This window comes from Nanorana parkeri, unplaced genomic scaffold (genome assembly GCF_000935625.1).
Source record: "Nanorana parkeri isolate BGI_ZX_2015 unplaced genomic scaffold, ASM93562v1 scaffold664, whole genome shotgun sequence".
Classification (NCBI taxonomy): Eukaryota; Metazoa; Chordata; class Amphibia; order Anura; family Dicroglossidae; genus Nanorana; species Nanorana parkeri.
In genome coordinates, this window is record NW_017306932.1 from 108,154 (window position 1) to 180,242 (window position 72,089).

Here is a 72,089-nt window from a genome sequence, read left to right on the forward strand (position 1 = left end):
TCTTTTATTGTAAAGCGCTGCGCAAACTGTTGGCGCTATATAAATCCTGTATAATAATAATAACACTGGAAACTGAAAATCGGCCTGAAAAAGAAGGGGGGATATAACAAATTGGCATTGAAGTGGGTAATTAGCACTCAAAAGGTTAGGCAAAGTTCAGACATAAAAAAAAAACAAAAGAACAATGGCAAAACAAGACCAAGCGGTCTATCGAGTCTTCCCCTTATTTGATTTTTTTAATAACCTTTGTGTCTGAGAATAGATCTATGTTCGTCCCAAACATATTTACATTCATTTTCTGTTGACTGAGTCACTTTCCACATGTATCAAGAGATGGAGTTTGGATTCACTTGAGTAGTAAGTAGAGTTTGGTGGGAGTTCAGATTGATGCTATGCTGTACAGGGGCCAAGGTGAGAACCAAAGACAAAAGAGGAAAAGTTCAACATGTAAAAGAGCAGACATTACAACAGCTTGAAACAGATTTTAATTCTTTCATGGGAATCTCCTTTTGTCATCAATGAGAGGCAAGCATAAAATAACATAGTGTTGTAAAAGCGAATAAATGCTTCAACGAATTACGTTTTAACAAAAAAATTTTGACAAAGACCTTACGCCTCGTGCCAGTTTTTTCTTCTTAAACCAGGGCAAAGTTTGGAGTTTTAATGAACTTGGCTCCAGTCCATCCTAATTAACCCTACGGGATTTAGAGGCAGGGAAATCGCTGCAGGAAACAATTGTTCACTTGTTATTTTCTTTATAAAAACGTGTTGACCCAACTGAGGACCGTATCCCTAACTTTGTTAGGTCTAACCACGAGCTCCCATTTATTTGGATTTCCACCTCTTTAGTGGAAAAGATTATCTCATTTGCTGAAAATCCTATTCACTATTGTGCTTTGCTTTAAGATGGCTTTTAATGTCTAGAGCATCTAGGGGAAACTTGTTCATATATTCCATACACATAGGAAATGACTGTATATCTAAAGTTAAGTATTAGAAAAAAATGTTTAAAGTGCCGTAGAACTTTAAACATTGGGTACACATTGGGTTAGTTAGAAAGAAGCAACCGATTTTCAAATGTATCTGTGGGTATGGATAATTCTAACCATATGAATATTCTGTATATAACTCACGGCTGGGTGCCTGAATATCATGGATGATTCTCTATAGAGAGCCCTGATTATTATACTGTGTATGCAAATAATGATCACTATCCATAGTCTATAGCTCTGCCTGCTCCCCTGCTTCCTCCTATGTCTTCCTGTGGATTAATGAGGCTGTGCATCAATATGAGCCAAAAGTATTGCATAGGAGGTAGAGGGGATAACCAGAACTGATAACTACGCAAAGTCGGTGCAATTTGCATATCAAAGTGCCTTGCTATTTGTTGCAGCCAGAGTAATCTCAAAAGACATGCAGTCACTCTTTTACAAAGTAAGTGTGTAATGAAGGAAACAGGTAACTAAGCCAAAAACATTATGATCACCTTTATTCTCCAACAAGGCAAGACTCTGACTCTGCATTTCTGAACTATCAAGGCCTATCTATCTACCTAACTATCATGCCAAGGCCCAAATTGGGTCACAGACCACTTTTGCATGGGTCACCACCGACCAGTACTGCTGCTGATGTCAGAGCGACAGTGTACAGGAAGTGCAGTTGCATTGGCACTTACCTAATGCTGCTGAGATGAGCAGCCTCCTGTCCAGCTTAGTGGCAGAGAAGAAAAGGGATGAGCAGTATATGGTGTACCTCCTGTGCTCCTCCATATCTCCCAGTTTACCTCTGTGCTCCTTCATATCTTAAAGTGTACCCCTGTGCTCTTCCATATCTCCCAGTTTATCTGTGTGTTGCTCCTCCATATCTCCAATTGTACCCCTGTGCTCCTCCATATCTCCAAGTCTACCCCTGTGCTCTTGTGTATGTCCAAGTGTACCCCTATGCTCTTCTAAAGCTCCAAGTGTACCCCTGTGCTCCTCCATATCTACAAGTGTACCCCTGTGCTCCTGTGTTTGTCCAAGTGTACCTCTATGCTCTTCTGTAGCTCCAAGTGTACCCCCTGTGCCCCCACAAAGTCTCTATGTGCCTGTGTGTATCTCCATGTGTATCCCTGTGCCACGCGTGCATTTCCAAGTGTGCACCACCATACCTCCAAGTGTGCCTCTGTAGGTGTCCACAATTTTCTGACTGCACAGAACCCCTTCTTGAGCCATGATCCTCCACCTATGCCCTGATCCAGTCACCAAAGATTCTGTACAGCACTGTCAGTATTTTAGCCACATGCAGTTGTAGAGAGGTCCCCTGCGTATCCTTTTGCGGCTGAGGTCTGCAAAGGAAGGATACGCTAAACGGCTGAAAAGGGCGTTATTTTGAATTGGCACAAACCGAGGGCTACCTGTATGCTGATTAAGAGTTCTGACTTCACTCCAAATTTCTTAATCCGCATACTTGTTATAGGTCAGGTTTTAGAGTCTCATCAGCCAGGCAAGTAGCATTGTCAGAAGTAGCTGTGCTATAGTAGTCTTTGTATGTCCCTTAGTACATGTTTTCTATTAGCTACCAGAATGTCTTTGTACTGTGGAAGGAAATAGAAGCAGTCAGTGGAAACCAATACAAACACAGTGAGAAATTGGGAACGCTAGACAAGTGAAGTACTTGAGATTTGTTTATCACTATACTTGACCTACACATTCCATGCATGCCAACAAAACAGAACATTGCTTAATGATGAACATTATATGTTAGTGGATGGAGCACTATATCTAATAAATTCACTATTTACAGCATATTTTAGATATTTGTAACACATTAGCAGGTTGTTCTCTCTGACACAAAAATACCTTTGAAGTGTATTTCCACTTTTGCAGCCAAATTGGTTTAACACATACATTAGATTTGTTGCATGTTCCCATTCACATAGCAGAACTTTAAAAATTATATAATAATTGCATTTTTATTTTTACTTTTCTCTGAAAACTACAAAACTTTTTAGCTGCTATGTAATGTGAAGGAGGGGGCTGGGCAGTTAATGTTTAATATAATTAACCCTGTCTGTACTGTGCCGGAGGATCTCATTGTTGGAGCTTCGTGCACAGCCTCACAGAGAAACACAAGCACACAGTCTGATATACAGTACATGCTGCATATACTGTAGCTTAAAAACAGAAACAAAATCACAGCTTTATTCTCTACCTTATTCAATAGAACAGAGTATCTACTATGGATATAACAGAACTTATAAACACTGCCATCTAGTGACCGAAATTGTATACTGCAGGAGTTATTGCTATAAACACAGTAATGTGTATTCTAACACTCATTAACAGTTGCAAACTGGATTTGAATAATGTCTGTCCTTACAAAGGGTTAAAGAGCTCACGTCTTGTGTTCTGAGTTGTATGTTAGTAAGAGAAACCCTTCACTGTCCTCACTGTGTCCCCCTACACTTTCACTTTCAGATTGTTCGGAGTAGTTTGCATTCTGCCCCAAATTCTGCTCCGAAAAACATCTAGAAAGGTATGAAACATTTTTAAAAAAAAGTATTTTTAAGTATGTTGTGTGAATGGGAACACATAACAAACATATGGTAGGGTTGTCTCAAATTTGACTGCAAAAGTAGACATACACTTTACGGACACCCCTTTAGGTTTATGTGTTGCAGTAATGGTTATGTGTTGCATAATAGATTAATGTGTTGCACGATCCCCAGTGCAGTGCATTGAAAATTGCAATGCCATTCATTTAGCATGGCACCCCAGTGAACAACTACAGTAGCAGGCAACAAACCTGTGCTACAGTGCACCATAGGGCACACATTTTGTGTTGTGCTGCTGTGCATTAAAAAAAGAGTTACGTCTTTTACCTGTTTTTGTGCATTAAATTGCACTGCCAACCCATTCAAAAACAAAAGGGCTGCCTTGCAATGTCACACCTTAAAATCTATAGCCCAAACTTGTTATTGTTGGATAGAGTAGAAACAGGGTAAAATCCCTATCAGGTTATTTTTGTTGTTTCTGTCCTGCTGGGAAGATTTCCCTCCTAGAGACGCACTATGTGGAGAGGAAATCTCCAATTGCTGCCCGCAGATCACTGTCGATGTCTTCAATGTGACCCACAGCACTTCATGAGCCCCCTGAATTTTCCCAAGCAGCTTCTGGGATTTCAATAAACATCATATGCCACAATTCAATATGGCGGCCTCAGTGATTCCAACATTGAATGTTGATGCAAGGGGCCCATGCTGGTGCTTGCCTTTTTGGAAAGTCAAAGCTTGCATTTAACTTTATGGATTTTCTTGAGTGCCGCAAAGGTAACTAGTGTTGATGACCTCCAGGCATCAGTTGGTGCATTTTAAAAACTAATAGGGCTGTCTGTCTGAGAAAGTTCTCTTTCATCCGGATCATGGTATAGTTGTAGTTGGTCATATTAAACTGGATCATAACAAAGTAAGCCTAGTTAAATGTGGCTAACTACTACGAGCTAACACATAGGGTTAGTGTTCCCCTAAGTAGAGTTATATGTGTTTAATTAATTTATATTATTCATAATTTATTTACACAGTATATGGTCCATAGTATTCCTCAACATTTTTAATTATTGATGTCATTCCCTGCCGACGCTCATTAAATAAATAGCTTAATTTTCCAACCAGGTCATAAAAACACACTTATGTAATGGTCAGTTTGGTTGGAAGTTTAACCTTTTAATATGTTTTTATATTGTGGAACGAAACTAAAGGACGGAAAGAAATTCACACAAACATGCATCATGCAGAGGGTATTTCTAGTGTGAATTTCTTTTGGACTCCAGAACTGCAAGACACAGGATAAATACCCTGTTTCCCCCGAAAATAAGACCTACCCCGAAAATAAGACCTAGTACTATTTTGGGGAATTGCTAAAATATAAGACCTACACCAAAAATAAGACCTAGTTGTGACCATTCCCAGGGCCGGTGGTGGCATAAGGGGGAACTTGAAGAGCCGCGGGAGATGCAGGAGAGAATCAGCGGTGCCAACGAAGCCAGCGCTAGAGGAAGCAAGGCGGCACTGGAGGGAGCAGAGCCACATAAGCAAATGCCTCCTCTATAGCGCCGGTTCCTGTCACAGGCAGAGTGATACCAAATGCACTCCGCCTGTGAGGAATCGACAGTGAAAGCACGCGTCGCTCATTCTGGCCAGCGTTTGGTTAGCAAATTGCTTGTGGAAAGGTACGGCACCCCTGATTGCCCTGATCACCATATTTTTGTACATGAATACATGTAGACTGTTGTACACGAATACGTGTGAATTGTTGTACATTAAAAAAAAAAATAAGACCTACCCCGAAAATTAGACCTAGTGTGTTTTTTTGAGCCAAAAAAAATATAAGACAGTGTCTTTTTCAGGGGACTTTATTTTTTAGGGAACTGCTGTATATAATCTGTTCAGCATCTTCTTGACCATATCTGTAAACTTTTGTCACCCCATAAACTTGAAGTTGTCTGTGAAGGATCTCATTCATCCAGGCCATGGCATATCTGTAAAAAATAAGCCAATGCAACTGGACTTGCTGTATTTTTCTTGAAGACATTCACTGGACATCCAACCAACTTCCTCAATTCAGAATGACTTGTACAAAAATGATCTGGGAATAAATATGGTGAATGTCGCTCCAATTCACATAATCTGTTAGTAGCAACCAGGTGTTGATTGCATTTGCATGTCTGTCTTGTAGACTAGTGATACACTTTTATTGTTGGTATATGACAAATAAAATCAAGATTGGCTAAATGTTTCTAGTCCTAAACCTTACAAATTCTACAAGTAAGAAATATAAAAACACGGCAAAAGGGACATGTCAGAGTAGAAATTTGGGTTCTGCCATTGCTGCCTTATTCTTAAAAGTGCATCTTTGCTTCACTACTTGGGGAATTATTGAGCTAGTATGTACAGTACGTGTTCCAACACTTCGCTTGTTCCATGCAGGTACTTACTAAGTTGTGAAAAAAAGATGGTAATGACAGTCCCAGAGATTGTACCTCTAAAAACAAGTCAGCAGTGGAAACTCTCATACTTCTTTGCTAACAAATATGTGGTACAATTTGATATTGTAACTACGGGCAGTTGAATCATTTACTTTGTAAACATTACTATTTATCCTGTTTCCTTATGCGTGCACAGGAACATTTTATCTCCATAATGCCCAATGACAATTGGTCATGTTTTTACCTTGGGGTAACTAGACTAAGCTGTGACTTCAGAATCTTCTACTTTCAGTTCTCAGCTGCATGCACATACAAAGCATTTCTAAGGCACATCTGTAGCTACAGAACACAAAAGGTGGTCATGCTTTATTAAATTACTTTATAGCGAAATGGTGTCTTACCTACCAAACAGGCAGCTAGGCACCCAAAATGACCATAAAATTAATTATTCACACTGTAGTCCATCCAGGGCAATAACCAACTCTTTGGGTTGTAGATACTCCATTTTAGGTGGGAGAAAATAGTAGTGGTCTTGTGAGAACCACATGCGCACTCGGATGAGATCCTGTTTTTTGTGCATGGGCACTTTTAGATTGGTACAACACCAGCTATCCAACAGGAAAGTCTAGCTCAGGCAATACATTTTTCCCACCAAGAGCTATGGATTGTGCAATCTGAGGTCACCTGCAGACACCAAGATCATCATTCAATCCCTTAAAAATGGGCTGGACCATTTAATAATCATGTGTTCTGTATAGGTACTTTTTGGAAGCTCATAAAAAAAATAATGATGCTTAGAATGCCCAGTTTAAACACTGGTTTCCAAGAACTACTCACACTCCTTACGGTCTGCAACCTTTCAATTGTGGTGTTGCTCATGGTGATCACACGGATGGCGCCGAGCAAAAAACTCAGAATAGTCTCAACAGGTCACCGCCACACACACACACACACAGATGAATTCAATATCTCTTTGATATATTTATTGAAGAATGTCACAGCATGTCATTCGAAGCTGAAGCTAGCTTTTCTGGATCTCGCAGGGACCCTTCATGAGAGCGACATAGTGACCATCACTATGTCGCTCTCATGAAGGGTCCCTGCGAGGTCCCGAAACTCTAGCTTCAGCTTCTAATGACATGCTGTGACATTCTTCAATAAATATATCAAAGAGATATTGAATTAATCTGTGTGTGTGCCGGTGACCTGTTGAGACTATTCTGAGTTTAAACAATGAACTTCTGTTTATAGGAGGTCCCCATCCTGCTGGCCATTCTGTCTGCAGAATTGTTGATTGGACGGTTGGAAAAACCAGCCCCTGTTGATATTGTTCAATTATAATGTGGCACTGGAAGCCCCTGCCAGTGCCACGTATCGTCTTTCCTCTCCCATGTCCATTAACACAAACTGGAACATTCTCTAAAACTGAATGTTGATGTTCATGAGACCATTGGGCAATCAGTGTGCCTGCTAAGATTTTTTTAGGCAACAGGAAGCTGGATTTCAGAGAGATTGTAAAAAAAATACCATGCAATTGAGTATTCCTGAAAAAAAAAGTATGTACTTTTTCATACAACCATAATTACTTAAATCTGCTTTGATATTAGCTGGAACAGGTAACTTGCTGCTGGTCTTTCATTGTCCAATTAGAAGGTTGCAGGTCGGGAGGTCACACCACTGTATTTCATAACTGTAATAGAGAAGGTGGCAAATGACAAATCATTGCAATATACAACAGTTTACATATGTTAATTTTAAGGGCTCATTCACATGGCGGTGCACAGCTTGTACGCTGTTACAGATCAACCCAAACTTGCAGATCCCTACAGCTATGGATGTCTGCCCCTGGATGCAGACTGTTTGGGTCCAGGGGCATGCATCCATACCTGTACAGATGTAGCAGCGTGCAGCTGCATCTTGTCATTGAGTTGTACAGGCGGCTAGATGCACTAGCTGATACTGCGGGCATAGGTGTCCGCATGACTGTGCATGTCCATATGAATGAGCCCTAACTGTGTATTAAGTTGTTTGCTTGGAGTTCACTCTTCAAGAAAAGTACATAACATTCTTATCCACTAAAAACAGCTGATACAAAAAAAGAACATGGTCTGTTGTGAAACAATAAAAGATCGTTTGTATTTCAACGACTTAATGTCAGGCTTATAATTCCTACACTTGAAACTGTCCAGGAATATAACAATTTGTCTCCTGTCAGTACATTTTTTTATTTGGTTGTAGATAACTGCACTCATCCCGGACCCTCTTAGCTGTTCTTGGAAGCGTTAAAACCTATCGGTATCAGGGAGGAATAGTTCACATACTTCTATGTGATTTATAGCAAGTAGAAGTCAGTTTTGTGTTTTGGCACAGGCAGTCTCCAAGGTTGTGCAATTAAGATAAGAGAAGGAATCTTGTTTCCTAATTCATTTCGCTCCAACATAGACTCACCAGGGTGGCATCAACTAGATTCTTGAGTAAGGGTCATAATTGATGTATACACTTTAGTCCGAAGGCCATTCTTGGAGCTTAAGTCCAGAAGCCCTGGCATTTGTTGTTCATGTCAAGGTCAAGCACGTACAGTATATTTTCAGGTATTACTAGAGCAGACCCATGGCAATCAATCTACCAGAAGCCATATGTGAGGATAGAATCTTTTTTTTCCCAAGGCATCGTGTATGGTGCCAATGTTCTTGTGATATTATTGTGTTATAAAAAATAAATAATTTTAATAATTATATACATTGAATAAATATATACACTGTTTGCATAAAGTTGAGTGTACACAAAATGACTGAGCTGCCCAAAACATATGCCCCTTTTCTGCAAGTGGTCCAGTCTACAAAAAATTTGGCACTCCTCAGTGATAGGCACATTCTCCAGTCAGGTGTGTTCTGTTTAGGTGCCAGATGTCCACACTAGAAACAATTCAGCCCAGGTATGATCTCTTCTATCCAACAGTTTGATACCTGAGTTGATATCTTCTGGCCTTGAAAGGCTAAGTTCACCTTTTAGACCATGTTCCATGTTACACCTGTAGCGCTCACCCCTGAAGGAGCCACCAGAATAACCCGGGTCATCACTAGTATGTCCAGGGGTTTTGGTCTTCAGCTGCCTCATTAGCATTTTACCGCCCTCTTCTAGTGCCACAAAGCTGATATCCACTCCAGTAGTATAATGCTTAATAACTTTTATTAACATCTTCACACTGGGGAGAGAGGGTATAGGGATCCTAGACATTCAGGGTAGTACAGACATACACTCCAGACTCACCAGACCTTTTGTAGCATCCCAGAGTAGATCCATTTGTAGCACAGTGAATAGGAATTTGAGTAGCAGTTGAGCAGGAATGAGCACACATCCTTAACAGTAGAGACACTAGCCATGCTCCTCAGGTCCACTATGTTCCAGGCACCTCCAGCAGCCATCAGCTTCCCTGCTTCTCCTCCTCTGACAACAACACAGGCCTCCTCCATCCTTGAGGCTGAGGGAAACACTTCCCGCACTCCAGCATCTCCACCCCCAGGCCTTGGGCCTAGCCTGGGGGGGAGGGGGGGGGGGTGGCTGAACAGGCTGTAGCTTGCGGTATACTGAGCCTAGGGTGAAAGGAGGACGCTAGTTTCTGTCCTTCCATTACTCTAAGGAGAACTATGGGGAAAAGCCCTGACCTAATAGTTCTCCTTTAAGGATGCATCCACATGCTTAAAGTTTAATAAACTCTCAAACTTTTTTCAATAATGAATCCAGATCAAACAAATATATATATACACGCCCAGCAAAGGATTGCTTTAAATTTTTGCCCAAACACTTCCAATCATTATGTTTCTGCACAGCTGCTTTCAAGTCTCTCAGCTCAGCTTCCCTAAACATCCTGCCCAGTACAAGATCACAAAGGACAGAGCAGACTCCAGCAACTGTTCATCTACTAGCGTGGAGGAGGGGGGCAGGGGGGATGGAAGTAGCTTGTCTTGCTGTGTCTGTGTGTTTGTGGAGACACACACAGCTTACTAGCATATGCAAGGGTGACTGCATAGCACTCTGCTTGACAAAGGAGTCACTCTAAAACAGGAAGTCAGAACCAGAGCTCAGGGGACCAGCTGATTCTGCAGGAAACTAAAACTTTTAAACATCAAAGAGCAGCATCCACTGTAATGGATTTCATCAGCATTTGAAATAGCTTAAAATCCTTTTGACTTTAATATCACTTTAAATCCTCGGTTGATGACTTTCTTGCCCACTTTTATTAACAGAATGTTCTTATTATTACAGTTGCCCTTGCAGGGGTTGTTCAACATTTCATTTCACAAAAAGTATATATTGGCTTTGCTCTTGTAATGATGCTCCGGCCTCAGTCCTCAGGCCCCTTGTCTGTGTCCTGCAGACAGTCTCAATACTGTGCTAACCTGTACACTTGGTTCACAACCCACAACTCCCTGCCAGACTGGAGTGCTCCTGACTCCTGGACCGAGTCCATCTCTCTCTCCCAGGTGGAGCCTTCAACACTTAACTTGCAGCCTTACCATAAGGGATGTGCACACAATAGGTACTGGTCAATACCAAACATGGACCCAAGAATAGAGATTTTATCCCTCCCAAGTCTCTAAGAAATCTCCAGGTTCCAGGATCCCATGCAGAATGTGGAAAATCTGAGAAAGCCAGCTCTTTCTCTGTAAAGATACTTGGTTCCTGAGACCTCTCAGCCCCTCTGGCTTGGAGTCTTGGGTATCCTTTTGACCTAATCACACATTGGCAAGGCACTTGTCCTTTAGGTCTGATGTAAACATCTGTAGAGCGAAAGCTTTCTCAAAGAGAGGGAAAGAGCGAGAGAGGACAAAGCAATGGGAGTTGGATATGAACCCAGTTCTAGACCAGCATGTGTGACACATATATTCTTTTTCTTGTTTGTACATCAGTAATCAAAATTGGTATCACATGTATTTTTTATACAGGGTGAGTTACGAGAGGCTTCTGGGTGTTCTCATTATTGGTCCACACAGCTGTTTCTTCATGCCAAAACTTGAGAATAAATAATGTTTAACTTATTGTTTTGGCTCTGCTAACCATTTATTTGCTCCAAGGAACACAACATTAACATTTTAGAATTATAATTTAAAGGAAACCATTCTATTGTACTCTATATACAATATAAAAACATAAAACATCTCTCTGGCTGTTATAACAAATAACCTTGCACCTTCACAAGAAGATAAGTACATGTGAGATATGTACAATTCTTACAGTGTTGTAAAGTAGTCTCTTCCTCTGCAGACCTGTCACAGGCAACTGTATGTCATATTTACATTTGAGGACTCATAATGCATATAACTGATGAGGGTCACTAGGAAGAAATGTAGTTCTTGCAACTTAAGGTGCCCATACACCTTACGATTATCGTACGATAAACGTATGCGATCGACTTTTCGTACAACAATCGTAACGTGTGAATGTAGTCCCGACCGATAGTACTGTACAATCGTACGACTTTTGGAGGTCAAGCATGTTTGAAAACTTTGGTCGATCGTACGATGTTCGCATGGTTGGTGGCGTTTCCGTCCGTCAAAAGTCGTACGATTAACACTGCCCATGCGCAAACGAAAATAAGTGTGGTTGATTACCGCAATTCGTCCAGGTGGTTTTTTTAAACTACCGCTGATTGAACCTTGCGATAATCGGGGCAGGATGGGGCCGCCGCCGTTTTTTTTCCGGTACTCGCCGATACCAAATACCGATAACGGAAGTCCCATTAAAGAAGCTGGGCAGCATGTAACGACTCACCGCGTGTCTTTCTGATTCGCTGGGTGGCGTGTAATCACTCGCCACCCGGCTTTCAGATTAGCAGGGAAGCCGTCTCCATGCTTCCTCATCACCAGGTAATGAGGGAGCATGGACCAATTAGGAAGCCGGGGGGCGGGTAATGACAAATCAGGAAGCCGGGGGACGGGTAATGACTCAGAGCCTGGCTTCCTGATTGGCCAGCTTCCCGACCAATCAGGAAGCCAGGCGGCGAGTCATTACACTGTGCCCGGCTTTCCTGATTGGCTGGGAAGCCGACTCCATGCTCTCTCGTCACCAGGTGGCCAATCAGGAAGCCGGGGGCGGGTAATGACTCCGCGCCTGGCTTCCTGGTTGGCCAGCTTCCCGACCAATCAGGAAGCCGGCCGGTGATTCATTACACGCTGCCCCGCTTTCTGATTGGCTGGAAAGCCGGCTCCATGCTCCCACCAAGTGACGAGGGAGCATGGAGCCGGCTTCCCAACCAATCAGGAAGCCGGGGGGGTTAAGTGATGACTCACTGTCTAGCTTCCTGGTACTGGAAGTTTCGGTCTCGGGCTACGCATCCGGAGCATTTGGGTGAGTACAAGATACTAGTATCGGTATTGGTGCATCCCTGATTGTAACTTTGTAGCAAGTTATAAGGTGAGAGGGTGCAACAGGCGCAGATCAGTGTTAGGCCTCATTCACACACAACACAAGAGCAAAATTGTATATTGCGTATATATGCGCGTATGTATACGCATATACACGCGTATGTACGTATATGCGTGCACTATATGCAATCCCAGAATGCATCATTCGTAATAGAAATTGTAATGCACTATACGCGCGTATGTGTGTATATGCACGTAAACATGCGTATATGTGCGTAAATACGCAGCAATACGCTGTCCGGACGCATCTCGGTTCCATTCTGTTTTTGCGCATTTTTACGCTATACAAATATATACGGCTCCATACGCAGCTGTGTGTATGGAGCCATTTATTTGCATATGTTGCATATGGTACAATACGTGCATATACGTGCGTATATGTGCGGCAGTGTGACTGAGGCCTTAGCCATCTCTGAGAAAAGCCAAGAACTACACAGAAGCACCAAGATTTAATTAAAGAGTAACTTCATCATCAAGCCCCTTCCCCTTATGTCCCCTGTGTTACTATTTGTTTCTTCTTACCCTTTAACCTGAATTTACATACTTAATCGCCCAGCGAATTCAGTGTTGTCCTGCTTTGATCTGCTGCTCAGCTTCCACCAGCCAGGTCCTCTGCCGCCATGCAACCCTTTTTAATGCTTTTCGCATCTGCACCCCACTTCCTACACTGTTTGGCAGGGGTGCAGAGGTGAACACTGTAGGAAGAGGGATGCAGAGGGTACAGAAGTTAACAGTGTTGGAAGAGGGTTTGATGTCTGCCACCTTCTTCCAATACTATTAACTTCCACACCCTTACCCCCGCCTGGTACCAGGGGCTGTGGGTGGTGCAGGGGGCCGAGCCAAATGTGCTGAAAGTCTCCGGTCCTTCTTGCTGCTGCTCAGCACAGAAGCAAAAGGGACTATAGGTATAAATAGGTATGCCCAGTGGATGGTAGGTCAACTGGTTACCATGGCAAGTGGGTGATGCAATCCTCCTTCACTACAGGCAGCCTGTGCTGGGCTTGGGCCCCCTGCTGACTTAATGGGGCCCAACCAGTACAGGAGGGCTGTCTGTACTGTCCTGTTGGCGGCCCTGGCCACGGACCCCCTCCAGGTCACGGGCCCTCGGGCAGTGCCCGAGAGCCCTAATGGTTAGTCTGCCCCTGGTCACCACCTCTAAGGACGGGAATGCTGCAATACATTAAATTTTTGTTCTTGGGTTTAGATACCGTTTAGGTGGACTTAGAGGAAGATGTGAACTCTGGTGCTGTACATTCATGTGACAAAGTGCATGCAGGAGGGGTGGAGTGAAACTGTAGGTTGTAAAAACCATGCTAAACAATCAACTAGCACACCAGGGGTAGCTGTGTTGAGAATTTAGATGATGGGCTAGATATATCATAATACCTTGGCATGCTATGCATTGCTTTACTGTGTATGTCATCACCATTTGCATTCACATCAGTCCGTGATACTTGCACAAGGACACACACAGTAGGTTAAAGCCTATTATTCTTCTAGTATATTTTTGAACTATAGGAGTAAACCAGAGCAAGACCACACAGACACACAACATACATACACTGAGGCCACTGAAGCACTGTCCCCTTCTGGAATGATCACATGACATGCAAAAATCCTTAAAACCTGTGCAGTGCAGCGATGACCGTCTGCGTGATGCCATTTTTACTATTTCAGGAAAATTATAAACTAAAAATAATACATTGCCTGGAGCATTCTGGCTTATTCCAAGTAAAGAATTGCAATACAAGTAATCTTTCTCCTCTGCTTGCCCTCCACACGTCAAATCCATGCCCATGCAGAAAAAAGAAAAATAAATTCAGTTGCCGCAGGTAGACATGCTACCTTTGATATAGGAGCATTAGAGTGCAAGCACTATGATCTCCAAAACACATACAGCATGTGGGATTTATTGCTATGGGAGCTATGCTGTGTAAGGAAGTTAGGGAAATTTACATGACAGTTCACGTACTAGGTGATTACAAAGAGCTGTTTAGTGTATGTCCCAACAGACTCAATTTTACCTGGATTGATGCCGTTTGAAGCCATATTTAATAGGCTTTTCACAGTGTTCCGAGGTCTCTAGATACTCAATTGTATGCTGTACAGACTTCCTCTGTAATAACTGCATAGGGCGCCCTTCTGGCAGTAGACATACTCCAGAACACTTTGGGGTTCATATACCGGGGCTTTTTTATTAGCATCTCAGGTGCTTTTCTTCCCCATTAAAATTATTTGTGAATGCAAAAGCAAAAGAATGCAAAGAAGCAGCTCAAAGCTACTCATTAAACAACTCAAGGCAAATTATAGCAATTGAAAGAATACTGCATGTGACTATTCCATAATTGAGAGATTGCTTCTGAATAATAAAAGAAGGGATGCACAGATACTTTTCGAGTACCAGTGTAGATACTTGGCATTTTCCCGAGAACTACCAGGGTTGCAGAGGTTGCAGCTGGGACCTGGCTCTGGCACTCCATGACTGTCCTAAAATCATTAGTCTGTATTGTTTTAGAAAAACTGTCACATGACAATAAATAAAAATGTATCAGTACTCGTACTTGTAAGTACTCGGCAAGTACCAGTACTCGTACTTGCAAAATTGGTATCTGTGCATCCCTTTATTTATATTTATAAAAACAAAATCGTACATTAAAACAGAGCTGTACAAATCCCAGGAGCTCAGTGTGCTCCTTACACATGATGGCTGCCTCCTAATTTTTGAATTTTTCTCTAGTGTAGTCTTGGAGCTCAAAAGTATCGGTGCATGTACTCGTACTTGTACAGAGTACGGTACTTGGTATCTGTGCAACCCTAAAGGCAACAATTTTTCAAAGATTATAATGTTTTGCTGTACATCTGACATATCAAGTAATTATTTTAAATACTTCAAAGAATGTTCAGTAACTTTACAAGTTTGCATCGTCAATTTACAAAAAAAGTTTTAGTCAAGTAACTAATGTATGAAACACTGCAAATGCATATTTTGTATTTTCAAATCCAGCCACCAGATGGAGCTCTAGCCTTCTCCTCGCGTGTTCTTTAGGCTTTCCTTAAAGGAGAACTATGGGGTCAGGGCTTTTCCCCATAGTTCTCCTAAGGGTAACGGGAGGACACAAACTAGCGTCCTCCCGTCACCCTAAGCTCAGTATATCGCGAGCTGCAGCTCGCGGTATACTGAGGCGCCGCAGCCGGGACGGATCCCGACATTACTGTCGAGATCCACCCAGCTGCGGGATTGACAGCTGGCACTACCTATCTAGAGGCAAAGCCAGCTGTGCCCGCCCCCTCTCCCTTTCGTTCTGCCAGTCAGCGCTGGAGGATCGGACAGGGAAGGGGGGAGGGAATTCCTGCAGGGAGCCGTGAGTCACAGTGATGGCTCTCTGCGGGGATAGATCAAGAAGTGAGCGAGCGACGCTATGTGTTCACTCACTTCCCGATCTATTGAGCCGACGTGTGACAGTTTCAAGGTCACAGGTCGGCTAGAACTATGAGGATGAGTGATTTTCACTAACCTCATAGTTCTACTTTAACTGCTTTGCTTAAAACTGTGTTCAACAGCTCAAGCTTAAATTAGATAGACAAGTTAATGAGTCAGTACCTTTCTGTTTGCCAGTTAAGATGGCTCTGTATAAAGTTTATTTCAGAGACATATGTTGCACCTCTTTTCCTGTAGTAGGTGCAGGGGTGTTAAGTAGCCATGCCCAGAACAAATCTTTGACTGGCTCTGTAGTAATGAAGACTTGCGTTTACCAGCTTTAGTGTTCTTTCTATGTGCCTTGTTAGTGCTGTGTGGTTGTGTATGTGCTTACCAAGGCTGCAGATATTGGCCTTGCACATTTCCTCAATAATAATTTGCAATGTTCTTTGCATACTAACACCATTATAATAGTTTCTTAATGGAATGTTGTGGACCTGTTGCTGTTTGAACATTGTTACCATGTGGAACAGGCTTTATCGGCTGATTAAATTAGCAGAGTGGAAATAAATGCACTAGTCTGCATCCTCAGGAAGCGACATGTAATGCTAGGTGATGTCAACCCATTTTAACAAAGGCTCCCATGGGATAGCCAGGCCCCTTGAATTTTCTTAAAGTGACTATGTTGCTAAAGTAAAACTAAAATAATGCTTCCCCTGCAAAGAAATGGGCGAAATCGTCGTTTTCACACGTATGCACACCCGACGTCTGTTTGCATGCATGTATGTATGGGGGGGACTTTAAAAAAAATGTAATTCTTTTTTATTTGTAACTTTACATTTTTTGGGGGGAAACTTTATTGCTATCACATAGGGGGGTTAGAAAACCCCCTTATGTGATAGCAAAATATGTGACAGGTCCTCTTTATGGAGTTATAAATGCAGGTATCCTCTATGAGTGTTCCTGTTCATTCATAACATGTGCACAGAGTGTGTTTACCATATCCACAATTATGAATGAACAGGAAGTGATGTAGATCACTCCCATTCATTCATAATTGAGGACACAGTAAACATACCATGTCCTCAATTATATACAAACACTCAGCGATCAGTGATCACTGACTATTGTACCCGCTCTCCATCGTAACAGCTTTCACAGGAGGCTGGGTGGGGCTGGGTAAGAGCGCTGGGTGACTCCGCCCCCACACACCGCTCTCCTGATCTGTGACAGGAGGCTGAGTGGTACGGGGAGGAGAGAAGCCGGGCCCTCTCAGCGCTCTCCTCCTGCAGCTCTCGGCCTCCTGTGACACTTTCTCTCCTCCACGTTGGGACACAGAGCAGCGTCCAGTGGGGAGGAGAGAAATCACGGATGCACCGCTATTTTGGCCAAAAAATTGCACTTTCTGCATTTTGCCAAAAGTGCCATTTTCAGCCCATATGTTTCGGCGGCCGAGGGGGGTGGTGGGTCAGAGTGTGTGGGCCCGGATGTTCAGTGGGAGCTTCTAATGTGAAATCATTTTTCATTCATTAGTTAAGCAAATATGTTTTTCATTTACTTACAAATAGAGTTTATCCACTTCCTGTTCTTCTTTGGTAGAAATGATGTAATGTACCAAGACATTGGGAAGGTTACATCAGCAGAGCATTGCTGGGAAATCTCATCATGAGATCTCCGGGAAAGGCATTTTCCTCCCCTGAGATATTGTCCATGGTCACATGTGTCAGAGTTCCAGGAAGTAAATGGGAATAATCTGTCCTTAGTAAAAATGGCCACTTACAGAAGAATGGGAAGGAAAAAAAAATAAGGTATGCAAAGAATAAAAAGCCGGCAATTATTAAGTATCGGTTTGTAGATTGTCATAGTATACATAGTATTTGGGGTTGAATAAAGACATACGTCCATCAAGTCCCACCCATATAGATATTTCTAAAGGTGTGTTTGTTGTTAATTTAAAGATATGGGTAAATTTCCTTTTCAATCAATCATATTTTGAATATAGTTTTTTCAGTTCCATATAGCTGGGCGCATGGCAGGGGTGTGTGTTTTACCCAAAAAACGTTCTGTTGAAAGGTGTCCATCTTTCTCATCTTAGAAATCATGTACGACACCCTACACCCACTTTAGCCCAGATCTGTTAGAGGATGTATGTACAGCAGTCATGACGCCATGAAATATCTAGCAATTTCCATCCAATGTACTACAGACCAGTCTGGAACCAGTGAGGTTAAACCAAAATCAGTACAGCGATGTGACTTCCCCTCCCTGTCTGTCATCGCCGGATGATTAATCTTGGAGCACAATCCATCACACTTCTACTCGATTTGCACACTTAGTTGCTGATGGAGCATGTATTTTGGAAACTTGTTTGCTTTTATCTGCATTCTGCCTGAAATGTGAACTGGATGTGGGTGCAGCCATTAGAGCCTCTTATTTGTGTATCTTTATGTGTGGATTCAGAACAAGCAGGATTCCTTGCAAAGAACATCCAAGTGGCTGTCTGTTTTAGCTTTGGTCAGGGGCCAGCAGCAATCCAGCTGTAAGTCTACGGATTAACATCAAACATTAAGAACCACTTCCCTGGCCATGTATGGAGAGTTTCTGGCTCTATGGACTGATGGGGGTTAAGGGAAGGCAGATAAATGGGGCTGATCTATAGCTTGGGTGCTACATGGGGGGGGCCATTTCATTATGGGGTTATGGGTTTCGTCAGATCTGCCAAAGTGTGTAATGACAATCTAAATCCTTTTTCCATTATAATACAATAGCAGGATGGAAGCGCTGAACAATTAGCTGTAAACTCCAATCAAAGATAAAAAGGTTTGCATTTGTCCTGACTGCAGGCGAACAACCAACCTGGTTGTAATCATCACCCGGCCATTAATTATCTGCACACAAGTGTCCTGCTAGCTAAATTATTATAGCTGTCAGTACCCTCTCCCCATTTTATTGAATCTGAGGATGTAAAAATTACAGATCAATGTGTTCTATGGTTCATACACCACCCCTTGCAGCCATGCCCACCTACACTGGAGCAATAGAGCGACCATGTACAGAAGTGAATCATGTGACAAAGTCTGCAGGGTCATTCAGAAGTACATATGAGAATCGTAGATTCTGATGGAAGTGTTTTTAGAGCTTTAAAGGAGAACTATGGGGTTAAGGTTTTTCCCCATAGTTCTCCTTAGGGTAACGGGATGACACAAACTAGCGTCCTCCCTTCACCCTAGGCTCAGTATACCGCAAGCTGTAGCTCGCAGTATACTGAGACGCCGCAGTATACCACGAGCTGCTACTCGCGGAATACTGAGATGCCGCAGCTGAAGCGGATCCCGACAATTGTGCCGGGATCCGCCCAGCTGCGTGACTGACAGCTGGCTCTGCCTATCTAGAGGCAGAGTCAGCTGTACCCGCCCCCTCCTCCGTCCGTTCCGCCAGTCAGCGCTGGCGGATCGGAGCGGGGATGGGGGAATCCAGCCTCTCCCCTATCACGGCAGAGAGCCGTGACAGGATCGAGAGGTGAGCAAACGCCGGTATGTGTTCGCTCACCTCCCGATCTACTGAGCCGACCTGTGACAGTCTCATTGTCACAGGTCGGCTAGAACTATGAGGTGAGTGAAAAGCACTCACCTCATAGTTCTCCTTTAAGTACAGCAAATTGACTATTCACAACCTCAGCATTACTCATAAGTCCTCTCTCAGCCAGGGTGCTGTGAAACCACCCTGGGGTGCCTTCTGGCTTTGTCAGGGGTTCCTTTAAATTTTTGCTAAATGGGGGATAGGCTCTAATGTAGAGAGGCACTTCTGATGTACAGTGGGAGCTTCTGATGTGAAATCATTTTTCATTCATTAGTTAAGCAAATATGTTTTTCATTTACTTACAAATAGAGTTTATCCACTTCCTGTTCTTCTTTGGTAGAAATGATGTAATGTACCAAGACATTGGGAAGGTTACATCAGCAGAGCATTGCTGGGAAATCTCATCATGAGATCTCCGGGAAAGGCATTTTCCTCCCCTGAGATATTGTCCATGGTCACATGTGTCAGAGTTCCAGGAAGTAAATGGGAATAATCTGTCCTTAGTAAAAATGGCCACTTACAGAAGAATGGGAAGGAAAAAAAAATAAGGTATGCAAAGAATAAAAAGCCGGCAATTATTAAGTATCGGTTTGTAGATTGTCATAGTATACATAGTATTTGGGGTTGAATAAAGACATACGTCCATCAAGTCCCACCCATATAGATATTTCTAAAGGTGTGTTTGTTGTTAATTTAAAGATATGGGTAAATTTCCTTTTCAATCAATCATATTTTGAATATAGTTTTTTCAGTTCCATATAGCTGGGCGCATGGCAGGGGTGTGTGTTTTACCCAAAAAACGTTCTGTTGAAAGGTGTCCATCTTTCTCATCTTAGAAATCATGTACGACACCCTACACCCACTTTAGCCCAGATCTGTTAGAGGATGTATGTACAGCAGTCATGACGCCATGAAATATCTAGCAATTTCCATCCAATGTACTACAGACCAGTCTGGAACCAGTGAGGTTAAACCAAAATCAGTACAGCGATGTGACTTCCCCTCCCTGTCTGTCATCGCCGGATGATTAATCTTGGAGCACAATCCATCACACTTCTACTCGATTTGCACACTTAGTTGCTGATGGAGCATGTATTTTGGAAACTTGTTTGCTTTTATCTGCATTCTGCCTGAAATGTGAACTGGATGTGGGTGCAGCCATTAGAGCCTCTTATTTGTGTATCTTTATGTGTGGATTCAGAACAAGCAGGATTCCTTGCAAAGAACATCCAAGTGGCTGTCTGTTTTAGCTTTGGTCAGGGGCCAGCAGCAATCCAGCTGTAAGTCTACGGATTAACATCAAACATTAAGAACCACTTCCCTGGCCATGTATGGAGAGTTTCTGGCTCTATGGACTGATGGGGGTTAAGGGAAGGCAGATAAATGGGGCTGATCTATAGCTTGGGTGCTACATGGGGGGGGCCATTTCATTATGGGGTTATGGGTTTCGTCAGATCTGCCAAAGTGTGTAATGACAATCTAAATCCTTTTTCCATTATAATACAATAGCAGGATGGAAGCGCTGAACAATTAGCTGTAAACTCCAATCAAAGATAAAAAGGTTTGCATTTGTCCTGACTGCAGGCGAACAACCAACCTGGTTGTAATCATCACCCGGCCATTAATTATCTGCACACAAGTGTCCTGCTAGCTAAATTATTATAGCTGTCAGTACCCTCTCCCCATTTTATTGAATCTGAGGATGTAAAAATTACAGATCAATGTGTTCTATGGTTCATACACCACCCCTTGCAGCCATGCCCACCTACACTGGAGCAATAGAGCGACCATGTACAGAAGTGAATCATGTGACAAAGTCTGCAGGGTCATTCAGAAGTACATATGAGAATCGTAGATTCTGATGGAAGTGTTTTTAGAGCTTTAAAGGAGAACTATGGGGTTAAGGTTTTTCCCCATAGTTCTCCTTAGGGTAACGGGATGACACAAACTAGCGTCCTCCCTTCACCCTAGGCTCAGTATACCGCAAGCTGTAGCTCGCAGTATACTGAGACGCCGCAGTATACCACGAGCTGCTACTCGCGGAATACTGAGATGCCGCAGCTGAAGCGGATCCCGACAATTGTGCCGGGATCCGCCCAGCTGCGTGACTGACAGCTGGCTCTGCCTATCTAGAGGCAGAGTCAGCTGTACCCGCCCCCTCCTCCGTCCGTTCCGCCAGTCAGCGCTGGCGGATCGGAGCGGGGATGGGGGAATCCAGCCTCTCCCCTATCACGGCAGAGAGCCGTGACAGGATCGAGAGGTGAGCAAACGCCGGTATGTGTTCGCTCACCTCCCGATCTACTGAGCCGACCTGTGACAGTCTCATTGTCACAGGTCGGCTAGAACTATGAGGTGAGTGAAAAGCACTCACCTCATAGTTCTCCTTTAAGTAAGCCTGTATTTCTTTGAGGAAAGAAATACAGGGGCCTCTATTGTAGACCCCTGGTTGTGATGCTGATCCGGTGATTTTTATTCTTTCTGAGTAGCTTATTCAAAATAAGTATGCAGGTCTGGAGTTTTCACTTCACTTGATGCAGTGGTCTCTTCAGTCACTCAAAGTATAAAAGACAACCAGACAACTGGCATTTTTTGAGTAGGAGGTCATCAAGGGTAGTCTTTTATTTACTTAAAGCCGACCATACACGGGTAGATGTTCAAATGAATGTCCAGGAGAAAAATCTCATCAGAACATTCGATAATGCCATCAGAGACTTGATGAATGTTGCTGGAAATTTGATTTTAACAGCCGATTTTGGAGTTAATGGTGATTCTAGAACAAAAAACACATTTACTGTTGGAAATTTGTTCATTCGAGAAAAATTTTCCATTCTGTTCCTTCATTTTGTTTCGTCACTACAGTGAAAATTGATTGTCAGTTGATTCTATTAACTATTAAAAAACCAAACAAACTTCCAGAAACAAATTTTTGTGAACAGAATTCTACTGGTGTATAGCCAGCTTTAGCATTCATTTTCTTGACTTAAAGTGACATTAAAGTCTCTTTTTTTTGTACACATATCTCCTGCTAGCAAGCAGCAGACATAAGCAAAAACATTTTTTTTTAAATTACCAAATAGATAAAAACTTACCTCCGCCGCTCGCTCCCAACTGTAGAATCCAGCTTCTCCAGCAACCATGGAGCAGGATATGTGCGGGCGCATGCGCAATGGAGATCACCGGCAGTGAGAGAGAGGAGGAGAGGCTACTGTGTAAGTCAGCGACTGTGTGTAAGCCTGACTCTGCGGGACAGGAAGAGACAGCAGTCTGCGCTGGATCAGAGACCGACACAAGCGCTGGAGGGACTGCTGAAAACGACTGGAAGGAAGAAGAAGTTTGGATCAAGAGGCATCACTTAAGGTAAGTCCTTAAAGCAACAATGACCAAAATGACTGGCAGTCATTTTGGTGTCACCCCCCTCTGAAAAGTCGGGCGCTTGGTCATGGATCGAACGCCTGACAGTATCAGGAGAGAGAGGATGGGACCCGGCGGCATACCTTATCCCGCCGGATGACTGTCCCCTCCGCTCTCTGCCGGCGTCTATCACCAAGATGGCCGCCAGCAGGTATCAGAAGAGTGCCGTGTGTGCGCAAAGACGTCATCGTGCATGCGCGTGGTGACAGAATAAAGGAATAATGTCACCAGCACACCAGTTTTTGTTAGTCAATGATCCATTTTAATGGCACATTGCCATCCAATACACAAGCGCTTTCGGGGCCGCAGGGGGTCCCCTTCATCAGGCTTGTGTATTGGATGGCAATGTGCCATTAAAATGGATCATTGACTAACAAAAAACTGGTGTGCTGGTGACATTATTCCTTTATTCTGTCACCACGCGCATGCACGATGACGTCTTTGCGCACACACGGCACTCTTCTGATACCTGCTGGCGGCCATCTTGGTGATTCACACGGTGCCTTCCGTGGTCACTACAAGCACCCACCCAGCTTGGGGTTACTCTGGTTAGGAGTGCAGCAAGACATCCTGTTTTTGCGCGTGGTGACGTCATGTGCATGCGCAGTGGGGAGTCGGCGGGGTGACACCCGGTAACCGCTCCGGGTGCCACCCAGCCTGGGGACGCAGCTGACCCTGTCACTATACTGTTTATCTTGCCATACCTGTAAAAAAAAGGTGTACATACTCACCCTTCCTGTTGCCCGCACTGTCAAATGAATTCTCCAAACAAAGAAATTTCGGCTGAAGTCTGCAGGAAAACCAACACTTCCTGGAGTGTCGCTCTCTTGGGTTCCCACAAATCTCACGGGTTTGCTGCCGACCTCCAGCTGCTACAGGATACAGCGGCACTCCCACCGCAGTCAGAATGCAATTGTTGGCCGTGGGATTTCCCTCTCCACGCTTTAGAATGGATGGGGTAATCAAGAGTTTTTAGTGTAGGTAGGGACCACTTAAGTCTTTCCCTGAGCTCTAAGGCAAGTTAGGTAGCTGGGTAAGTATAAATCGTAATAGTTCCGCCCGTACAATTACAAAATATTACATGTGCACATTTTTGAGTAAGCCCCATTGAAGACTAGTTTTCATGAAACCATGTTTATACAACCCCAGATCATCCCTTTCTCTTATGTTAAGGCCCATTTGTGAGCAAAAATTCCATGTCAACAGAACAGGTTTCTGTATTGGAAGCTTTCTCTTGTTTCTGTGACAACTCAAAATGGATTTCCCATCACTTTCTGCAGTGGATAAAATGGCCACCAATACCAATAATGAGGGGTGAATCTACCCAGTGAGGGACCGCTATAACAACCCAGTGGAGGATCTAACTCCCTACGCTATCACAAAACCAAAAAACATTTTTTAACTTTACTTTAAAGGAAATCTGTACTGAAAAGGTTATGGAAGGTACAGGAAATGCTAGTTACATGTATCTCATGTTGATTCAAACGCTTCAATACTTTCTGAGCCACTGATCCAGCATTCCAGGTCTGTGATTTAAAAATACTGGAACCAGAGACATCCAGGTCATTAGTCTTCCCAGAAGGAGGCCAGTGATGACAGCCTTTCCATTGAAGGGCCATGGCCCCATTATTTGCTTTTAATGGCTAGTCAGAACTGGGACTTCTGATGGGTATATTTCACTGCTGGATTCCCCCGGAATATGTGAGAAGCTATCTTATGATTCAGTTTTCTGGCTTCCAGGGAAAAAAGGAATATGTAGAATTGTTGGGTGGCATTTTCTGTTACAGTTATTCTTTCTTTCATGCACTGCTGTGAAAAGCTGCGGGTCTCCAGCTTTACATTAGAGTTCTCAGGAATGCAGATCTCCTACACTGTGAGGACACACACTATGCACTCCGAGTCCACAGAGCTCAGGAAAATGTTTATATGTCTTGGTCTTTAAATTATGCAATCAGTTATGGCAAGGACTTGGCAGATTAACATGAAAACAATGTATTTTGTATTCATTTCTGCACGTTGGCCAGATTGCCGAGGTTTTCTTTCCTTGTACATAATGTTCACACAGTTTCAAATTGAAGATGTTTCATACAATATGTTCCCATGCTGTGTTGCTGAAGAGGAAATGCTTGACATGTTTAAATGGGATTTGCAATTATTTATTTTCATCACTATTTGGTAGAAAGATTTGTAGATTCTCCCTCTCATGGCTATCAGTGTGTCAGACAGTGCTGGCAGCACCCTCAATGAATCACTAATTCAAGGGAATGTTAAAGCTGAACACAAGGCAGGTATAAAAAAAAAGCCATCATTGCATATGGTATCTTTTTATCAATATACTTATATGTATTCTTTAAATACAGATGGTTTAAATACCTAACTTTGACTTTATTTTAGCCTCCTTTAATGCCCTTTACAGCAGCACTCAGACCGGGAGATCGAAGGATAGCACTATATGCCAATCAGGCTCTACTACACCAGCATGTGAACATGCTGATTGGAGGAGACAGCAAAAGTAATATAACATCAATCTATTGCTGCCCCTTAACTGTTCAATCCCAGTCTGGGGGCGAGGAGGTTGCTCTTATTGCAAAAAAAAAAATTGTCAGGTTCCCAGCCTGGCTGTGCTGCCTGGTAGATGTGAAAGTCCTTTGGCGGGTAAAATAATTCCCATATGTGTATTCTCATACTTTATTTAGTTGTTTGCTGGAGTTCAGCTTTAACTAGACTGCAAACACAAGCTACTTTTCCATCCTAAACCAAGGTCAAAGGTGGGTAATACTTATTTGCTTCCAGACTCTGTTCAGCGGCCAGCAATAGAGCACAGCCATGATAAGAGGGAGGGGAATCACATGGTTGCAGTCAAATGGGTGGAGATTGTGTTCAGGTACCCCCACTATCTGGCTGGCTTTGCTTGCATGTAGCCTTTGACAGCAGCTACTAGAACATGAGTGGCAGATCAAAGATGATTGTCCAGATAGAATTGATCTGTCAAGTGTGTTCAATGAAAAACCCAATGCGTCTCAGATGTTCAGGTCCCCTCCCCCCTTCCCCTTTTATGATATCCTATAGGTATAAAGATTTAGTACAGTCTGGACTGTACTTGGAATAATTTACAGGAGAATGATTATGGCCCTTCAAATTCTGCTCTCAGCCTTCGTCATGGCAGCCTTACCAAGGCAAAAAGTCTAATGGTCCATGAGTCCAAATTCTTGTGATATCAGTATGAGTTTATAACAGCGTTGTCCTATTCTGAACTAATACTAATATTAAAAGAATTTGGACTTTTTGACTATTTGTTTTTGGTACTTTCATTAGACTTTTCACCAATTCATCCTCAACTCTGGGTCCCCTTTTTTAAAGTGCTATCCCATTGTCTGAAAAGCAGCCTTACCAAAACCACTGCACCCTGTTATAATCTCACTCAGTTCCTGAAAATTTGAACATAACGCCTTGTTTTTAAGGACTGTGAGCGCACCTCCTGCAATAGGTATATTGGTTCACCTGCTGTTCTACATAACATTCTCTGGACTTCGGCAAACTTCTCTCATATTGATTGAATGCATATGATCTTTTGGTGTCTATATTTGGATTCCTGGGATATAATACCTTGGAAGTTTGCTTGTTGGGGCTGACTGACTCATTTTCACCATCTACTGCCCTAAGGTCTATGGTTTAGAGTGATACCTTTCTATGTGAGGAAGGTTGTTCTCCTAAATTGGAAAGCGAAGCCCACTCCTAAACTCACCCAATTAGTGGAAATAAATGATCTACTGCCCAAACTCAAAATGATTTATAATAGTAGAGTGTGACCCTATCTGACAGACCTTCTTGGTGATTGGCCCACCCTCTGTCTTAAATCAGCAACGCTTATTCATCTTGCTTCATTGCAAAAGTTATCATCGGAACAGCATTAAAGAGGAACTTTACCCTTATCTTTGAAATGATAATAACTACACCTTTAGAAATGTTTAGTAAATACAATCTACAAACAGATGCCCATAGATATTTGCAGACTTTTTATTTCTTGCCTACATTATTTTACTTTTCCTCCCCATTCTTCTGACAGTGGCCATTTTTACTAAGGGCAGGTTACTAGATCTCCCTTTACTTCCTGACCATGCATATCATCTCAGGGGAGGAAAATACCTTTCACTGAGATCTCATGAGATTACAGATGAGACTTCCCAGCAATGCTCTGCTGATGTAACCTTCCCAGGATGCAATGCTTTGGCACATTACATCATTTGTGCCAAAGAGGACCAGGAAGTAGAAAAACAATAATTGTAAGTAAAAGAAAAATATGTTTGTTTAACTAATGAATGTAAGATTATTTCACATCAGCATGGTGAGCTGCATGCTGATGTGATTTTTAGTGAAAGGGGGTAAAGTAGACGTGTGCGCACATGTCTAGGGTAAAGGACCACTTTAAGATGACTAGGTATCAATGTGTGAATAGATGTGTGTGTTGGTGTCTTTGTTGTGCTTTGCTGAGATAAGTTGTTTTTCATAATGGAAAACAAAACAAAAAATGACCGAGAGCAGACTTTGCAGGACCAACATGTGTGAACTCCCAAACCCCTTTCCTGTTTTATTGAACACACTTGATGAAAATATCATATTACAGGAATGGCTGTTTAGCGGAGAACATATCATATGAGTTCAGGCCGAGCTCAGACATGGATCAGGAGGCAGTTGACACTCCTAGAGATGTAGGATTAGTTAATGGCACACTAGCTTTATGTGTAAAGTACATTTGTAGCTTGTGGAGATGCAGATGGAACTGGAGCTGCCTGAACAATCAAAGAAAAGGTTTTGGAGGCCTTTAAGCCTCTTGTAAACAGAATATAATTTCCCCTTACTTTTTTTGGGAGGGGACAAGACACCTTACTCACAAAGTGATACAAGTGTACTCAAAAATTCCTACATGATGTAAAGGTTGCTGGAAGTCATGCTAAAGTAAAGACAAGGATCTTGCACACCAAACGTCTCCTCTCCCCTTCATTGTAACCCCGTGTGAAATCTTGACCTTCTGCCCTGGCTCTCATCTACTTAACAAGATAATTTAATGTGATGCAGCAATCCATCATCTGATCAGCTTCAATCCTCACTTTGCCTTCACTATTTCACTTCAACTCATATTTTTCTAATTGCAGGAGCTCTCTGACAACACACCCATTGCAGCTTGTAACACCAATGGAATTAGAGTTTTTTATAATGTTTCATTCAATTGTATGCCTTGGACACATAGCTCTGCCCTCACATATATCTAACAGGAAAGTGTATGATCAGCTAGCACATATTTTAGTTTTTTTTGGAGGTCTTTATTTATTATTGGTGTTTATATATCAACGACAATTTGCGCAGTGCTTTACATAGAGCACATTCACATCAGTCCCTGCCCTTAAGGAGCTTACAATCTAAGGTCCCTATTTCATATGCATACATACAGGGACAATTAACCTACCAGCATGTCTTTGGAGTGTGGGAGGAAACGAGTACCTGAAGGAAACCCACACAAGCTCAGGGAGAACATGCAAACTCCTTGCAGATAGTGTCCAGACAGGGATGCAAAAAAAGCTAAGGGTAAAAATAATCTCTAACTCTATTCAAAAGTAAAAATATTTTGGCTTCAATTCTACTTTAATTCCAAAAGTTGTTTTAGCTGTGTTAGTCTGAAGCTTTTAATAAAGTGGAACTAAACTAAAAAAGATTAAAAATGCTGGAGAGAAGAGTTTTCTTTACAGAAGAGACATGCAAATTCTCTTCTGCCAACACAATGCTTCTTCTTGCTTCTAGCAGTTTTTTATTTAGGGGGTTATTCACTAAAGAGCCGAAGGATATAACCGAATGTTCGAATAATCCTTCAGCTCGGTTCGGCTGCGGAAAGCCTTTGGTTCAACCAAACCGAAGGGCTGCTTTACAGGCTATTCATAATAGCCCTACGGCAGCCGAAGGCATATGGTTCACCCCGGCTGAGCTGAAGACACAGCCGAAGCGGGGAGAACGGTCCGCCGTAGATATGTAAACCCAAACAATGAACATCCCTTTTGGTCTGGTAAACAAACCGACTCTCTGCAAATTGTTAAACAATATAATAATTTTTTTTTAAACAGCGCGGGGTCCTCCTCCCAAACCATACCAGACCCTTCAGGTCTGGTAGGAATGTTAGAGGGGGACCCCAACGCCCCTAAAATGGCAAACTAGACCCTTAATTCAAGCACTGGCCTGGCAGGGCAGGAATGGGGAGGACCAGCGAGCGCCCTTTCCTGCACCATACCAGGCCACATGCCCTCAGCATTGGGAGGGTGCTTTTCCAGACCCTCTGGAAACGTGACTTATCCCAATGCTGATAAGGACAAGGTCCTCTTCCCCACAACCCTGGCTCGCTAGTTGTTGGGGTCTGCGGGCAGGGGGGCTCATCTGCCTCTGGGTACCCCCTTTCATAAAGGGGGCACCCAGATGCCGCACCCCCCTTCTGAATGAGTAAGGGGTAGTTGTTACATCTACTCGTTCACCAAAGGGTTAAATCAAAAGTAGATAAACACACCACACTTTTGAAAAAATCCTCTAATTCAACAAAAAACACAAATACAGTTTTTGACAATTCCTTTATTAGTAAAAAAAAATAAAAAAAATTGTCCAACAATATAATCCATGGTCAGTCACGTCGTCCAGCGTTGTAATCCAGCGTCATGATCAACGATGCCTACTGACTCAAAAACAAAACAATCAACTCAAAAATCAAAACAAAAAAGTCTCACTGCCCGACAACCCAACCGCTACCGACAAATTCCCAATGCAAATGACAGCTCTGGCCTGAATGTAAACAAAAGGGCGGGGCTAATGCCATGATGTCACGAGACTTGCACCACCTATTTTTTTCATGCCATTTCAGGTCAGTGAGCTGTCATGGCATAAAAACAAATGGGCGGTGCTAGTCTTGACGCCACGACTGGCTTTGCACATTTGTTTACATCCGGCTCGGAGCTGTCATTTGCGGTTCATCAGGAAAAGGATGGCCATAATGGACTACAATCTCATGTTTAGTTTACTAATTTGTATTGGGATTGTAGTCCATCACAGGAGTGAGCTTGGAGCGGTGACTACTTTACAACATGCACACAGGGACCATATGGAACAAAAGTAGCCACCCTCCAGAAGGAAGGACAGTGTCGGCACCAATTCAGAGATGATTTGAAGATCTACAGCCGAGTGATACACAAATAAGATACATTTCTGTTAATAGTTAAGGTACTAGAATGTATTTTTAAGATTAGTGTCACTTTAAGTTTATTTAAACCAAAAGTACAATCTGGCTTTGACTCTGGTCTGTGGTCAGCTTTGGTCTCATTGCAATACAAAAGCTCAGCGTCCACCACATGCAACTCTTGTGTCACCCTATGTTATCCTTGTATTGATTATTTTAGACATTTACCATTTCCTAAACTGTTTCCTGGTTCTAAAGCACCTTCTAAAATAAGCAGAGTCAGCAGCCTAATCTCATCCCTGCTGCGGCTGGCCATACAGGCCCTTTTCTTGGCTGGATCCTCACATTAGTCATCAAAGCATCTGCATATAATTTAACATTAGGTAACTTAACAAAGTCTGTCATGATAAAAAAAAAAAAAAGTCTGCAGAGTGCTGGATTCTTAAACCAGAATGTAACACGTGCTGAGTGATATTTATTTTACTCTTTTTCCTTTCAGTGATGAAAGACCCTTTGAAAGTAAGGTTTGCCCCGGCATAGCAGTTCCTCCAGGAAACACAGCATGTTCAGCGTGGAGGACCTCCTAGTTTCTCATGGGTATAAAGTGTCCAAGAGCACTCTCGCCTCATATCAGCACAGGACTGACGGCTACCAGCACGAAGCAACAGACAGCAGGTCTGGCAATGGGATCTTGAATGGTTTTCAGCTTGACTCGGAGCTTGTTGCTGCAAACTCCACACAGACCAAGGGCCTCTTCAGTGACCATGAAAAAAATTGTGTGAACAAGAGAAGACAGATCTCTGCTGCAGGCTATCCCAGGAGCAATCAGTCCTCGGACTCATGTCATACATCAGAAGCGGGGTATGTGCATAACCTACATTTCCCATCGCATGGTAAAACAATGCGCCACTGTGCTGCCCTCCTCTTGTGTTAGCATTTTTGTCATTTTTCATGCTAACTCTTTTTTTTGCAGAGGGTGCTATATTTAGCAAGGCAACACCGTGAATGTGCATATTAAACTATCGGAAGGGTTTACAGTCCTGGAATCGAATCTGCTAATTTATATGCGTCAGATTAATTTCAGGCTGCTTAGATTAGAGATGATTCTGTCAAATAAATACCTAATACAAGATATCGGAGAATGTTTCCTGAATAATTTTCCGTATGGGACTTTTTTGTAAAATTTAATGAAATTTAGGTTATTAGGTTTTCGGGTATGCCTGATGAGTATAGAAACATTTGTCCTTTCCTGTTTTTATCAAATAAATAACTACAACAACTTAAACGAGACATCGGAGAATGTTTCCGGAATAATATTTCTTTTTGCAGTGACCGTATGGGGATTTTTGGTAAAATGTAATGAAATTTAGGTTCTTAGGTGCCGGGTCTGTCTGATGAGAATAGAGACATCTATCCTTTCTTGTTGTTTCTATAACATAAATAACTATAACAAGAAGCTGGAGAATGTTTTCTGAATAATTTTCTTTTCGCAGTGACCTTATGGGAATTCTTTTTTAAATGTAAGGATATTTAGGTTATTAGGTTTCGGTTGTGCCTGATGAGTATGGAGACATCTGTCCTTTCCTGTTGATTCTGTAAAATAAATAAAACAAGACATCAGAGAATATTTTCTTAATAATTCCTTTTTGTAGTGAGTGCATGTGATTTTTTTTTAGTAAATTCAATAACATGTAGTTTCCTAGGTGTCGGGTATGCCGGACAAATATAGAGACATCTGTCCTTTCCTTTTCATTCTATAAAATAAATAACTAAAACAAAACATTGGAGAACAAGATGAATTCCAGGCAGAAATAAAAGACACATATGAATTACTCTCTGTATTCATCATTAAATGTATTTTTAAGTGCAAGTACCTACATTTGACCTGGTATCAGCCTCTTACAGTCCTTGTAGAACAGAGCTGGAGTATGAGATAAGAGAGCAGCACAAAGAGCCAATCAGTTCATGTGCTAACAAGGAGCGAGCTGATAGGAGGAGAAAGCAAAATGACAGAGACCTGAGCTAACCACTGTACTGCTTCTTCATTTACAGTTCAGCGATAGATTGGGTGGACCCAGGACAACCTGGGCTCAGGGGAAGTGGGTTGAATGATGCTGCCCATCAGACTGAGGACATCTAGTGGCAGTAAAAGGCACTGTGGGGAAAATCTCTGGCTTGAAGGTGAATTTTGCCGCAAAAGCTGCATTTGTTATTTCATCTGTTAATGGGCTAATCATTTTTATCTTGTTGGTTTTGGCTGGAGTTCTGCTTTAATAATTCCCTTAAATAAATTAAGCTTAAATTGACACTAAACTCAGGAGTTACATCTTAAAAATACATTCAAGTACCTTAACTATTATCAAAAATGTATCTTATTTGTATATCACTCGGCTGTAGATCCTTAAATCATCTCTGAATTGGTGCTGACACTGTCCTTCCTTCTGGAGGGGGGCTACTTTTGTTCCCCATGGTCCCTGTGTGTGTTGTAAAGTAGTCACCACTCCAAGCTGAGTGATACACAAATAAGGTCCAGTATTGTGAATAGTTCGGGTACCTGAATGCATTTTTAGGATTTAGCTTCTGAGTTTAGTGTCATTTTAAGTTCTTAAACGCTGGGTAGGCCTGACAAGTTGTCCTCCCTTTCCATGGCTGCAGAAGCAGCAAATCTGCCACCACTTTTGACCCAGACTGGGGCGATCTTTGACAGCGGCACCAGACCAGTGCATGCTAGGGAGTTTGCCCTTTTCTATGGAGAAAAGGAACAATGATCACAGCAATTTCCCAACGTGCTAGAACATTTCTGAAGGTAGAAATATGTCTGGATTTGACCAAATATTGTAAATCTACCTCCCTTATCACATGTGGGCTTAGACAGTAAAGTAGCATGAAGAGCAGTAATGATGTGCAAAGTGCGGTGGCCTATAGCAACCAATCTGCTTTCACTTTACTGTAGTATCCGTGGTGAATAAATAATCTCTGATGGTTTACTCTGAGTAACTGCACCTTGTGCATCACTACTGCTCCTCGCACTGCTGTGCCTCAATAAACCTGACCCTAGGCAAAAAGAAGCACTTAATCCTTGCAGTGCAAGGGTAGCCCCACTGCAAGGGTTGATAAAGTTTTTTACCCAGAGTTGTTCTTTAATGTTCTTAAAAATTACTTTGCTATTTCAATCTAAAGCCGCTGTAATTTTCTAAAACCGTTCAAAAAATTCAATGCAATATGGCAACCTGGAGGTGTTCTGTACACCGTTTGTGTATGGAATGTCCCAAGAAATTTCACTTCCTGCTTATGTGATTGGCTCTCAGATTTTCCCAGAAGTCTACACTAAGACTTCTACGCAAAATAAGATAAATAAGATAAGTCAAATTTTAAGCATGGATAGAAATTTCCTTTTTGGTGAGATAGTCCCTAAAGGCCCGTTCACATCAGACATAAGAATCGGGCCAGAATGCACTGTTGTGGGGCGGAAGGGGGCACAGGAACGTGTGGCACATCAATGCCTGCATTCCGATCAGAAAAAATAATGCTTACAGCATTTTTTCAGACCGGAGCGCAGGCATTGATGTGCCTTGCGTTCCCGTGCTGCTCGTCGCATTGCAGCCGGAGGGCATAGCTACAGTGCCATTGAGTTCAATAGGCTGCCACACCCCTCCTGCCCCACAACAAAGTGAGCTGACCAAAATGCGTTCCAGTGCGTTCCGGCCCGATTCTGGTGTCTTACCGGGCCCTAAGGGATAGATACTCTAAAGGGATGCAAACACTGCACTTTTCCTCATTAGAACACTGAGGTTTCACCAGGTGGTTATAATGAACCTGACCCTGCCATTCAGGAATCAGTCTAGGACAGACAGCTATTTCTTCAGAACAGTAAAAGGAAGAAATCTGCAACAAAGTTTGTTAAAATCCTTGATTTGGGTCACAGATGAACTTTACACCACCCCTATCAGTTTAGAATATTGCGATCAATTCTATCTATTGACACTCACTTGCTTAAGGTGACTGTGGTTTGATATCAACTTGAACTCATCCATTGACAGTTGCATTTGACCTGCAGTTGACCTTGCTATGACCTGCAGTTGACCTCGCTATGACCTGCATTTGACCTGCTTCAAGCAAGTTTTGCATTTCCATAGACTTGTATTGAAATGCCAAACCCGTTTGACGTGAACAAATGTACATTGAGACAGGACCTAAAAATGATCACTAAGCAGCAAATATGGAAAGCTGACACCTAGCTATACCTGGATGTATGATTATGCACCTTGCAGGTAAAGCCCTGAAATCTGGGGTAAGTTTGGCCCATCCCTCTATTGCTGGCAAGTGAGGCCACCTGTCATAGTTATGATGTGAGTGAGCGTAGACCCAAACCCTGGAGCACAGTAGCTAATCACTCATTTTATTCAGAGCCCCGAAGTGCCCTGCAAGGTATATAGACCTGCATATATGCAGCATTCTATGTACCTGCTTTCCATATCTGATGTCCGTGCGATACAAGCACAGGGTCAATAACAGGGTTATTCACAAAAGGGTTATTCAGAGTTCGGAGAAGGCAGGAGAAGTGAACAATCTAGGACAACATAGTTGAGCTGGAAAGTGAGTTGAATTGGAGAATTTTTCCAAATCAGCTATTTTGGGCTAGATTGTTCACTTCTCCTGCCTTCTCCAAACTCGTCACCCTTTTATGAATAAGCCTGTCAGTGTTTAGATTTTTACCTCCAGTACCCTAGCTGGGAGGATTTTTCTTACTTCCTGTCTTGTCACAGGGACAGGAAGTAAGATATATTGATACACATATGACAATAAAATCTTATTTTAGAAGAATGGAGAAAACTTAAAAGTCAGGTTTTTTTTTTTTACCATCAGTTCCCCCATTTAGGAGAATCCTCTTATACCTTATGTGTGGTCACCAGGATAAAACATGAGAAATCTCCCCAACAAAGATACCGAAAACATAAAAATTACAGAGTAAAACCTCTCCCATACTAATTTCTGCTACAGTCCAGTTTCAAATAAATATGCAATTTTTATAGAAAATTAGGTAACTAGCCCACATCAGCGCTAATGTATCCCTGGAAATAATTTTCACATGTTGCCGACTTTTCTGTTCTATGTCCAAATAAAGGGCGTTTGAGTCCATCTCTCTGATGGATGTAGGGATTGGGGGAGCCAAGCATTACCTTTTTGGTTGGCTGCCTACCTGTGCATTGCCATTGTGCCATCTGTTTCACCAAGATGCATTCTCAATGCCACTGTGCATTGCTGCGCATTAAAAATGAGCTGTAGGTGAATTTTGTAATGCATTGTGGTGCGTTTTGCAGCCTATTTAGAATGAACTGGTTGCCGTACCGCAATGTACATTAGCACTTGTGCGTTACCGCAACCCACCACAATGCTTAGATGTTAAGGGTCCTCATCATTTATTTATGCCTGCTTACTGGAAGGTGTTATTAGTGTGATGGTCCAAAACAACAAGCAGTGTGGCCAGTATCTGTAAAGTCCTAGACCAGCAGTACTTCGGCCCGCCAGTTGTGGGGAAACTACAAATTCTATCATGCCTCTGGAAGCCATGCCTGTGGCTGTCAGAGTTTTGCAATGCCTAATGGGATTTGTAGTTTCACCATTGCTACAGGGCCAATATGTTGGCTACCTCTGTCCTAGACTGTCCAAATAGAAGCAACAATCCTTTGGCAGTTCACATGTTTATATTTTTGTTTTACTTGTTTGCCTGTTGTTCTCCTTAAAATAAAAAAAAATTACACAGACACTACCCTAAAAAGAAAGCAGCTTTCTACATACCCCCCCCCCATCAGCCCATTTGCTAAGACTTAGCCGAGCTGATCCAATTCAATCCTTTGACAGCTCCAATACTGTGTTCCTCTGCTGGCTGCTGTCATTCCTTCTGCTGAAAATAGTTAGTGCAGGACTTAAAGTGGAACTACAACCTCCTATCCTTTGCACCCAAGGGAGGTGCCATCTTGGCCTCTATTTGGTTGCAGTCACCATGGTCCGATCAGCTATGACACCAGCCATTTGAGGCCTTGAAAGTTTAGCCGAGAGCTGAAAGAAGCACATTGGCAACCTTGACAGTTAGCATGCTTTAAAAGCAACTGTTTTGGGAGATGTTCAATTGGAGGGTAAAATTCCTCTTTAATAGTGATACTGTATAGGGGCTGGCAGGAGGAACCACAGCAGCCTGTGGTGGACACGCTTTTCCACACACCTAGTACAGAATCGGCATTGGGACCTCTTCTATAAAGTGAATTATTAGCAAACAGGGTGCTGGACAGGTATGTATAAAGCTGCTTTCTTTTCTAGGTAGTGTCTGTGTAATTTTGTTGCCCCCCTGACATGGGCACTTTAATGATACACCTCAGATTTCAGCTTACGACAACCCAAGCAGGGTGTCTGTGTACATTCAACACCACAGTAGCCATTGCAGACTGTGTGAGTCAAGTAAAGCTAGCTAAATGCAATCATGTTAATCGGTATAGCAGCTAGGAACTGAATATTCCAAACTTCAAAATACGGGCTTTAAGGGCCCATTCACACCAACATTGGAAGGTAATCAATCGTAAGTTGACTTGCGATTGTACATTCTAATTTACTCCCAATCCGTTGTGTTGCGATCTGTTTTTTAACGGATGTTAGCACTAAGGCACCAAAAAATGAATGGATGTGAATGGGGCTAGTTGACACTGCTGCATTGCTTTACGTTGCACTGAAAAAAAGGTAGTGCATGTTCTTTTTTTTCAGTGCAACGCAACGGAATGGAGCGGTGTGAACTGGTCCCATTCATTTTTTAAGTTACTCTCCGTTGGCATCCATTGAAAACCAGATTGCAATGGACCTAGTGTGAATGGTTCTTAGAGAACACATTTCATTTAAAAAGAATTCTACTAAGAAATATGGGTGAGCACACATCGCTCACGAACATCCAAGATATATACATTTGGGGGAATTTATCAAAACTGTAGCATAGGGAATCTGGAGTAGTTGCTCATGGCAACCAATCAGCATCTCTCTTCAGTTTGTTCAGGTAAGATTTGAAAATGAGACAGAGAAAAGCTGATTGGTTGCAGTGCAAATCTGTTCCAGATTTTGTCTGCTCCAGTTTTGATAAATTCCCCCCAATATGTTTGCATGCCTCATACCTGAGGGCCGGTTCACACCATATGCGTTCGGGCTGGCCATTTTTTTCCAGAGCAGCCTGAACGCAAGACAAGGCAATTTTTCATGAATGGGCTCGGTTCACAACACTGCTTAAAAAAAGTATGTCACGCAGTACTTTTTTTACGCACACCTCAGTGACACGTGGTTCAACCACATTATACCACAGTGAGTCCATAGAACTTAAAGTGACATTAAAGTCACAAATCCCCCCCCCCCATGCTGGTTTAAGGACTTACCTTAAATGATTCCTCTTGATCCGATCATCTTCTTCCTTCCACTTTTTATTCAGCAACCCTTCCAGCGCTGGTGCCGGTCTCTGATCCAGCGCAGACTGCTGTCTCTTCCTGTCCCAAGGTGTCTGTCCGCGTGCATGCTCCCGTCTGCGTGCATATAGCTCCACTGTGTCTCTCCTCTCTGCCGAAGATCTCTACTGCGCATGCGCCCACTTCATCATCCTGATGGCTGCTCGAGAAGCTTCAGATATTCAGACGGGGAAGCACAGGTAGGTTTTTACCTTTCTGGTAACTTTTTTATTTTTTAAAATGTTTTTTACATATATCTACTGCTTGCTAGCTTTTCATTAATTCTACTTTAATGAAATGTCACTTGTGACAAAGAAACAGTCTGAGGCGCCTCGATTGGGCACATCGCCACTGTCCGGTGACATGCACACCAGCAGACGTGCGGTTGAGCGCAGCTGTTGATGTGAACATACCCTGAATTATATCAAGGGGAAGTAACCTGTTATAAGCTCACTGAGGATTCATGTTTTGACTGAAATTCTTCATCAAATATTATTATATCAGGTGTCTAAATATTTTGTTTTGTCTAGTTTCTTTGTTGGTTCAGAATTTATTAACAATAAAACGTAAAGAATAATAATAAAGAATCTAGTAGCTTTCAAACATTTCTTTAAAAAACAAACAAACACAGGAAGTGTACAGGATGTAAACAGACATGGAAAAAAATGGCAGGCAGAGCACTTCCTGTCAGTCTGTCCAGGTGGCCTGTTCTGTTTATTTATTCTGATTGTGTTAGATGGCTGTAATGTGTACTCAGCGAAACATGTTACAGTGAAGATCGAAGATATATAAATATATGGCTATCAAGCATAAAAAAGGTTACACAAAAATGAAAATATTTGCTGAAGCCTGCACCTCCAATTTGGCATTTATACAGAGCAGCTAAAAACAAGCAGATATTAAAGAGAACCTTCTAGGTGAATACATTCGTGTTTATTAATAAAACTTGTATAACTGGGCGGATGCCATTCACATGGCGCTAGTGCCCCTAGATAGTGCTGGGGAGTATAAACATTTCCTATAGCATCATAAAAAGAACAGCCTATATTGCAGTGCAGAGCATTTTCCCAAGGACAGCCATGGTCAGCCAATAATAATAAGGAATGGATAGCCCATAAAAGGTTTCTATTAAAGGGTAGATTCACAGCAGCCAGTGCATGTTGAAGCTGTTGGGGAGAGCTAGAGCTGACAATTCTGCGTAGGCAGGAGTTTGTAACACATGGACTTCAGGGGTCAAGAGTTCATAACGCACAGAGTGTATGGGTCAGAAGTGTGTAACACAGAACATAGGGGTCAAAAGTGCATTGAGCAGAGAGCAGGAATCAGGAGTATGTAACATACAGAGTGCATGGGTCAGGAGTAGGTAACACATGCAACCAAGAAGTCAGGAGCAAGAAACGCATGGAGTACATTGGACATCAGTAGGTAATGCATGGAGTACAGAGGTCATGAGTAGGGGACCGTAGCCAGTAACACAGAGTTCAGTAGTAATGCAGAGTTCAAGGCTCAGTAGTAATACATGGTTCAGAGGTCTGTAGTAAGTGACTTAGAGTCCTGGAGGCAGCCATTATAGCATGGACAAAACTGGCTGTTTATGCCTGCAGTTTCCTGCTGCCGCGGATGCCGCTGGGGAGATTTGTTTCCCAGGGACAGACCTCTCAAAACGGAACTGTCCCCAGGAAATGGGGACTAATGGCAACCTTAGTATTATATAATCCAGTTTAACAAGTCAATGCCCCTCTCTGCAGTATTGTACTGTGAGTCCAGGCTGACATGGTAACCCACCCTCAGGGAGTGTGTCCATAACAGCCTAAACTCATAGGATATGAATGACATCGGCCATCATTCAACCCTGAAGAGAAAGGGTATTGGACTTCAGAGCGCTGAGTCTGCGGGAGACAGCACCATAGAGTATGTGAATATTGCAATTTTTTTTTTTTTTACAGAGCTGGGCTAGATATGCTTAAAAAAAATAACAGGAGTTCCACCATAAAGTACAAAAATGATTGTAATCAGTTGGCTATGAATCAATTTCTAGAGAATTTTGAGTTTTCTTTTAATATTTAGAAGAATGTTGTAAGATTGTCATCTGATATAGCAACCAAAGACTCACAGTTCTTAGAGCAGTGAACTTTCTGCCATCACGGAAGGTTTTTCCAACAGCTGGACTGCAGTTAGCACACAAAAGGCAAGACAGAGCCAGATTACCCATAAGGCTGCCTAGGGCCCAGGAGGTAAGGGGGGAGCCCTGCCATTAGGTGCCCCTGTAGTAAACATCTTAACCTCATAGCTACAAAAGGTCACTATGAAGCCACTTATCATGCAGCAACATGCCAAAGTTCAACAAAACAGAGAATTCAGTTGAGGATACACAGTGCTAATATCCTCTTAGTGTCGCCTGTAATATTTAACAATGTGGCCCCTGCACTAAAAATGCAGAATCCGCTTCTCTATTCACGACCCCCTCCAAAAGTCAGTTGATATACTCACTTACACCAACCTGCTCCTGCTGTGTCTAGGCAAGGGTGATGTCACTATCCTTCCAGCGAGATCCCAGGAAACACTGGGTACCCTGTATTCCTCAGCAGAAAGATTGATGTTACCCCCTGCAGTATGCAAGTTGGGTGGGGTAAGTATATTTATTTACATGTTCCCCACTGCTTTTTAAAGTTACACTGCAACTTTTTTTCTTGGGGGGGGGGGGATGTGAATAAATAAGCAAACCTTACTTGCAGTTCAAGGTCCACTTTATGTAGGCGAGCTGGTATGCATTTAAATGCATTATTGAAAACGTACCCTTGGTGGTGCTTAACGTCACTCTGTAAGGGTTAAGTGCTCATTTTTCTTCAGGGGTCGGAGAAAAGCATATTTATTTACCTGATCCCCAGGTGGTCAGCACTCTCCTCTTCTTCCCCTCTGTTCAGCCTGGAGGGAACCAGCGGGAGCAGATGATCAGGTAAGTAAATCTGCTCAACTCCAACCACCAGACAAAAATGAGCACTTAACCCCTGCAGTGTGGGGTAACCCCATCAAGGGTACTTTTTTGTTTGCCCAAAGATGGGCTTTAACACAGTTCTCTCCAAAAGACCAAAACACACAAAATCTTGAGGTAGTAGTTTGTATTTTGGCCAAAATATGCACGCTTACCACCAGCGCCCAGGGACATCATGTCTGGGGAGTCTTACACCTTTTTACATTACACAATTTACAGAGTATTAAAAAAACTGATGCCTTTTAGTAGCTTACCTGATCTGACTCCCAAACCTCACCTAGGTAGCGTGTTGATTGCTAATAGCAGCATACTATGCAATTTATAAGCCATTTGTCATGCAGCTCCATAGTGCCACTGGCTCAGGTATAACATTAAATATACTGCATTAGCACTTACTAAGACTTTCTATTTAGTACCAGCGTAGAGAGGAATCATTTGCAGGCATCCCTAGGTCACAAGTCTTATGATACATAGGTAGGAATAGATGAAAAGTGAGCAACAGAGAAGGTGGAGGAGCTCACCATCTATAATATAAGAAGATGAAAGAGATTATAATGAGGTATACAGGAACAATACAAATGGTAGGGGAATGTGTGTGTTTTTCAGCCTAGAGTTGGTATCCTGCCTAGGTCCCTGTGTGGTCTTATTCTGGCTCTGGAACAAGGACTCGGTCATAGTTGAAATCTCTGTCAGCCAAGTATATGTGAACCTCTCCTTGTGTTACTACATTGCTATTATTCCTGATTAGGGATGAGCAGCATTATTTCAGCGACTTTTATTTCATTGCCAAATTTTTGCCAAAGTTGAGGCTCTGAGCTTTGCTCAATGAGTGTCTCAGGAGAAATTTGCTTCATAAAAACATTGTTGGAGGGTATATTTAAAGTAGTTAAGTTTATTTCATTTACAGGGCTATTCACAAAAGGGTGAAGAGTTTCTAGAAGGCAGGAGAAGTGAACAATCTAGGACAACATAACTGAACTGGAAAAATTCTCCAATTCATCTCACTTTCCAGTTCAGCTATGTTTTCCTAGATTGTTCACTTCTCCTGCCTTCTACAAACTCTTCACCCTTTTATTAACTCTGTTAATCTACTTGTATTGTTGTGCACCTTTTTACTTTTTGTTGTTGTCTGCGGTTTCTTTATTTTAAAGTAAAATAAAAAAGTAATGGTTCCAGGATAGTCGAAAGCAGTTTGGTCATAACAGCACTTCAATTACCATTATTCAAGAAAGGAAAATGATCTGTTCTTTCCTTTTTTTAAATTTAACAAACATTTATTCTTTACAGATGTTGCAGACAACGTGAGATAGTTGTTTTACAAACCCTCTGTAAATTCCTAAATGGATTGAGCTAGATTTCCTCCAGCTGATATTTTTCCAGTGCTGGTTAGAGCAGGAAATACAGTATTTGTGAGTCACTTTTTAGCTCCATATTTTTCGTTTTTTTAAAAATAAATCACTCAAGTAACAGGTAGATGTTTTCCTTGGCAAATATTAATTATTAGTTCCTATGTTGAGACTTTCAGTAAAACTGATGTTTTATTTGTTACATTTCCACAGGCATTCTAATGTGAGACCAGTAATGTCAGGCCACGCAGCAGTGTACCTAGACCCCCCGCCGCTTGACTAGGTCACTAGGCCACACAGCAATGTCCCTACACACCCCCCCCGCTTGAGGCTGTTGGGGTGGTGGTTGTGCACGACGACGAGATGGGTTTTTTTTTGCGGTGCATGACAAGACCAAGGGAGTGTGCCAACACTGGTTGCCACAAGCTGGGCAGGATGCTGGCCAGAGCGTCACAGGTTGATATGAGCTCTTAGCAACCTGGGACACTCACACAGGAAAGGGGATGGCAGGCACACCTGTCCTCTGCCACCACCTGACCCAATGAGATGTCCCCTGAGGCAACCGCCTTAGGCTGGCTCATTATAGGGATAGCCATGAGGCCAGGGGTGGGCAAACTCTGGCCCTCCAGCTTTGGTGCAACTACAAATGCCATTAGGCATGGCAAGACACTGACAGACACAAGCATGATACATGATGGGATTTGCAATTGCACCACAGCTAGGGGGCCAGAGTTTGCCTACCCCTGCATTAGGCCATTGTCATTTGAAGAAAAAAAAAGTGCTGTGGGGAAAATCTCTGGATTGAAGGTGAAGTCACACCTCAGGAGTGCTGCTCACAGGTTTTAAAGTAAAATTGTGGCCAGGCTATGGACATTCAACTATTCACATATTCTTAATAAGCAGTAAAAAATGACTTTACAGACCTATGTTGTTGAGGACATCATGCTTATCTTGAGGCTTGTTTCAGAAGGTGAGCTCAGCAATGGCACCCTTCACTTTCTTCGCAGGGCAGGTTTCCTTTAACATGGCTGTACTGCTCAAATCCTTTTAACTAAAACTGACTGTATCTTAATAGTCAGGACCATGATAGGTCTCCAGTACTGTAAATTATATAAATGATGACATGCAGTAGTTATGCTGATACAATGTTATGACTAAAAAAACATAAACTAGATGTGCTGACAAGCTCATGTTTGAAAGCCACTGCACTTTGCTAACATAATGAGAACACTGTGCCTTATCATCCCACATGACTGAATGAGGCTGCAAGCCATAAGATATAGACACATATAAATCCATGTACGGTAGTATAATTCCAACATGCAATTTAACTACATGTCCCACTAAGCTCATTATAGACAACTTTAGCATTAAAGCATAGGTGCACCTAAAACACCTATTGCTGTTTTGTAAAAGAACGTACAAAAAATGAAGAAACTTGACGATGGAAAAATTATCTCTGCCAGGAGCTGTGATCACATATATAATGCCCAACATATGTCAGACTGTCGGCCCACTGTTAATGATGGGTTTCCCCACTCAGGGCAATCAGTCCAGCCATATGCGTGCCTGGGAACACCCTAGTCACACCAAGAGCAACACCGAAACTGCAACTGGGGCGCCCTGTTTTTAGTCACTAAGCCGGTGGCAAGATCACAAAGATCTCTCTGTGACCTGCTCAGCGATACAGAGCGTAGCAGCACTTGAGACTTACATTCCTCACATAACAGCCGCAGTCCTCTGTGCCTGGGAAGCTGGCATGTATACATATACTGTGTGTATATATATATATCTATATATCTATATATAGATATATCTATATATATGATTTTTTTTATTTGCATGTGTGTTTGTACTTTTGTGTGCAGAGCCTAATGCAAAAGGCTGCGCACACCTATGAGTCCAGCATATTTTAATAAAGCTTTGCATGGTGGCAAAATACCTCCCTGTCTCCAGCCGAGTCCTCCCCTCCTCTCAGGTTTTTATTGCTGGAACCTCGGAATTGGGGTGGTGGAACATTGGACTCAAAGCTTGGTGGATTCAACTGTGTTAAATGTTATAGTGTAACAGCTCTCTATTGCTTGGGTTAACTTGTATGGAAAGAATGGAGGATGAGAATGTAAAGTCATAGGGATTGGTCCAGATACAAACTTTTACTTTGAAAGGGTCTATTAACAGTTGACAGTCATTTTGATAGACCCTTTTAGTGTGAAATCTAGAAATTCACATCTTGACCAATCTCTATGGCTCTGTGGTCTCATGCTTTTATTCCATACAAGTCAGCCCTCTCGGGACCCAAATGGGGCTCCACTATGGCAGTAGAGAGCTGTCACACTATAACAATCATTTGATACATTTGAAACTGCCGCAAAGTAACAAAAAATCTTACCAAAACAGAAAAAAAAAGTTTTAGCTGGAGTTTGGCTTTAAGGCGCAAAGTATCAATGTACAAGGACTCAGCAACTAATGCTTGTAGACAATCTCCTTAGTCTTTATTGTGAGTGAAATGAAGTGATAAGTCATTTTTTAGCAGGGGCAGACAGCTTTGATAAGTATGAGGTCATGTTTCTGGTACACTTAATGTACAGTATGATTGTAACATCACATCAAGAGAATAGGAGCAGAGCAAGACTTTGCAAATGTTCTTTGTACCAGTTGTTGTAGCAGGGTTATCCAAGGTGGAGACGTCTGCCTGAGGCTACATCCGCTTTTCTTTCCTGGATAACATCCAACACACATTTTACAAGGAACATAGGTCCTCATTACTGCAGAAAATCAGCTAGAAATGGTACAGTATTACTGCTAGTCTAGGGGTCTTGTGATATCGTTAAAAGCACAAAAATGCCACCTCAGTGCTTTAGCTAGAATTCTGTTTAAGGCTTCACACCTATGAGTTGCGGCAACAACTGGCAAAGTGCTATTTTTACACTGTGAAACCTTAACGTGTGGTATGTTGTGTGGTATATTGTGCCATTCTTTGAGAATGACACCACAGTAGATAGTACTGTAGGTGCCGACAGAGACCTACACTGCAGCGCACCACTAATAAAGTGCAGGTCTGGTTTTTGTCCTGGTTTCAAGTGTTTGCAGCCCATTCTAAATGACTGGGCTACCTTAACGCGGGAAATACCGCATGTTAATGTGTATACAACGGAACAGCACAGTGTGAAGAGAGCATAAACTATGGTTCCCTGTACTGAGGGAACCACGGGGGCTACCTTTTCTAACCTCCTTTGAAGATGATAGGTGACTGGCTGTTATGCTGACCCACTACTTTAAATACCTTAATAAGTCGCTGACCTTGAAAAAGTCTGCACATCGGGAAATTCTATTGAAACAATAGAAAGGATTCAATATACAGTGGTACCTCGGTTCACGAACAATTCGGTTCGCGAACAGGAAGTTTGGCAAAATGTTGCTTCTGTTCACGAACTCCGCATCGGGTGATGAACACAACCGCAGCCATCTTCCCTGCTCTGACACATGGTCGTGGCTTCCTCTAGTCGAGATCGCGGTCTGATCCCAGTTTGATTCGGTTCACGACAAGAATCGTGGAACGAATTAAGTTCGTGAACCGAGGTGCCACTGTATCTATGAAAGTAAATATATACATATATTTGTGAAGCTGCACTGCATTTGAAAAATTAAAGCTCCATAAAGTATATATTAAACCAAAGTTATAAGATTTACCTTCTAATCTGTACAACAGGATATGCCAAGATGTTGATTAGGACCACATAAAGTATATGGAGTCAGAAATGCATACATACCTTAAAATTGCAATCTCCAAGTAGAAAAAATACATATGACCCGCAGTCAGAATATCCTTTTAAATAACCACAATGCACAAACATATATATACTGTAAATAGTGAAATCCCATTACCTCCCCCAATCTGTCCACAACATTCCAACAATCTCCAAACAAGTAGGGAACAGTTTTGCCCCCAGCAGCATTGAGAGCTCCATGACTCCCCTTATATTCCCCAATTACACTATGGCTATGAGAAGTGACATATACATGTGTAAAGTATCTTGATTGAACATTTTTAAGGAGTGTGGTACCCAAATGAATCACTAGCCTTATCTACTGTATAAATTATCCCAAACTAATGAAAATGTTTTTGGCTGAAGTTGAGCCTTCATGAAAAATGTTTCTAATATATCTGTAGAAACATATCCTCAAGAATCCTCTAAACATTCACACAATTTTTTTTCCCCCAAAGCTGGAAGCTGAACTCTTATGTTACAGGATATTCTTCCTTTATTAAAGCTGCACCTACAGGGCTCAAAAGACATACTCAGCAGGTGCAGGTTTTAGGACAGGTGGATGGGACTGCTCAAGCTTTTTCTGTAATGGTTATTGACCACTTATTCATGGCTCCATGAGAGAAGTTAGGGGGGCTTGAATACCCAGAGCAGTTTTAAAATCTTCCTAGCAAAAGGAAATGGGGAAGGAATGTATGATATACCTACAGAGGGGCCTACAAGCAACCCACCACCTACAACACCTTTGTAATATAGTTCATTTCACGGCTCTGTCACCATCACATATTGCTACTGCAAATGGCAATCCACTAAATTCTGTGTAAGAAGTTGTTTAAGAAATACATATATTGATAACCGAGTTTATGCATATTCTGCACATATAGAACAAATTTGACATGCTTGTAAGGGTTCTCCTTTAGATTCTATCTACCATCTGCTTTGCAAGGTGGTCTCCTTTTACAATTTTAATGGTCCAGTTATATGAAATGATAGAGACTGCAGCAGGAGGAAGGGGAGCTCTTGGAAGAGGGGAAAGCTCTCGTAACATCCGCAGACATCTGTTTGTTGGATTCCGTGCCAAACATTATAAACCAGTGGGTGACGCTGTGTCCTTTGCAAAATAGGTCAGTGCAGAACTGATACTTTAGGAGACTCTATTTGGAAAACCAAGGTGTCAGCTCTTGGCAGTGAATTCCCATTGTTTCAGTAGAATTATAGTGTTATGTTTAAGAGACTCTTACCTTTGAAAACAAAACAGTTATAATGCTGCCACATACCTTTCGTTGTTTTTTCCCCAAAATTCAGCAAGCTCTGATATGCATATATTGACCTTGAGAAGCAGCGTCAAGTGCTGGCCTGCCCCCTCCATCTCCTGTGGCTTACAATTTGTCCTTATGCCTGATAGACAGGCTCAGTAATCAAAAGCTAGATATTGGGGAAAGTTCTCAACTTGGTTTCCGAAACTCAATAATTGCATCTCATTAGACCACAACTCATTAAATTATGTGTCTTTAAACATGTGTGTAAAAAAATTATCTGGCAGCAAAAGGGTTAAACAGCCACACATCGGAAGCCAATCCATGCCTCTTTTTTATATTGTATTAACCAATTAGGTGTAAAATTTGGTAAAAGTCACATACTGTTGTCAGCCACATAGTCACAATTTTTTTTCCAAAACATGATATCATGGTTCCTACCTTGTCAGTGACCTGGGCAATTTTCCTAGATGCCCAGCTCTAGTTACTCCCCTGTCCCTGCTTAATTTAGTGTTGCCTATAGTAAATTGTGAGAGGCATGAACTCAAGTAATCTCAAGTTCACTAGAAGTGCACTACATCAACCGTTATTTCAAGCAGCCTACATGCTCCCACAACTGTAGACTGTAACGTTCTGCAGGTTCTTTTGGAGGAAAGTCACTAATATATTTTTGCTATTGCAATGCAAACATATTTCAACCACATGTTGTGCTGTGTGAAGAGTTTTCCATCTGTTATCCAAGACAGATACGGAAGAACCTGGTTCCTTCTATTGTAGTAAACTGAGATCATCCCCGCTGGTATCAGAGTAATCAGTTACAATGGTAATACCGTATGGCCAAAAACAAAGGTCACTATTGTACAAAACACTGGGCAAGCTAAATCCAGCTTTATATAAACTTGATTTTTCATCTGCAGTCCCCATTCTGCAAAATGCAAGTATCTATACATAGTGTTATTATAGTTGAAGATTAAACCAAAGGTGCCTACAGACATTAGTTGCATGGTCTAGCTATTGATTTGTTAATGTTCCAGCTAGCCCTGTACAAACATGCATGCTTGTTTGCAGCGGAGTAGAATGCTTTATTGACACCCCCAGCAATAACCAATAATCTTGGGAGAAAACAAAAGTGATTGGACAACAAAAATCCATCCAAGATAATCAATTCCCTATCCCAAGAATGCTTGACTAGGAGGTGTCAGGAAACACTTACAGACATGAAGGGCTGGATTGAGCAAATCTTCTCTGAGGTCTGTATGTACCTTCTAGTAATCTCTTGAATAAGAGCAGTGTCTGTTATATATACATGAGAGAATATCTCAACCTCTTAATTTCTCTAAAGGCAGATCCTGTACTGATTGGAGTGCAGGCCTGATGACGTCTTTAAGAGGGGCAGCAACAAAACCAGTCAGACACTCTAATGAACAGACAGGTTGCCACAACTGGAACTAGTGGGGATAAAAATTGGGGGACAATGAAGCAAGGTAAGTATTACTGTGTACTAGACCATCGTCTTACAAAAATGAGCTCTTCTACTGAACTTGCATGCATATGACTACATATCGTTACAGATGATGTTTTGTCTTGAAAGGGTAAGTCCACTTTCCCAGGTGAATCTGAGAAAATAGAATAGAATTAGAAGTAGAGATATGGACGGAGGTAAGCCGGTGGATGTGGTATATCTGGATTTCTCAAAGGCTTTTGATACGGTACCACACAAACGCTTGCTAAAGCGCAGCCCTGCGCCATTGATTTTGAATTTCGTTCACAAATGGCAAGCACTCTTTGGTCAGCTGGCCACGCTGACCAATGGGAACCTCTTCTGACAGCGCTGACCAACGAGAAGCGCATCTTGCTAAGAAGTGCTCCTCATTGGTGAGCGAGCTTACCAATGAGTGCTCACCATTTGTGAGCGAAATTCAAAATCCATGACGCAGGGCTGCGCTACACGGCAGTACAGGGTATGAAATGCACACCTGTATCGACGGAGGGGATGGAGAGTTTTCTGAAAGATAAGTATAGCAGGGGATGGGAGAGGGGGCCAGATAGACATAGACATTTAATTTTGGGTGGACTGATCCTTTAAATGTAAAGCAAAGTAAAAAATGTTTGTGCAGGTGTACATGACGTGTTTTGGAAAGCATTACAGAATGGAATAAAAAGTTGTGTCCCCTGCCATTTTGGCAAAATGTCAGTGGTGTGACTTTTATTCTACTGAAACTGCTTGCAGCACAAAAATCATGTATACATAACCATACTAAATCCAGACATGTTTTTTTAAATCACTAGAAGCATTTAAAAAGGGAACTTCACCCTTATCTTAGAAATGACAACAAAGGGATCTTTAGAAATGTTTAGTAATGACAATCTACAAACGGATACTTATATACAGTATAATTGCCGGCTTTTTATTTTTTGCATACTCAGTGGCATAGCCAGGGCATTGCACATATGGCCCATGCCCCGGGTGCCACTTGAAGGGGGGGTTTCCTGAGGGATAAAGAGTACCAGTAATCACAGCCATATCAGGCCTTCCCAGATACTTACAGACCTCCACTACCCTCCATCACTTCCCCCATCAGAGTCCCCCCTTACATACGAGTCCTTAGGACTCTCATGTGAAGATGTAAAGGGGGTCTAAGGGGACGCAGATATAACAGGGGACTCTGGAGACTCTGTTGTAAGGGGGAACTCTGTGGACTGTGATGTAAGGGGGGACTCTGGACACTGATTCCCCCTTTACATCAGGGTCCCCAGTGTCCCCTTTTACATCAGCTTCTGATGTAAGGAGGGACCCTGATGCAAGAAGGGACTCTGGTGACTTTGATGTAAGGTGGGGATTCTGGACACTGAGTCCCCCCATGCAGAGTCTGATGTGGGACTCTGATGTAAGGGGGGACCCTAAGGATTCTGATGAAAATGGGGACTCTGATGTAAAGGGGGACTCTGGGGAATCTGATGTAAGTGGGGACTCTGAGGAATCTGATGTAAAGGACAGCTCTGGGAAATCTGAAGTAAAGGTGGATTCTGGGTAAACTGCAGTATGGGGGGACTCTGATATAAAGGGGAACTCTGAGGACTCTGATGTAAAGAGAGAGTCTCTGATGTAAGGGGAGACTATGATGTGAGTTGAAATCATGGTAAAGCTATCTAAAATATGCGTGTCAGGTTTTGAAAAGGGGGCGCAATTTCAGTGTTTGCCATAGGCGCTGTTTTCTGTAGCTACGCCTGTCCACACCTTATTTTTCTTTTCCTCCCCATGCTGCTCGCGGTGGCCATTTTTACTAAGGGCAGATAAATCTGTCTCCCTTTACTTCCTGAAACTCTGGGTCTCCTCCTATAATATGTGACAATGCACATCGTCTGAGGGGGAAAAATACCTTTCCCCTGAAATCTTGCGAGATGTTGCAGTTTGCAGATGAGATTTCCCAGGAAGGTACTGGTGAAGTAGCCTTTCCAGGTTGCATCTGTGAGGCCAGGGCTGAAGATAGATGGATAAATAGATAGATAGATAGATAGATAGATAGATAGATAGATAGATAGATAGATAGATAGATCCCAAACAATACATTATACTGCAATACAAAATAATTTGAAGCTACATACTCTGTGCTGTTCTGGGTTGGTGCCCTGATGTCTCCAGGTGGCCTGTGCGGGCTGTGCGACTCTCGGGTGAGTTGTGCCACACTCGGGAGGGCTGTGCGACACTTGGGAGGGCTGTGCGACACTCGGGAGGGCTATGCGACAGTCGGGTGGGCTGTGCGACTCTCCGGTGGGCTGTGCGACTCTCGGGTGAGCTGTGCGACACTTGGGAGGGCTGTGCGACACTCGGGAGGGCTGCACGACACTCGAGAGGGCTGCGCAACACTGTGGTGGGCTGCGCGACTCTCGGGTGGGCTGGGCGATTCTCGGGTGGGCTGCTCAACTCTCGGGTGGGCTGTGCGACTCTCAGGTGGGCTGTGTAACTCTTGGGGTGGCTGTGCGACACTCAGGTTGGCTTTGCTATTATCGGCGCTGTCTGGGCATGGTGTCTCACCAGGGGGTCTGCAGGCAGGCAGCACGGTGTCAGGGAGCCGGTGTTGTGTCGAAATTCTGTTCCCCTGTAAATCTTGGTTCCCCCTGCTGCTCGTCTAATTCCGTAACCCCGCCTCTTCCTGCCTTTTCCATTCAGCCACTTGCGTATCTACATAGTCCCGCCTCTCTTCTAGCTATGGTAATCTATCACATAGAGAAGAACATCTCCTCGTTCTTCTCTATGTGATAAATCACCAGAGCTAGAAGAGAGGAGGAGCAATCAGAGATGCGGCTGCTGAGGTCCTAGTCAAGCGTGATCTCGGACAGCCACATCTGCCTGAAACCCGGATCTTTCTCTGAGCTGTGGGCACAGGCTGCCTGCAGCTCAGTGGAAGATCCGGGTCTATGCGGCTGCTCGAGATCAATCTTGCCAATGACCTCGGCAGCCGCACCTGTCAGGAAATTTAAAGTGCCGGTGCCGGCACTGAGTGCCTTGTGTCCGGGTGCCCGCTGGCTGGGCACCCGGACAGAACACTCCAAAACTGGACTGTCCGGACAGGTAGCAACCCTAGGGTGACATCATAACAAATTGAGATATTTCCTGTATGCCTTTTAAATACATTTTATGCCTGGAGATCTGCTTTATTATTATTGCTCTTCAGAAGTGCTAAACTCCTACCAAAGAGCAGGAAATCCCTGGTGGTCAGTAGGGTCACCAGAACTAGTGTCCCCATTGGAAGATGTCCCATCTATTCCTGTTCTGATGATAACCTAATATTTGGAATCTTCTTTCACTTTCAGTGGTAGTCGTCACCAGGAAAATATAGAGGGTAAATCTCTCTAACAGGGGCACTGACAGCAATAATAACCTGACAGGGGTTCTAATCCCTCTCTACCCCATCCAAAACTGAAAAAACTTGGCAAAAGAGCTTGGCAACCATTGCAACAAACCATATGTCTCTTTCCCTGACAGATGACTCTTCTGCCTAACACAGGCAGAGGGAGCAGACATTTGAGATAGAGATTTCAGGTTGTTTTGTTGACAGAATGATTTCCATTAAGAGATGGGTCTATTTTTTTTTTTAAGCTGGTATTTAAATGCCAGAAATATTGACTCCGAACAACACAGCACATTCCAGAAAAGGTACATTTTGTTGTGATGTATCCGTTTGTTCCTTGGGTGTCTAAGTAGGCTTTTTTCCCCCAGAAGGTAGAAGAGTTATACTTGAATTATTTCCTGCTTTCATTTCTTTAGCTCAAAAATGTCTCTGAAGAAAATTCAGGTTGTCAGGTATGAACTGAGACGGTGAGACATTGCAGAGTCACTTTCTTAAATGTCTAGGAACCTTTGAGATGCATTAATAAGGATGCTGATATCTGACTTTCCATATCAAGTTAACTTTCTTCGGTTGAAAAAATCCTGATTCATGATTTCTTAAATCACCGGTAGAATGCAGTTTGGGGAAGAGCTAATGAAACGGATCTTTCTAGAAGATGACATTCGCGCAGGGCAGTTAGCCAAGATTTAACTATGTGCACTTTTAACCTGAAAAGAATATTTGGTGTTGGATTCAGTTCACATCCTCGTCCTATGTGTGTCAAATTCAATTCTTCTCTGTTGTCATTTTGCTGGTGGCTCAGATGTGAAAAGAAATTATGACAGCTCGTTTCTGGACACCAAGCCCAAAATACATTCCACTTATAATCAGATGTACTCATAAATACTGCTGTGTTTAGTTTTTATATACACTATGCTACACTAATATAATTAAGGGGAAACTATTGCCTTTTTATTTATTTATTTTATATGTGAATGAGATCAGCATTAAGTAAACCTTGCCATCTATAAATAGGGATGCTCAGACCAAGTACCGTAGTCGGTACAAGTACGAGTACATGTACAGATACTTTTCCAGCTCCAGGACTAGACTAGAGAAAAATTGAAAAGTTAGGAGGCAGCTGTCATTTGTAAGGAGCACACGGAGCTCCTGGGATTTGTACATCCCCATTTTAATGCATTAATTTGTTTTGATAAATATATATATGGGATGCACCGATACCATTTTTCCAAGTACAAGTACTGATACTTGTCCAAGTACTTACAGACACAAGTACTGATACTTTTTTTTATTGTCATGAGACAGTTTTTCTAAAACAATACAGACTAATGATTTCAGGACAGTGGTGGAGCGCCAGAGCCAGATCCCAGCTGCAACCACTGCAACCCTGGTAGTTCTCGTGAAAATGCTAAGTATCAGCATTGGTATCTGAACTGGTAGCTGGACATCCCTATCTGTAAACGTAGTAAAGTAGCAATAGTAACAAAATATTTTCCATTGCCTCTTGGGACCCTTAGGATGCACTACAGGGATGGGGAACTTCCGGCCCTACGGTTGTGGGGAAACTAAAAAACCCATGATGCATCTGTCTCTGGAATTCATGCCCATGGCTGTAAGAATCTTGCAATGCTTCATGGGATTTTGTAGTTTCACCACAGCTGGAGGGCCGGAGGTTCCCCACCCCTGCACTAGAATGCTTGCTATTAAGGTGACCTAACACTTTAAATGTATTTTTTAAATGCAGTTGGTGTAATACCTAAATTTGACCTGTATAGCAGAACTCTGTCTGGGAAAGGTATCGGCAAAACTAGAAGTCAATCAGGTGTACTGCATGTAAATTTACTGACAAGGAATGTGCTGAAAAGCAGAGTGAACAGTCCGCTAAGTCAACTGCTATTCCTTTACTGTTCAGTCACATGCTAGGGAGGTGACCAGGCTGTATTACCTTACTGCAGTTGAGAAAAGTCAGGTCACTTGCCTTGCTATCACGTCTTGCAGGGTTGTCAATCTCAGGACTGCATAGACAGTGATTTGGTAGAAGAAACATCTCCAAAAAGTGCATTTCATCATGGATTTAGCTGTTTGTCTGAACATTTTACACATATGTTATCCATCAAAAGATATGGCTGTTCATGAGCGTCCATCCTAATGGATCTAGATGTAGGACTTAGAATTTGGTGTGACTGCTTACATTTTGGGGCTGGTCTTAAACTCTATTCAGGCTGTAGGAAAAGTTTATTGTTTTTCAACTTCACTCTGTCTAAATGCAGAAAAATTTGAAGTCATATTTCCATGCTCTGAGAGGAGCTTGATTATTGTATTCTCTGGAAAATTTCTGTGACATTATTAAACTTTACACCAACAGCAGTTTTATATAATACATTCCAAGAATGATGGGGTGGGGGACATGCAGACCTGTGATAGATCCTTGTAAGCGCCATAACATCCAAACAGCATCTTAAATCCACTGTCTATTCTGCTGGGGTAAAATACAAGAGAGAAACTGGCTGGCTGTGTCCTTATGATTCAGGCATTGAGATTTCTTTCCAAGGGCCTTGTTTATTTTAATGCTGCTTCCATGCATCTTTTTGATTGTACCTCTTGTTCTGAATACTTTTTTTTATTTTGCAGGGTCTTGGATAGACTTCAATCTGAACGGCCATGTTGGGCTAGGACAGACAAAGACATCCAGTACTGGAGAAGGAGAGGTCAAGATTTCAGTGTTTTATTCAAACATGGAGAAAATGGAGCAGCAGACAAGCCAGGCTTGCCCATAAATATTGATGGAAAGAAGAGATGTAATGTAGAAGAAAAGAATACCAAGGAATGTCACAACACTGTCATAGAAAATGTGGAAAAAACAAGGAAGAAAGTAACAGTAGCTGTAAAAACAGTAGAACAGCAGACGTCAGATGGCAGTTGGGAGAAGTTAGAAGATTTACTCTCATCAAATCCCGAACGTAGTCCTTTTGTGTATCCCAGTAAGCAGAAAATACAGTTTATTCCAAAAGGTAATTCTCCTGAAGGTCCATGCCACATGGCTATAACTTCAAGTTCAGGGGACAACACTTGCATCAAAGAAAATAAACAGCAAGATAAGGATAATTATATTGTAAATCAGGACTGCAGCAAGAGTTCTTTCTCAAAACCGAAATATAGTCGACCCTCAAAGCCACCATCATATGAAGTTCACCAGCAGACGTGGGGAGCTGTAGACGTTGGTGAAAACAAGGATGATCAACAAAAAGATGAACATCAATCATCTCCCAAAGTTGTAGATGACCCAGAGGAATCTTGTGCTCATGACTCAGGCATGGAACCCCCTAATTACATACCTCCTCCATCATACAAGTCCCCGCCTCTTCTACATGCAGCCAATAAACCTTTTAAAAAAGTGCCTAGACCAAGTGACTGCGTACGGCAAAATATTTCAGCTGAGAAAACCAGCACAAGTGATAAAAAAACCATTTGTTTTCTCGGAAACAACGGTCCTTTCACTAAACCAGCCAGCCACAGGCACTCAGAAAATTGTAAACACTCCATACAATATATCCCTTTTGATGATCCCCGTATCAAACATATAGCCAAGGAGGCCGAGAAACACAACCACAGTAAAAAACACTCTTCCACAAATGATCCATGTAGGGTTGAAAATGTGAATCAGGACAGTAACCTTCACAAACGAGAACAAGACAGTGCCTTTATCAACCCCAAAAATTTGGGACATCACCATGTAAAAAGAGAAGGTATAAAACATAAGCAGTGGTTGCATATCTCCATCCCAGATCAAATGTGTTGTCCGCTACCCGAAAATAGAGATGGAGCTACAGCATGTAGTTTGCCAGAGGACAGTGAGCCCACTCACAAACTGTCTTTGAAAAAGACCCATTCTGACAGTGTTTGTGAAACAGTGACAAAAGTCAAAAAGTTTGAACCTGAGTCTTTTGTTTTTAGTAAAAAAAGTTCCAAGAGGAAACTGAACGAAACAATATTTTGCTTAGTCTCAATTCCAGTAAAATCTGATTCCAGCCCATCTGATATATGCAAGAACAACAAACGTTTAATGGACAATACAGACAGGATGAACATGCTGAAACACAGCAATGCGGGTCTCCCTGAGCAAAGGCTTTTAAGTGCATCTTCCAGTGACTTAGAACTACAAACACTTACAGGAAACCTGAACAATAATACAGAGCTACTAAAACAGGCCCAGTTCAAAACAGAGGAAAATAAACAAGCAAATGACCTCAGATCTGGCGAGCTGCAACACAGGGAGCTGACATATTCTGGCTCGTGGCCAGGTGATCAGTACAAAGATCAGCAAACTCAAACAGTGTTAACAGACATTTCTCCACTTTATAATGGGGCAAAAGAAAGTACACAATCCCAGATTGTTCCTCCAACTGGACTTATAGATGGTAGACCATCTGCAGAAAATATGAGATCAAGTGTATTTGGTATTAAGAGTCAGATAGGATTTTCACCTTCTAGCAACAGTGCATTTTCAAGGACATCCTTATTATTGACACAGATACCTAGAACAGAGCAACCCCGTGATCTCCCTATAGTAAATGTTGATGGAAAGGGAAAAATGGTAAAGAATGATAAGAGTGAAGCTGAGGAAGACCATGCATGCAATAAGAAAGAGGTTTTTGGTCAGTTTCTTTTAAAACCTGTCAACCGGCGCCCTTGGGATGCTATAAGAGAACTGGAAAGTTTGAACAAAGAATTTCAGGAGCCAGAAAGTGCTAATAGCAATGGTGAAAAGAATGTAGTTATAGAGCAAAGTAAAGTGATTTCAATGGACATGTCTTCCACAAGAACAGCATTGAGAAGAGAAATGTTGAACAACAGTCGTCATATTATAGAGGTAGAAGAGGTGCCAATGTTTGAGGGCCTCCAAAGTAAGTCGGAAAAATGGTGTACGGAAAAGATAACATATATTTGCGAGAGAACTCCTGCAATATGCAAGTTTTCCCAAGCGAAAGAGACCAAATATCAACCAGGAAAGCTGTCTGATGGATGTGCACCAGACCAAAAACAAGTTCAATTTCAGAGGTCTAGAGATGCCATTTCTACAAGTGCACCATTGAATATAAAAATAGACCAAGAATCTTTAGAACAAAGTCACGCAAATAAAATTCCCCCCACAACAAAACAGCATGTTCCAGATGCTTTGGTCCACCATTTCAAAGAAGACAAAACATGTTTTGACCATACATTTTTTGATGTAGTTAAAGTTAGCTCAGCAAAATTTGGCCAAATTGGTGATAATATGTTAAGGAAGTTGTCATTAGCTGACAGAAATCATGGGCGTTCTGTTCCTGACCTGAGTAAAAATTTTAGTGGCACAAGTCAGAATGGAGAACTTTTCGAGGAGCACAACTTTTTGGACATTCCAGAGAATGAATCTCTTCATGAAAGAGCTGCTAGGATTCTTGGAATCGAAGTGACAGAGGATTCTCTAGTGTCGAATGGAAGTTCTGAAGCGCAAAGCCCAGAAAATGTTATGTGTGATAGTGGAGCACAGCCAGAGATGAATGTAAGTCATAAAGTGAGTGAAATTTCATTTTCAACAAACGAGGCAGCAAGGATTTTCAAGAGTGTCCTGCATTTGCCTGTAGACAAGGAGAAAACTGTTGAAAAATTAAAGAAGTTACAACAAGATCAGGAGCTATCTTTGGTATGTCCATCAGTTTCAGAGCAGAATGAAACAAATATTATCCGTAGTGCTGAAAAAAGACTGAGGAGCACATCCAAAATGATTGAAACGTTACAGGGGAAACTTGCATCTACACCTATTCGCACTGCTGTAGACCGCCTTGCTCGCATGAAAGAAGTCGATTCTGTCTCCAGAATGAGGAGGCTGAGCATTAAAAGCACAGATTCAGGTGATGAATTAGATGAGGAAAAACAGTTGTTCGGAACACAGGATGGGAGAACCAGAAAATTTTCTATGGGTTCCATTTATAAACGAGTGATCTCCCTAGATGAAAGCCTTCTCATAACTCCAAAAGGCAAAGATAAGTTGGATTTATCTTGTGCAGGTAGGAAAACTGTCTATATCACTGTAATTGACTTTTGAAATCATTGACTAAAATATATATAGAAAAATGTGTTTAAATCTTGCTCAGTTGTACCATACCAGGAATTGATTAGGCAGACACCAATGGGTTGAATCACACTTCAGCTTCCTGTAGCTCATTTGGCAAGACAATTCTGGCATTAGTTTGTGTCTCCAATCCCTCCAACAAGGCGATGATGAAAGTGTCACTCTCCCACACCTGCATTCCCCAGTTAGTAGTCTGCTGTCCATTTTGCAAAATTTGTGACGGTAGCATGATATTTAAAGTGGTACTAAGGAAAAGAAAGGGGGATCTGTTGGAGTGCTTACCATAGTGTGCCTGTATGCACAGTATGTTTGCACATATAGCAATTTTTTACTTAAGTTTACCGCCCATCGGTGATGACAGCCAAGTTCTATCCATTGCCATCACTGCCATCTTCTCTGATGTTTCTTCCGCTGCTAGTGTTTTCTTCATTTGGGTGGCCAGTGATGATGCAATGTCCAAGCATGTGCAATGGGGTTGCAGTATCCCAGAATTAGGCTACTATGAACTGAATGTTTTTCAAACTTAGTTCTGCATGTCCTCAAAAACATTGAAAAATGCTTCTACTGGTGACTTTATTGTAAAGTCAGATTTAGGAATATTATGGTTAGCTGATGATGTGAGATCTATCGGCTAGCTGTACAATCTGGATAGATTTCATTTTTTGGGGGGACTTCTCTAATCTGTATAAGATAATTTCCTCTAAATTTAGTATATTGTACCCTATGTTATCATGTACGGGATTAAACTTTAGCCCAAACTTTTTTAGTTTTGGATATAGAGGAGATGGGTTGTCAGCTTTTGTTGCTGTCCTTTTTGGGAAGATTTCCCCTCTAACTTCTTGTCCCAGTAACAACCTTTCACCATTACAAAAAGGAAGAGAAAATCTCACAACAAACAGATGGAGAGTAGTAAAAACCTGAAACATGTTCTAACCCTTCCCCGCGCTATTACTTAAAGTGTTTGAAATAGTGTCCCTGTGGGAGAGATCTTGACTAACATTCATTAGGCAAGGAAGTATAAAGAAATCTGTCCAATGGAGAAACTAAAAGCAATTTTAAGAAAAGAGGTTCTATCTCTAGCTAAAACAAAAACATCTATTTATCTATTTTAAATTTCTATTGATTCTATCTATATGTAGTAGATTGTACAAATAGATTCTAACACGTTGCACCAACTTTAACTAAAACCTCAACAATAGGCAATTTGGGGGAGAAAATTCCCAAGACATCAAGGATGGAGGAGCATGTGATGTGACATGTGATAGTGATGGTGTTTGGTGATTGACCCAGCACTGTCAAAGAGAGAAGATCCCTCCATCATGTGTAAGCTGACTCAAGGATAGGCTTGTTCCTTTCATCCCTTGCATTCCTTCCCACTATGATGGATGGCTCTTAGTCCACTCAGGAAGCAGAGATTTTTTTAGAAGACAGTAAATATCTACTTTTATTGAAACTGGTTTTTGATAGAGTGGGGAAGGATTATTATAACCTTTGTTTTCTACTGCTATCCCAGTTTCCATTGGAGAGATTGGGCCTCACTTTTTGTCCCACTGACAACGGTTTTACCAGACAGAAAGTGAGGGAAAATCTGCAACTGGGAGATACACAAAAATAACAATCTGACAGGAGTTTTAGCGTTTTCCTACTCTACTAAAAATAAACTCTGTCTGTATTGCTGTTGGAGATTTTCTTTATTGTAGTCAACAGGACATGACTTGAGGATAAATCTCTGTAACGTAAGAGAGAGAAACCCAAGGTATTCTAATCCTGTTCTTCTCTATCTAAAATTTGTTTTAAATGTTTTGGTTGAGCAATCACTTTAAAACATTGTCATTGATAGCATTGTGCCATTTTAGATATACTGTATGTTACATTGTCTTGCTGACCTTCCTGTTGTTTGTATTCCACAGATGTATATGACCCAGCCAGAGTGGAGAGAGTATAACTCTATTCTTGGTAAATGATTGTGTGTTACCGTGAGCATTGTGGGTCAAGACAACAGACGGTCCAATGGTTTGAGCTTTCTTATTGAAAATTGTTATAGTTTTCTACGGTATACCCAAATCGCCATTACTACTGCCAAAACCAAGTCATCTGTTACCACTAAGTCTGAGATGTGAAGGAAGAAGTGAGATTCACTAGTGAAAGTCCTTTCCTGAGAAGCACATGGAGGAAAATCCCAGGAGACCTTGACCAACAATGTTCATAAACATGTAATTGTTTCCCAGTTTGCACACTGCGTGCCACAGTCCTGATGAATGTAATGTTGAACTCTGCACAAGTATGAACACAGGAAGCTAGTAACACAACCTGAATGTATCCACACCAACGTATCGCATATAGTTGGAAAGACCATCGTTGCTTTCTTTTATCTGTTTTATTACTCTTTTCTTATACGGATGCGTGTCCTTTACCGCGTTTTTGGACGCATGGTTGAACATGAAATTAATCTAACTCATCACACATCATTAAACCTACTCGTTGATGACAGTTCAGCAAGGAAAAATAAGACTTGTGTTGAAGAATTGATGTGTGTTCTATGAATGCAGAAACACTTCTAAACACGAGCTTGGAATAAGAGCAAACACATCTAATTGGATGTGTATCCTTTCTGTTGGAGAAGCGCAAAACATTTTGACTGTGGGGGAGGATTATGAGGACATGTATGAGAAAGAACTGGCTGCAATATAGAGTGTGGGCTTTCTTCATTGTAGAGGAACCAGTAAACATCTTTTTGACAGCTGATTTTTACAAGCGAAACAAGCATTGTTGCTTATCATTACCAGTTAAGCGGAATTGCAATTTGGAACTGATTTCTAAAATTTTTAATGGCTTGTACACATACATGGCCTTCAGTGAAATTGAGAGGCAGCTTTAAAAAATTGGGTGTGTCTGTTGCTGAGTACATCTGTTGGTGAGCATCCAAAAACCAATCAGGTTTTGTGTTTTGGAATATGGGGAAAACGCCTCCATTTTTAAGGATAGGCTAGTTCCTTCTATCCCCTGCATCCCTTAGCTCATGCATCCCCTTTCACAATGATGGCCGTATGCCATAGCCTTACGCAGGGGTGGACACATCAATGTTTAATTTGGGAGGCTCTTAGCCTAGTCCAGGAGCTGAAATAAACTTTTTATAAGCCAGCAAGCATCTACTTTTTTTGACATTAGCAGACAAAAAAAAAAATGATCTAACAAAGTTTGACACAATCTGTAATATATAAGGGGTGTTATTAACCTAACAAATGGGATTTGTCCAGACCTGACCATGCAAGCAGTCATTGGCTACATAATTTTTTACTATCTTGCTTTTACTCACCATCAAAGGAGTGGTCTTGCCTAAAACACACCTTAAAAGACCTGCCCACCAATGTCTGGCCTATGTGGCTTATTTACAATATGGGACCTGCCCATTGCTGAGTCTTGATGCTATATATGTGTACAATCCTTTAACTCTCACTGTGTCCCCAATTTCATCAATTAATCATAAATAGCACTTATACTATATATCAGTGTATGTAAAGGCAAAACTCTTTTTCAAAATTAATTATTTTGTTTTGCACAGGGGGATTGCTGTCTGTGACCCCCATTGGGAAGATCCATCCGGGTGACCATTGTCACTAAGACAGAAAGTGAAGGGAAATCCAGAACTGTCACCTCAACAAGGAGTGAGGTAAATTATTCAGTGTGGATGTTCAGGTGACAACTAAGAATGGAATTGGCCTCACTTTGAGAAGAATCCCTGTCATTTCTTGGTGCTTCTGCGGGACAGGAGGTGAGGGAAATCTCCCCAGCAGAACACAGATAGGCAAAGAAAAAAAACATCCTGATAGAGTTTTTAACTGTTCCCTACTCTATTCTAAACTTTAAAGATTGTTTGCCTTTACACACACTTTAATTTAAAGCAAAACACATTTAGCAATTCCATACAAAATACTGACATCTGTTGCCAAGTTCTGCAAATAGAATACATTTTTTCCTGCTGAGTTTAAAGGTTTCTCAGTAATGCTGTCCTAAGGCCTAAAAGTATGACTGGCATTTAGAAGACCAGTCTGTCCAAAACTAACATTTCAGCTTCTGGTAGATGGTGAGAATTGAATCATGTGCTGCCTTTGCTTATCTCTCAGCAATGCTCAGATGCAGAGATCTATGTGTTTACATTGTATGCCCATGCCCTACCTTTAATGTAGATGGTCAACCTTTATGTGGAGTACTAAGACTCCATGGTAGGAGTGGCAGTATCTGGTCACCGCTGCTCGCACAAAGATCTCACCACCCGAGTCCTGAAAATACAGCAACAGACAGTTAATTCAACTCGACAACGTCCACCCAGAATTGATATATACATTTTTTTTTATTGGCCCTTTTCGCAATGCACTCCTACAGTACAAACCCCCAGTTCTGGTAACTTAGGACAAGCAGCCTGTTTGAGGATGTGTTCAGCGTGACTCATTTTACTTTCGGTAAAAAGGTTTTGTTCTTCTTGACATGTTTTCTAAACTTCTGTAGGAGAGAGGTGAGCACTGCTGGGTCTTATGCCTAAAATTGTGGTTCATTTCCCTGAGGTGTAAATACTGATCAGTCGTTTGTCATTTAAAGGGGATTACCTTTGTAAGCAATACTGTTACATGGGACTAAAACGCGCTTTTGTTTACTTTCATCAATACTGTTACTGTAATGTGTGATGAACACACTGGTCAGTGTATGTTTGTGACTGCCATCTGCTTTTTCAGTTCCTGTCTCCCTCTCTCTGTTTCCTGGTTTTCTACCATACTATGTATGCCTCTCAAGGGCTTTCTCTGTAGAAAACCCAAACAGATTGTCCCTGTCATTTTTCGAACCAAACAGATCTAACTGTTTGCAATGAGCAACACAGACAGTACTTATTTCATACCCATGACAATACAGCCACTAGTCGCACCTGACTGAAACAGTAGGGCAGCACAGAGAATTCTTAGCACTGACGCTTTAATTTGTTCGGCCTTTGTATTGCCCGCGCAGCAATGTGACGCATTAAGCCATGGCGATCAATCAAAAATCTGCATGAGTCTGATGGCAGAACTGCTATAATCTGATTACTGATTGGTTGCTATCTCTGTTACTTTTTCTTAACGCTGTATTAGTATATAGTCATTGTCTTCTAGATTCCAAGCTCCATAAACATACCACAACATTTTTTAGGGTGTCTCACTACCCCTTACAGGGTTTTCAGTTAGAAGAGTGCAGCATGAATGAGACCCTAGGGGGTCGGTTTATAAATAATTTGCAGAGCGATTCGCCCTTTGGATCTCTGCGAAAGTTTGTTCTCTGTATATTATTTTTGCAGGTTGAATGAAATGTAATGTAATACTGCATTATGGCACTAGAAGGAGCTGAATAAATAAGTATTTATTTCCTGTGCTCCTCAGCCCCATCTAGGGTTCATAATGTGATAATACATTACATTACATTTAATTTAATTCGGCCGGAAAAAATTATATACTAAATGAAAATGAAAAGATATTATACTAGGAATGTTAATTTTTTCCCCTGCACAAACTGTTGGCGCTATATAAATCCTGTATAATAATAATAATAATATACTCACAAAATGAACGTTCACAAAGATTTGCAGGGCGCATGGCTTTGTGAATTATAAAAAGACCCCTATGTTTGTGTGTAGGGGACACTTGTTACCCAGAATTCTAGGGGTAAAATCTCAATGTTGTAGTCCTTGAGAAATATAGGAAGTTAATATATGATTTATTTTTACCAGTATCCACCTCTGGTTTAAATATCATCTTGGAGTGGATTTAACTATATATGTTGCAAATCCAACAATAATGTTAAATACTATTTGTTCTGTAGTGTATAACAATCTCTGTTTCTCTAGAACAGCGATCTCTAGAACAGGCTATTGAATCCCTTTGTTTATCAACTGTTCTAGCAGCCCATGTCCCTGTTTATTGAGTGTTCTTGTACAGCTAAAGGGCCATTGACTGAAAACTTATAGAAATATGTATTATATGTAGTTTTTTGACATTTAGACAATGCTATTAGCTTAAGTGCCTATGTTAGCTTACACCTGGTCACATATGCAAGAAACCAATAGACCCTACATCCAAAGACGCTTCCCCATCACCTAACATTTCATACTAACCTGCACTTTATTTAACTTGTCAATTTTGGTGGTTCAATGGCCTGTTACAATATAAGACACATCAGCGCTCACCATTTATGTTTATGTGTGCAGCTCAAAAATATAAAGGCTGAAACTGTGTTCCTATCCAGATATTGCTGGCTGAACGCCAAATGCTGGTGGAGAGCAATAGGTTGCAGCTCCTCTGGAGCCCATGGTCTCTGGAGACCCCACTAGACTCCAGGAGGCTCAGTTGTTTTCCATCTTTCTGTAACCATGGAAATGGCCCCGTGGTCTGTCACAAGAGCCTTGAAATCACTGTGTGAGAACCGCATAGAATTAATGCTGGAATTTAAATATAGGCCAAGGATCCTCCACAAGAATAGATAGAGTTCTCTCTTCAGGCTATGTCCATAGTGCTTTAGTCAAAACACTAAACTCTCGTCCATCACAGCTATGCCAGGGGAGAGGAGATCTAATGGTGGGATCTGGGATAGCTGTAGAAATCTGGCAGAGGAACAAACCCTTCCACACATGTTCCAAAACACAAAATTCTGGCTGGGTGCTCTACCAAGAGTATATCGTAGACTTTTGGAAATTTTGTACTGTGATGTTATTAGGGGTGTAGATGGGAATGCAGATTAGTATACGTTCTGAATGCTGAAATTGATAAGTATGGAGAGTTATACCACCCCCATCCCTAACCAGCATTGGCCAGCCAATAGAGCCACACTGAAAAACCCTGTCCTTAAATGAATGGGGAGTCCAAAGTGACACCCTTGTTACATCCTCGTAAGAACGAGGTGATGACACACTTCTGCTGGTAAATCTCACCAAGATTCCAAAAAGTGAGACAACATGCTACTACTTACACAAAAAGTCATTTCTGAGTGGGTTTGGCCTTTAGATAACTGTGATCCATAGGGCATGATAGATTTCTTGAATGTCTAGAAAGTAGGGTAGAAGTGAATAAGTAGAAGCGACACAATGTGTAGCTTTTGCTGTTTTATTTTTTTATAAATTTGCTGTGTACTCTGTAAGTGTTACTAGTGCCAGAGTCTAGAAAGTGAAGTGGTGGGATAATTCACATGAAATGGCTAGTGGTCCATTCATATATCACTTTGTGTTAAACTATTTTATATAAGTGGGTTTTTTCTATAGCTCTAACTGAAATACAGCTCTGAACGGGCCACCACTGGTGATTGTCTTTGTCATGTCAGTGGTTTAAAGTGGAATTCCACTCAGGACAAAAGTCTTCAATAATACTAGATGCTTAAGCTATTGGATAGCAAACAGCACATTTAGGGGAAACAATGTTAAAGCTGAATTCTAGTCACCTAAATAATATAACCTCATTGGTTTCCCAGTTGGCCATTGGTTTCCAAGCTGCCACCAAAAACAACATTTCACTCATGCTGAGCCATTCTTGATCTAAAGCATATTATAAACCTAGACCTAGTGACATAATCATTGGGTCACTTCCCCTCTGCAACCCACTGTGGTCTGTCATATGGGCTGTCAGGGATACAGCTGTCATGATCGGTAGGTGCTCCTAGGTAGACTGCATTACCATGCAGACTGTTGCTGGTGAACCCCACGTGTGATGCAGGGATGCTGTAAATGACGGCACAGCTGTCCAATTACTTAACAGGGTGAGCTGCTGACAGCCAGGATGGAGAGGAAGGTTTGGAGACTTTGGTAGCCAGTAAGTAGTAATCCTGCTATTGGGGAAAATATGGCTTCAAGTGCACACTGTGAGTTTCTTGCAGTGTGCAAATATATGAAAGTCACTGCAATCTGATCAACAAAGAAAGTTCATTGGCTAAAGAATTAATGTAAGGTTTAAGTTTAGCTTTAAAAACATTTTTTTACAGCGTCTGTGTATATTTACAAACAACAGCATTGAGGAGTGTCTCTATAAAATTGTAAAATAGCCTAGCTGCACCTACAACTCTTGGCCAACATGGGGTCTGCTTATGAAACTGTAAAATCTGGGATGGAACAACACATCTCTTGAACCATGAATCCCAAAACTAAAACTAGATACCGGTATTTGGCTACTGATGTGAATTATTGCTGAATTTTGTTATGACTGGCATTCTTTTCTAACATAACATGAAAAGATTGATTTCTACTCTGTAAGGATCTGCTATTGTTTGTGTCTTGTAATACTTAAGTCGAAATTATTTTAAAGGGGGAAACATCTAGAAGAGACCTTTCCGATGAGAGCTGCTTTCTGATGCCACACACTCTGGCCACTCGAGTGTTTGCTTACTCTATGGACTTTCCGTTATTTTATTTTTTTTAGCAATGCACTTTTCTTGGAGCATGACGCAGCCTTTAATACTATTAGCAATGTTATGTCTTTTATATGAAAGGATGTTCTATGTGAATATACAGAGCCATTGCAAACAATGGTGTCGTCACTGTGGATGCTAAATGTATACAGGTGTTTGCTCCAACTACATGGTATTATCTCATGTTAACTACTCTCTCTTCATCTAGGGGTAATAACTGCTAATTATAACATGTATTACTCAACAAAGGAGTGCCAGGGAAGGTATACAAGGTGCGCTAACCCATAGAAACCAACTGATATCCCAACTCAAGTGAACTCCTATGGGTTACTGAACTTCCTTCTTCTGTACACTACTTTATTAAGTAGCATTTATTGTGGCAGAGTGATCCCACCAATATACTTCCAGGTCACCCGCTTGGTACCAAATTCCTGGGTGTTTCTAATTCTCCTGTTGAAGGCTTGATAATATAAAATAAACTAGACCATCCAATAGAGATGATAGCCACGGAAGAGATAATGACCTCGGAGCTCAAACTCAGAAATCTCCCTTAATACAATTTATTTTAATCTCTAGGACCCTCAAGAATTAAAATTGCTGCTTTGATCAATTAAAAGTTGGACAATCTAAATTTTCAAACCCCCAAATTTTTGTAAGCTTTTCAGTTGTTATATTTCTGTTAAAGCCAAATACATAGATAAAATACATATATGGGAGTTGTTTTATGTGCCAGAGGAATTGAACTTCTGCTCATCCAATTCTAAGATTTACACAGCTCTACCACCGATCACAATCCTGTCTGGCAGGGCGGGTGACCTGATCTTTATCTGCTGCAGTTAAAGGAGAATTATGAGGTGAGCCTCATAATCTGAGCCGACCTGTGACAATTAAACTGTCACAGGTCGGCTCAGTAGATCGGGAAGTGAGCGAACACATACCGGCGCTTGCTCACTTCTCGATCCTGTGGCAGGAGAGAGCCGTGACAGGGCAGGGACTGGATTCCCCCCTCCCCTGTCCGATCCTCCAGCGCTGACTGGCGGAATTAGCGGGGGAGGGGCGGGTACAGCTGGCTCTACCTCTAGATAGGCAGAGCCCGCTGTCACTCACGCAGCTGGGTGGATCCAGACATAATTGTCGGGATCCGTTCCGGTTTACTGAGCTTTGGGTGACGGGAGGACGCTAGTTTGTGTCCTCCAGTTACCCTTAGGAGAACTATGGGCAAAAGCCCTAACCCCATAGTTCTCCTTTAAGTAACACTTACAAGTTTTGTCCCTCCCCCAGCCTGTAATTGGACAATAAAAGGAGAAGTTGCAGATTGATGAGCACACTGTTACTGAGCTCTCTCCTCCTATCGGCATGTCCCAAGTTAGCATATAAGAACCTCAGTGCAACTGATTGGCTCCATGTGTTCCTTCTCCTTCTTCCAGTCTGACTTTTGCTGTGCAGTGGATTGCAAGAGACTAGTACTGAGGCAAATACACTGTTGCAATGAAAAACAATGGCATTTGTGATGTATTAAGGAGTATAGAGCGGCGCTGATTTGCATCTAGAGTACAGCTTTAAAGGATAACTAAAATAATAATGAAAAATGATCTTAAATATGATCAAGAATACTGATGAATCCTTACAAACATTGATTCATGTGTGGCCAGCATAAGCAAGCTGGAAAAATATCAGGATGAATCATCTGCTCTGTGTATTGGTAACTTGTTCTATGTTAACATGAGATAATGCTGTTGCTTGGCATACAGCTGAGAATGACACGGGGGACTTCAATCCATTTTCTTCCTATACGTATACATTAGGCCTCAGATATAAAATACTGTACCAAATGTGAAGTGTATATGTTGCTCAGAGCAATGGGTCCCAACTGGGCCTGACCGGCTGCTATGGGCAATACAGACATTTTTCTTTTGCTTTTACAGTTTTCATTCTGCATAAGGGCCTAGTTTGTGAGGTTGAGAATACAGAGAATTATTTCCTAAAAGCCACGTGTCTCCGGCCCCTGAGGGGATTCTCAGGCTCATAGTAAACACTGCGATCAGAATACTGTTCTCCCACAGTCTGCCTGTGTGTGAGTGATAGCAATACGTCTGAACCAAGGGGTGGTCCCAAAAATGAGGCAAACTGAGGTAACAGGGTTCTTGTGGCAGCAAAATGGCCAAAGTGATGTCAAAATATCTGCCATAGTCAATCTATCTCGCTGGCAACCATTAACATGACAACATTTGTCCCTACTGTGTATGCTTGATGAAAATATTTATAGGTGTAAGAAGGACTCCATTTCATTTTACGCCTCAGGCACCACCCCTGGTTTAAACTGTAGTCAAACACAAAAGGGCCTAATCAATAAAGCATTGAAAAAAAAAAAAGCGAAGACAATGTGCAGTCATTTATAAGGGTTTACTTGTAAACAATTTGCAGGACTGTTCACAATCAATATCTGTGATTGTTTGTTCTGTGCAAATATGTGCACAAATGAGTGTTCTTTTAGTTTTCTTCATTATGAATGCTCTGCTTGTAATTTCACAGTATGGCCACTAGATGGCGCTAAAGGAGCATAGGAAACAAGTATGTATTTTCTATTCTCCTTGGCTCCATCTAATGGACATAATGGGATATTACAAGCAGAACATTTGAAATTAATTCCGCTTTTTGAACAGAATGAACGTTCACAGATATTGTTTATAAATCAACCTCATACTGTTCATTCAGATTTTAGTTTGCTGTAACCAGGTCACTGAAGGATGATTTCTGAATGAATGGCTGTACTTTATACCATGCTGCTTGCCTTGTTGAATAAGCCCATCAAAATGGTTATGAAGTTAAATATATATATATTGAGCATCTGCAGAACATTTCTTAAGATGTATTTTAAAAATTAGCTGTTTCACTTACACCTGTTTTTGTTACAAGTATTTTTTTATGTAGGATATCTTATAAAAAAACAAACATTAAGCTGTCTTGTAATCATTGACATACACTATTGCATTTCAGTAATAAAAAATGTGTATAAATGATAAACGTAATAAAATGTGCCAGGTGTCTAGACACAACGGAATTGGCCATTTTGTGGACGCAGCTACAATTTAGCCCCTGAACTCCCTAAGATCTAGCGTCGTGCCTAATGTCTTAAGTGCGGTCGCTTACTGCTGGGATTTCATTGGCTGCCCAATCACGAGCTGTCCCAAAATGGCCGCCTCGCTGTGTGCAGGCAGCAGATACCATTTCATCTGAAATACCACTGATGTTTGCACTTAATGTGACCTATTTTGTTTTCTATATTGTAGAAGGAAAAACCATTTGTATGGCAAATATGTCAGTGACAAAAAGAAAAAAAAAAAAAGAAAAAATAGCTCATTTAAAGTATCTATTGCTTTTTACAAAATATGGTCTATTTTTTTAACATGTACACATGCCACAAGTTGCCAAATAAAAGGAAAATATTATATGTAGTAAACGCGGTGTATTTGTTTTCGGAGCACTTTAGAAGGATTATTGCTTGGTAACTGTGATATAACTGCGATATAAAGTATATTTTTATTGTTATATGATTTTGGCTCGTGCAGTAGAATGTTGGCTAAGATGTTATCTTCTCACCTCGTCTTTGGAGTAACCCCGAATGCACTGCAAATGGCTCAGCAGAGGGCCCACATTCCATAAACATTAGGCAATCTCTGGAGGCGCTCCATAGCATTGCTCTGCTTGGATATTGGATCTTTCTGTATTCATATAGGTTTCATTTCACAGACAATTTAAAGGGAGAAAGTCTGGTTCTCCTCAAGCACATCTTGTGAAACCTGCTGGCAGGTAAATGAAGTGTTTTAAAGGATAGAGAAAGAAGAAATGCAATGCTCATTAAAATATTTAAAGATAGATGGAGTAGCTTTATATCAGCTAAAATACAATGAGATGGCTATGCTATATGACGCACAGGGGCAGACATATTTGCTGTGCATCCTGTACTGTTGATCAGTGGTCTGCATGGATAAGAGAGCGAAACTGGGTTAATATGAGAGGAGAACAGGTGGAGTCAGAGTTGCTGCCATAGGAGTACAGGATGAGTTAAGGACGCTGTCAGAGGAATACAGGGGGAGTCAAAGTTGCTGTCATAGGAGCACAGGACAAGAAATGGATGCTGTCAGTGGAGTCAGAGTTGCTGTCATAGCAGTACAGAAGGAGATAGGGATGCTGTCAGAGGAATACAGATGGAGTCAGAGTTGCTGTCATAGGAGTACATGACGAATAAGGGATGCTGTCAGAGGAGTACAGGTGGCGTCAGAGTTGCTGTCATAGGAGCACAGGTTGAGTTAGGGATGCTGTCAGAGGAGTACAGATGGAGTCAGAGTTGCTGTCATAGGAGCACAGGTTGAGTTAGGGATGCTGTCAGAGGAGTACAGATGGAGTCAGAGTTGCTGTCATAGGAGCACAGGTTGAGTTAGGGATGCTGTCAGAGGAGTACAGATGGAGTCAGAGTTGCTGTCATAGGAGCACAGGTTGAGTTAGGGATGCTGTCAGAGGAGTACAGATGGAGTCAGAGTTGCTGTCATAGGAGCACAGAATGAGTAAGGGATGCTGTCGGAGAAGTACAGGTGGAGTCAGAGTTGCTGTCAGAGGAGTACAGGTGGAGTCAGAGTTGCTGTCAGAGGAGTACAGGCGGAGTGCCTATTTGATACATGTAAAAGGCAGCCCTTGCTCTGAAGGAGCGTAGAACTGCTGCTAATTTTTTCAGTTTGGGAATTTTGTCAGTTTCATAATGGGATTCTTGTAGGAATACAACTTGTGCCCTCCGTCTCCAATGGTCTGCAAGGAACACAGAGTGCTTTTCTGGGGGTTAAGACCACTTGCATTCCAAGATACCACAGGCTTAGTTAAAAGAAGGTGTCAGAGGAAACCAGGAGGGTGGGGAGGAAAGGGGACGTGGTGCTGCTAATTGTGAGGCAATGACTTAGCATTGCAGATCTGCAACAGGAAGTGATGTTAGTGGCAGGATTTCCAGGTAAGAAACCTTGCAATAGATTCACACAAAAATGATTTGCTTAAAGTAGAATTGAAGCCAAACTTTGTTTTCAGTATTGAATAGAGTAATGGAGGGCTATAACTCCTATCAGCGTTTTTGCCATCTGTGTCCCACTGGGGAGATTTCCCTACACTTCCTGTCTGATATCCACAAGAGGAAGTGAGAGAAAATACCTCCATAGTGAGGGAAATCCTTGCCTGTCAGCAGGGTCACCAGAAAAAGTGTTCTTTTTTCCTTTTCTCCTCTCTTCCTGTTCTGATGACAACCCCAAATTTGGGATTTACTTTTACTGATAACAGTCACCAGGACAAACACACAGACAGCGATAAAAACCTGACAGGTGGTCAAATCCTTCTCCACTCCATCCAAAACTAAAAAACGTTTTGGCTTCAGTTGCACTTTAAGAAAGCTGTATGCAGTAAGACATGATGCCAAACAGAAAGAAAATACATTTTGGGTTTACATACACTTTAGTCTTTCCTGAACTTGTAGAACAATCTCACTGCTTGATTTGTAACCTTATGTTACCCCTACAGCTCTCTAGAATGATGTTATATTATTTGGGGAGAGAATCTGACATTTGTTTAAATACGTATATGGTATGTTCCCACTCCTTGAACAAGCGAAATGCCTTTGGATCATATAATTAATGAATCTACTTAGCAATTCTTATAAAGCTTATGAATTTCAGTCTTGTCACCATGGTTATGAAACTGTAGTTATGACGATTTAAGACCAATTAATTTTTTAAGTAAAAAATATTATTTTAATGTTTGGACCTGAATATAACACAAAGAAGAATTACATAGAAGTGAAAGCTATTCCAAAGTATCGAATTATTTCTATACGGCT

General features: G+C 41.8%; 1 protein-coding gene across 1 annotated transcript; it reads left to right on the plus strand.

Annotated features, from left to right (window-relative positions):
• Positions 1–30,507: 30,507 nt before the first annotated feature.
• Positions 30,508–59,800, plus strand: KIAA1462 (KIAA1462 ortholog). Its single transcript, XM_018563433.1, has 3 exons — positions 30,508–30,865; positions 54,325–57,740; positions 59,716–59,800. The coding sequence occupies exons 1-3, from the start codon at positions 30,567–30,569 to the stop codon at positions 59,748–59,750; spliced, it is 3,750 nt and encodes a 1,249-aa protein (XP_018418935.1). The 5' UTR covers positions 30,508–30,566; the 3' UTR covers positions 59,751–59,800.
• Positions 59,801–72,089: the final 12,289 nt, after the last annotated feature.

Coding starts and splice junctions, on each gene's coding strand:
- KIAA1462 (XM_018563433.1), top strand. CDS start 30,567: ATGTTCAGCGTGGAGGACCTCCTAGTTTCTCATGGGTATAAAGTGTCC. Junction 30,866..54,324: donor TGTCATACATCAGAAGCGGG/GTATGTGCATAA, acceptor TTTATTTTGCAG/GGTCTTGGATAGACTTCAAT. Junction 57,741..59,715: donor GTTGGATTTATCTTGTGCAG/GTAGGAAAACTG, acceptor TGTATTCCACAG/ATGTATATGACCCAGCCAGA.